General features: G+C 41.8%; 1 protein-coding gene across 1 annotated transcript; it reads left to right on the top strand.

Annotated features, from left to right (window-relative positions):
• The first annotated feature begins 31,799 nt into the window (after positions 1-31,799).
• On the top strand, positions 31,800-35,139 carry LOC147446915 (uncharacterized). Its single transcript, XM_086522854.1, has one exon. It carries the CDS (start codon positions 32,125-32,127, stop codon positions 34,021-34,023), a length of 1,899 nt encoding a protein of 632 aa, XP_086378980.1. The 5' UTR covers positions 31,800-32,124; the 3' UTR covers positions 34,024-35,139.
• The last annotated feature ends 36,950 nt before the right edge of the window (positions 35,140-72,089 follow it).

The following is a 72,089-nucleotide window of genomic DNA, read 5'->3' on the forward strand; positions in this document are numbered from 1 at the left end:
GCATAAGGCTGATGGTAACATTGAGCGTCACAAGGCAAGGCTGGTCGCAAAGGGTTATGCACAGACGTATGGCATAGACTACGAGGAGACCTTTGCTCCAGTGGCAAAGATGACGACAGTGAGAGCTGTCATAGCAGTGGCTGCATCTAGAGGATGGATTATGCATCAAATGGATGTAAAGAATGCCTTCTTGAATGGTGAGTTGCAAGAGGAAGTGTATATGGATCAGCCACCTGGTTATGTCGATCCAGGTTACCCAGATTATGTATGCAGACTTCTCAAAGCTTTGTATGGTTTGAAGCAGGGCTCTAGAGCATGGTATGACAGGATTGCCAAGTATCTTGTGAGTATTGGTTTTAGGAGAGCTCATGCTGATCATTCACTCTATGTACGTGAGAGTGATGTGGGGATTGTGGTCATTACCATATATGTAGATGACCTTATTATTGTTGGTGACAATGCTATGGAGATTGACCATGTGAAGGGTCTTCTCAAACAGGAGTTTGAAATGAAAGATTTAGGCGAGTTGCGCTACTTCCTTGGCATTGAGGTGATCAAGACTCCAGAGGGTGTATGGCTATCACAGAGACAGTATGCTTTGGACACGTTGTCAAAGTATGGTATGGCTGATTGTAAGCCAATTTCTATTCCCTTGGATGTGAATGCAAAGCTGAGTGCAGAGAAGGGTGATGTTGTTGAGGATGTCAACATGTACAGGAAGATTGTGGGTAGTCTAATCTACTTGACTATCACAAGGCCAGACTTGAGCTACACAGTAGGCTTGGAGAGTCAGTTCATGCAACTTCCGAGGAAGCCACATTTGGATGGAGTACGACGCACACTTAGGTATGTGCAAGGTACTCTTGACTACGCATTGTTCTATGCAGCAGATGCACCATTAGCATTGTATGGGTATACAGATGCAGATTGGGCAGGTAGCATTGTTGATAGGAGATCTACGAGTGGCTTCATGTTCTCTTTTGGGAGTGCTGCTGTTACTTGGAGCAGCAAAAAGCAGCCTACGGTTGCTTTATCGAGCACAGAGGTCGAGTACAGAGGTGCAGCAGTTGCGGCGTGCGAGGTAGCTTGGCTACGCACATTACTTGAGGACTTGGGAGTGCAGGTGGACCAGCAGATTTTCATCCATTGTGACAACCTCAGCAGCATGCAGTTGGCTAGGAACCCAGTGTTCCATGCCAGGACCAAACACATAGAGGTCCATTACCACTACGTTCGAGAGCGAGTGTTAGCGGGCGACATCGACTTGGTCTACATCAACATAGAGGAGCAGATAGCGGATATCTTTACCAAGGCCCTCGGAACTGAGAAGCTTCGACGTTTCCGGACTATGCTTGGACTCTGCGACATGCAGAGCTCGAGGGGGAGTGTTGAGATGTCGAGCTCTACACCTTGAGCTGGCATCCACTACGGGTCTTGGCCGCTTACGGCATTTACTCACTGGCGCGTTAGGTGACCGACACGGAGGATCTCTGCCAGTGATTCTACAGCTGGACTACACTTATAGTGCCAGCCTAGTACGCTTCTAGCGAGTTCACACTTAGTGACCGCATGTACATATGTGCTACTTTTCAGCTTTAGCACTTAGTCATTTTGTACTCTCTTTTCTGTGAAGAAGAAGAAGAAGCTTTCCATCTCTGTGTGCTTTGTGCTTGTCTTGTGTAGCTCTCTTGCATCCTCATTCTTTACAATGATGACGACGTACCTAAAACTGTGTATAAAAATTTGGGTTAAAGAGAAACTTGAGGCTTATTGGTGATAACTGAAGCAATGGAAGGAGTGTAAGAACAGGCTAAGGAATGCATGAAGTAGAAGTCTTTGAGGGTGAGGCTTTATAGCCTCAATATACACAAGGTGAATCTTGCAAAGAGCTTATACAGGCAGTACAGGAGGAAAAGAAATCATGGGATCAAAACAACAAATTGTCTAAAGCTCAAGAAGTAATTGTGCAGGTGAATGAGTGCAGCCATATTGAAGTAGACATGCAGAAAGATTCAATTTCAACTGATAATTTTGTTATTGACTTGGCATTAGTGATCTAAATCTCAAAAGGGAATGCTTTGAGATGCAATTTATACTAACTTCCTCACAAAATTCCTAAACATTGTGAGTGCATGTGTGCAAAGCGTCCATACAAGGAAGTGAGAGTACAATAAAGTGTGTGGTGGAGCTCTCAGCTATCTTTGTGTTGTGGGAGTGAGCCCCTTATTCATTATGTATAAAGAATAAGGTATCTGTACACATGTGAGTGGCTAAACACCATTTGGGCCTAGAGACCAAGCACACTGCCTTTCCCCAATAATAGTTCACGTGTTCAAAGCATGCATATAGGGAAGGGAGAGTACAAGTACACATTGTGAGGTGGATATCTCTTTATTAATGTGTTTTGAGAGTGAGCCCTTTATTCACTATGTATAAAGGATAGTGTATATGTACACATGTGGGTAATCGGACACCATCCAAACTCAGGGACTAGGTAGACTGCCTTTCCCCAACAATCTCCCACTAAAGGTTGTGTGACAATAAGTGGCAAGAAAAGAACATCCTATACTAGGAATGTACAAGTAGTGGATGATTTAAACACTCAAACCTGCAATTAAGGCTCACTAATACGTAGTTGCCTCGGGGGGTTCACTATGTGTAAAACTACCATATCACGTGCGTTCAAGACATGTTTGCAAAACCCCTTATCTGTGAATTTTGTTAAGAATATAATGTACCCTTTTCTTTTAAAATCTATAATTTTTCTTCAAATTTAAAAAAATAATACCCTTATGTATATATATTTTTGTAAGTTTTAAGAACTTTAAATACCCTTTTGTTGAACTCACGTGATAGGTTACATTTTTATTAGGTGACCTCCCCGGGGTAGTCGCCAACCACAACAAAACTGATAATGCTTACACTAGAATGAAAGAGAAAAGAAAGAGAAACACAATGCAAGTTTTGGAATTGAAAATTGATTACCCATTCATTAACTGCGATGATTACAAGTTGGAGTAGCTTGTAGCTTGAGCGTACGTTTTTAGAGCTCCCTTATTCTTCTAAAGATAAGCCTCCTTTCACATTAAGGTTATTGACCTTTATACCTAGGGTATTCTAAATGGCCAGTGGCCAGATCACATGGACTTTTACAAATGTCATGACACCATTAAAACTAATGGAATTGACTTGATACTCTAGAATTAGGATTTACACACTGGTATCACTACACTAGCTTGAAAAACTAATAGAGTACAAATGTGGTGTCCGGCTACGTGTCTAGTCAGGTGGATGCCCGTTCGATCTGTCCACAGACATTCCCCCCTTCCTTAATCGTGTCTTCCCTTGACATGACCTTGTGTAGTCTACCAAACTAGTGTTAATGTACCAAAGATGGTTGACAATGAATTCAACAAATAGTTGTTACGTAATACAAAATTTCTTTTGTTTTTCTATAAATGTGCTATGACTTAATATGATATACTTTGACAAGAACACTCAGCATAAGACATTACAAAAATTTGTATGCAAAATACTCTTCACAACCGCATTACAAACCAGATATTTCGTATACCTAATACTCAAACAAACACTATATATACATGCACATAAAATTTATACGATGTTCATAAAGTCAGATCAACGACCTGAATGCTAATTTATGCAAAAACACATGCTTTCAACAAACAATACACTTAATCCGATATCATGAAGCATTGAGTGCAGTGTGTTAGTGCCTTCTAGTGGGCTTACTCTACATAGCCCCTTGGCTTAGGTATTATAAAGGGATTTTCCCATTGTGATGAGCCTGGGGAGGGTAGCAATGTCAAGATGACCCCCCAAAGATACAATCAACATGGCCACTCTAAAAAGAAAAGGAGCCAAAAATCAATTAAGGCTTCGCATGACCAAACAAATAAAAGTAAAAAACAAAGATACTTTGGGGGGTCAACAAAAGGGAATATATTCATGCAATGATTTCATGGGTAACTTCCTTTATCATATCTAATCTTGAAGGCCTTCCAAAAACAGCCTCTAGTCAGCCTTGGGACATGAAACAATTTTCTCTCACGATTAAACATCTCTAACTTGACTATAGAGAATTATAAAGATAACCCATAGAATTATTGATAGTAAAACTGGTGAAGGTGGACTTCTTGATTTGTTGACTTCCACAAGTGCTTCCAAGTTTAATTATGTTGCACTTTAAGGTATAATGCTCAAATAAGTTGTTTTATATTTTGTTACCAATCATTGCTTGTATTTATTCATTGCATACGATGTATTATTATCTATGTTCTTATGAGAATGCAGTTATCTATCTATGTTCTTATGAAAATGCAGTTACCGTGCTATTTCTTGTTTATTTTGTAGTTTTTGAGTGAAGATAAAGATTCGCGCTCTTGCAGAGGACAAGTACACCCCCTTCTTGTGGTATTAAACTTCTTGATTGTGAGCATGCCCATGGGCCACTACTCTCATCAAGATGTTTAACTACTAAAAGACTCATACAAGTGGATCCATGAATTTATTTATTTCTAAGCAACACCTTCCTAAATTCCGAGGATGGAATTTACATAAGGAAGGGAGGAATGTGTTGGAATTAGGGTTGCAGAGAAACACACACAGCTTGGAGAAGACGAAGGACGCTCAAGGCACACAACTAAGAGTATGTTACTTAGTGTGAAATGGAAAGATAGATAGCCCTAGAGTGATGGATGTATACACAATGCACGGGGGGGAAAACCTCCTAAAGAGAGCAAAAATGACCCGGCGGTCCTAGTGTGTTCACACACATCACTACCATGTGTCTATGGTAACAAATCCCCCTTGGAGTGATGCGGTGAACGAGAGTTGGCACATGAGTAAAGGGAAGTGCCAAGCCTTGAGGACATGATCAATCCACAAAGGGGAGTAAGCCCAAAGCTTTGCGAAAAGCTTCGAGCTTCTCATGAGACAATGCCTTTGTGAAAAGATCTGCAAGGTTGTCCTGTGTTGACACATAAGCCAAGTTGATCTCTCCTGCTGAGAGCCTCTCCTTGACATAGTGTTAATGCACCTCAATGTGCTTTGTGCGAGCATGAAAAACTAGGTTCCTTGCAACTGCCAATGCGCTCTGAATGTCAGTGTAGATAGTGTTGGCAGTGTCGTGTCCAACACCCAAATCAACCATAAGGCGTCTAAGCCATACACACTCAACCGTAGCTATCAAGATTTCCCTGTACTCAGCCTTACAACTAAAAGTGGCCACAGTAGGCTACTTCTTACTGAACCATGATATACATGAACTACCAAGAATCAACCAGAAACCACTTGTGGATACTCGCGTGTCAAAACAACGAGCACAATTTGAGTCCAAAAAATCATGCAAGTCTAGTGGAAATGATCCCCCCTTGGGATAAAACAAGCCAAGATGTGAAGTGCCACTAAGGTAGCAAAAAATCCTCTTGATAGCCTGCCAACTCTTAGACCCTGGCTATGCATAAATCTGCTGACCTGTAAGACTAAAAACTGATTATCTGACCTCGTGTTGCATACATAAATGAGGCATCCAACAATAGTTTGGTAAAGAGTGACATCTGCAGGATCACCAACATCATGAATTTTAACCTGTTTCCATGGGTTTGCAATCCTAAACTCCAAACTTACATAGCAATGTCTCTATGTAATTTTTTTGACAGAAGGCAATACCACATCACACTCCTTAAACTGTACGCGCAAGTAATGATGCAACAGCCCCAAATCTTTCATCTTGAAAGTAGCATTGAAATCAGCCTTAAATTCAGCATTATGTCTCTCATTTGGTCCAGTGATGAGCAAATCATCTACATAAAGAACCATAATGAGAAGTACATCACCCTCATGCTTTACATACAATCTGCTTTCTATTGGACTGTTACGAGAGCCTCGTTTGACCAAAGGAGTGTCAGCTTTCTCATACCAAGCACAAGGAGATTGCCCAACCCATACAAAGCCTTCTTACATCTACAAACTTTGTTTTTTTGTCCTTTTTTGACAAAACCATGAGGTTGCATTACATAAACTTCCTCAAATATGGTCCTATTACTACCAGAATTCGTGACGTAACCCCAGTGCCACATAATGGATGATGACTCCCTAAAAGACGTCGTGTCTAAATACCACAATAAAGTTCTTTTTTCCTACTCACTAACGCAACGGCGGAAGGTAAGGTTTAGATTGATTCTATGGCTTAACAGGTCATGTCGTGAAAGGCTTGGCTTAAGCAAAGTGAAGAAAAAAGAAAGCACTTGGCTTTAGCGCTTCATTCACCCAGTCTATAAAATTAAAACCTACTTTATAATACAAACTAACGCTGGGGGAAGGTCCGACCCCTTCCCCCTCCTTTCATGCAGTCACCATTCAAGAAAGTAGTAACAATGTCTGATTGATGTACATTCCAACCAAAATGAGCTCCCAATGCACATAGAAAATGCACAGGTGATACAACCTGTAACCTTTGCTTTTATCACTATAACCAACAAAAATACATTTGACAACCTTATCATCGCGTTGTGTTTGTGGCATCAAATCATATGCCAAAGAGCCAAAAACACACATGTGCTCAATAGAAGTCTTTCTATAATGCCATGCTTCATATGGAGAGTAGACTGCAAAGCTTTTGTAGGACACCTGTTAAGTACATAAGTGGCACACATGATGGCCTCAATCAAAAAAGAATACGACAAAGCTTGATCGTGCCATTTCCATAAGTGACCTGATTTTCCTATCAACAACACCATTTTACTGAGGCATATAAGGCACTCTACATTGGTGTTTTATCCCATGACTAGCCAGAAATGCATTAAATTCATGAGACATATACTCCCCTCCTTGATCGGAATGGAGGGTGCACATAGTACATTTTGAGAAATTTTCAGCCATAGCCAAAAAAAATTTGAAGCACATAAACACTCCGGTACCCATGCATGCCTGGAGTAATCATCACTGAAAGTCACAAATTAAAGTTAATTGCCCAAGGACAGAGTTTGCATGGGCCCACAAAGATCATTATGCAGAAGCTACAACCTGCACGTGGCCCTAACGGAACCATCGTTTGAAAACTCGAATGCTGCATCTTACCCAAAATAAAGCCTTCACAAACATGTTTGACAGGTGCTTCAAGAGGTGGAAAAGAAACAAGCAACAAACTGGAAAAATTCAAATGCCCAAAACGTGCATGCCACAGTTTTGCATCAAAACAGCCCTTGAATCTACAACTGCATTTGCAAAATTTTTTCCACACTTGTCATACAAAGTGAGCTTATACAGCCCACGACACAAAAGGCCAAAGGCAACAATTTCACCCGGGGCAGCCACTTATCAAAAGACCCCTATATCACATGCGTTCAAGAGGTAATTAATAATACCCCAATATACATACTATACTTACACTGTGAGCCTATTTAAAAAGCCCCCACCCCCCTCTGTATGTATACATTTTTATACATTTTGGTCTTTTAACAATCCTCTCCGGTTAACTCACGTGATATCATACACATTCTAAAAAGTGACCGCCCTGGGCAATTTCATCACCAAAACTAAGATCATGAACTACACATCTGTCATCCACAAATTTGACTATAAGTTCAAGTCTATCAAGTGCAGATACAGACAAAAGATTCTTCTTGATCCCAGGTACAGAAAGTGCATCAACGAGCATGAAAGAACTGCCATTTTCAGCAGTAAGCACAATCTTTCCAACCCCTTGAACCGGATAAGAGGCATTGTTGGCACAAATGACTGAATTCACACGAGCAACAGACTCGAGAGAGGTGAACAATTCACGATGTATCATGTGAGGTAATGTGCTTTGTAGCACCACTGTCAAAATACCACACATGTGAATCTGCAACAATTGACATGCATGCATCATGGAAAACAGGATTGTAAGTGCACTCTACACTAAAATCCCATTCTGCATCAACATAAACATCACACTCTCCTTTTACAGAAGACTCAACAATGGATGCATTTGTAGTGCAACCAGCACTTGCAGTGGAACCACCCTCTTTCTTCTTAGCCTCTTTGGCCTTCAACTTAGGACACTGCTTGATCAAGTGATTATTAGATTTACAATAATGGCAATGCAGCTCTTTTTACCCTTATCACTAGAATTTTCAGTCGAATTGATGCTGCCAGTAGAATCATTAGGAACAGAAGTTTTGCCACTCACAGTAGAACCATAAGAAGTGGCTGCATTGCTATTACCACCCTTTCTTTGAGAAGCAATACTAAGCATGTTCCACTGCACGCTACCTAGTTCTATTTTTTTTTGAACAACAGCAATGTGCATAATGCATCAAACTTGACAACTTTAGGATTTCCTTGGGTCATAAGTCTCCAAGTACTAGCAAAACTCTGGTAAGAATCTGGTAAGGCATCAAGAACAGTTTGCACAAGGGAACTGTCTGAAATGACTTCACCTGTAGAAATAAGTTGGTCATTGATATCCTTGACACCAGCAAGGAAAATGTCCATACCAACTTCCTCATGCATGATCTTCGATGCCAACTCTTTACACAACAAAGCAACTTTAGCCTCATTGTGGTTTGCATAAAGACTTGCTAGAATATCCCAAGCCTGTTTTGCAGATTTTGTTGAACAAATGTGAGGAGTAATGGTGCGCTTCACAGACAAGGCAATCAACACATGAGCCTATGCATCCTTTACATCCCAACGAGCTTGTTCTGTTGTAGGCAAAACAACTCTAATAGGAGCAATCCTTGCAACAAGACCTACAACATCCTCAACATCGCCTACATCCTCAGAATGAAGACGTACATCAATGCCCTATACAATTTTCCAGACGCCCTTTGACACAAGAACATGTTGCATCATGTAAGCCCACATAGGGTAATTTTCCCCATCCAATCTATCCTTAGCAGCAAACATCTTGAATACATGTACGTTGTTGTCAGCCATGGAAAATGATTGCACTTGATGTGAAAACTGCCCGAAATGAGGAGAAGCTGAGTGAGACCAGCACGTGCTATATAGCACAACCCGCAGCAGACTGTATGGGACCTATTATGTAGTAACTGGTGTTGATAGAAATTATGCAAAAAATGTCAAAATTGCCTGTGTAGAGCTGGCTGTAGTGGAAACGGAGGTCAAAATGAGCCCGAATCAAAAATCTGAGCAGACTAAACTCTTTGAGCTCTCCCAAAAAAAATTTTGACCTGCGAACGCTCGCCAAAGCTCATAGAAATTGGAGAAAGTAAGCAGGCGTGAGTTGGAGCTACTGGTGACTAAGCCCGGGAGGACGCGACCTGCTCTGATACCAATTGTTGGAATTAGGGTTACAAAGAAACGCACACAACTTGGAGAAGACGAAGGAAGCCCAAGGCACACAACTGAGAGTATGTTACTTAGTGTGCAATGGAAAGATAGATAGCCCTAGAGTGATGGGTGTATATACAATGCACGGGGAAAAAACCTCCTAAAGAGAGAAAAGATGCCCCAGCGGGTCCTAGTGTGTTTACACACATCACTACCACATGTATATGGTAGAAACATGTTAACTTTAAGCGTCATTGTCATTATTTATTTGTATTGAGTCATAGGCCGGGCTCGTGGGTCTCACATGTTTAATTATGGAGTGATGGTTGATGATTGGCGCACACCAAATTGAATAGAGAGAGAGATAACATGTTTTGATCGTCAGATGTGTGTGGGCGCCCATATGTGAATGGGACGACCCACATAAGTGGCTTGTAAGTTTTTTCTCATTCTCAAAGGTATTGAGATTTCTCTTGCTCTCCTTCATTACCTTCTTGCTATGTGTGCGTGAGGACATGAGCATGAGCATGAGCATGAGAGAGAGGACACAGTGATTGAGTGGCAAGGTGGTACAACGATGGCAAGATGATTGAGTAGCAGTGGTGAGATTCTTTCTCTCTGCATGCACAAGATTCCTTCATTGACAACTACACAGAGACGAGTGACATACTGACTACAATTGCTGAGCTTGCCTGCATCTAGGTTGTGTGTTTGCAATCCCAACGGCTCACACACGATGCATAGTAAGTCCCGTGTGATCCAACAACCATCTAAAAGTTTATGTACTATAAAAATCCTTCTAATCACTATGTGACAGACACGATTAGTCTAATTCACAAGAGTATAGATAAATTATGATTTTCTTTATAATCTATCACTACTTTATGTTTATTAAAACTAGAAAGAGTTCAAGCTCTTTTCTATTTTTATTATATGTAAACTCATTCTAAACACTACACAAAAAAACAGATAGATTATGATTTTCATCATAGTTTATCATTAAAATCATAATCTATTACTAATTTACGTATACAAAAAATTCAAAGAGCTCAAGTTCCTTTCTATTTCAAATATATACAAGATCAGAGACAAACATTTAATTACTACTCTTAATACTTTCAAAGCACCCAAAGTAGTAATGTTTTCTCAAAAAAATCAAAACAATTATTTGTTATTTTTTCTCTCCTGTGAAGTTTGTGTGAAGGTGAGTTGTACTCCGGAGGAAAGAATTTCTACTTTTATAGTATATATTTAGCAATTTATACCATATCAATCGATATATATATATATATATATGTATATATATATATATATATATATATATGTATATATATATATATATATATATATGTATATATATATATATATATATATGGATCAAAAAGGTATCGATCGGTATCTATATTGACCAATATGTAAGTAGATATAGAAAAATGTGAAAAATTTGAATAATGCATCCGAATACAAATATGTAGTAAGTAAATATACAAAAATTTGAAAAAAGCTTATGTGTCATCAAACAATGTCGTCGAATAATATGGATCAACATATAATACACTCATTATTCACGTATAAAACATTTTGTAAATAATGTATTATGCAACCTATCACTACAATAAGAAAGAAGAGATCTAAGGATCCAAGAGGTTTTAATGGAATGAATATTTATTGGAAAAAGGCTACTTAAATTATAGATTACCCATATTGAGACTAGAGATACGAGTCATACTTATTGATGTAATCACTCTTGTGTATGTATTTACCTTGATTGTGTAAATACTGATTTTGAGAATGCTCCAAGGAGACCTATGCCACTTGGCAGCACCTCATTGGAGGGAGAAGGTTAAAAGAAAGGTCGTGAGCTAATTCTGAGAAAGAAAGTTCATGAGATAGTTTTGGAAAAGTAAGACAATTTGCCAATTCGGGAGCACACCTTGTTCGCCATGTAGGTCAGCGTAGCAAAGAGCTACATTGCCTGATGGCTTTGCCGTAGCAACTTCAACACCAATTGGACTGCATAAGAAGTTGTTGCCCTTGAGATGAGAGATGAGGGGATGCACACGCACGCACACACACATAGAGAGAGAGAGAGAGAGAGAGAGAGAGAGAGTTAGGCATCAACATACACACATATAAGCCACTGGTAGATGCAAAATAGGTGAGAGCTTCTCTGTCTTCTCCATCTCTCCTCCTTGAATTGTCCAAGAATGGCTAGCAACAATGAGTTGAGATTGTCTATGGCAGTGGTGTCGTCTCCGATCCGGAGACTATGCGGCCAGAGTGGGTCTCCCAACATGTGCTATTATGGATGCTAAGAATGCAGAGCATGCTCGAATTGCAGAATTGGCAGGTGCAACTATCTCAATGACATTATGCAACTCAATGCTGATATGGGCAAAAGAAATTCATCATGGTATTGTTAGTCAAGGGCTATTGAAAAAGAAAATGTGATTGGCAATGCCTTGGTTGACATTTATGCCCAATGTGGTGTACTTCAAAAAACTTTCTATTTGAAATACACATGAGAGTTTACGAGCCTTGTAAGCAGAGTGAGAAGAAGAGTAGTCGATGACCGCTAGTGCAGGCAAGTAAAGAATGGCTAGCAATGAGTTGTGATTGTTTATGGCAATGGTGCCATCTTCGATCCCAAGAATATGCGGCCAAGGTGGGTCTCCCAACAGGTGCTATTATGGATGTTGTGAATGTAGAGCCTGCTTGAATTGAAAAATTGGCAAGTGCAATTGCTGTAATGGCACTACAAAAGTCAATGTTGATATGGGAAAAAGAAATTCATCATGGTATTGTTAGTCACAGGCGGTTGAAAAAGAAAATGTGCTTAGCAATGCCTTGGTTGACATGTATTCCCAATGTGGTGTACTTCAAAATCTTCCTATTTGGAATACACATGAGCATTTATGAGCCTTGTAAGCAAAGTAGGAAGAAGAGCAGCCGAGAGTGCTAGTGCAAAAAAGTAAAGAAGCTATGTACTAAGGGAAGCACCTGAGTGCTTAGCAATAACATGGTTGATATGTATGCCTTATGCATTGTAGTTGAGAAAGCACATAGTGGTTGAGCATATTCTTGTTTTGAATGTCCTCTCTTTGAGTACACTGATTGCTATCTACTTATTGCACAATATGCTCAAAAGGGGTAGGACCAGCAAGGTCTAGGTTGTTTTTGGCGGATGCAAAGTGAGGGCATCTTTGTAGATGCAATCAACTACACGTGCATTTTGAAGTCATGGGCACTACACAAGATGCTAACATGGACAAAAAAAATTCATCATGATATTGTTAGTCAATGGATCTTGAAAAGGACACTATTCTTGGAAATGGCTTGGTAGACATGTATGCCCAATGTGGTGTACTTAATAAAGCTTCCTATTTGGAATATGCATGAGTGTTTATGAGCCTTACAAGCAGAGTAGGAAGAAGAGAAATTGACAAGCGATGGTGCAGGCGAGTAAAGAAGCTATGTGATGAGGGAAACACTTAGGTGCTTGGCAATTTCTTGGTTGACATGTATGTATTATGTGGTGTGCTTCAAAAGGCACATAGTGGTTGAGGAGGTGCCTATTTGGAATGTCGTCTCTTTGAGTACATTGATTGCAAAATATGCAAAACAATTTCGAGGCTAGGAAGTTGTTGACTCTTATGGAGGATGCAAAGTGAGGGCATCTCTCCAAACTGCAATGTTGTCTAGAATTTCATCTATTGATTGCACAATACGCTCAAAAGGGGTAGTCAGAAAGCTCTAGGTTTTTTTCAACAAATGAAATTTTCAGCGGATGCAACACTACAAGAGTTTATGTGCACTTGTGACACTTTTAGCGACAAAAATACATTGGGTTTTTATACTCCCGGCTTCGCTAAAAACATCGATACGGGAACATCGCTATAACCGTCATTATAACCGTCGCTATATGAATCACTATACACGTTGCTATATAGCAACGCATATAGCAACACTTGCAATCCTTTTGTAATGATGCTTATAGCAATGTTGCAGAACCTTATATAGAGACGCTAATAGCGACGCGCGAGAGTAAAAAGTTTTGGGTGGCAGGGCATATAGAGTAAACCTAAATAAATCGAAGATAAGCCCAGATTCACCTTTGAAAGAAAGTGCAAGGTATAGACTCCAAGTAGTTGTTGGAATTAGGGTTGCAGAGAAAACCACACAGCTTGGAGAAGACGAAGGAAGCTCAAGGCACACAATAGAGAGTGTGTTACTTAGTGTGCAATGGAAAGATGGATAGCCCTAGAGTGATGGGCGTATATACAATGCACGGGGGAGAAAACCTCCTAAAGAGGGAAAAAATGCCCCGGTGGTCCTAGTGTGTTCACACACATCACTACCACATGTATATGGTAACAAATCCCCTCTGGAGTGATGCGGTGAACGAGAGCTGGCACATGAGTAAAGGGAAGTGCCATGCCCTAAGGACATGATCAGTCCACAAAGGGGAGTACGCCCAAATCTTTGCGGAAAGCTTCAAGCTTCTCACGAGACAATGCCTTTGTGAAAAGATCCGCAAGGTTGTCCTGTGTTGGCACATAAGCTAAGCTCATCTCTCCTGCTGAGAGCCTCTCCCTGTCATAGTGGTAATGCACCTCAATGTGATTTGTACGAGCATGAAAAACTAGGTTCCTCGCAACTGCCAATGCGCTCTGACTGACAGTGTAGATAGTGTTGGCAGTGTCCTGTCCAACACCCAAATCATCCATAAGGCGTCTGAGCCATACACACTCAACTGTAGCTGTGAAGACTGCCCTATACTCAGCCTCACAACTCGAAGTGGCCACAGTAGGTTGTTTTTTGCTCAACCATGATATACATGAACTTCCAAGCATGAAACAAAAACCTGATGTGGACACTCGCGTGTCAAAACAACCAGCCCAATCTGAGTCCGAAAAAGCATGTAAGTCTGGCGGCAATGATCCCCCCTTGGGATAAAACAAGCCATTATGTAAAGTGCCACTAAGGTAGCGGAAAATCCTTTTGACAGCCTGCCAATGCTTAGACCCTGGGCTATGCATAAATCTGCTGACCTGTGAGACTAAAAACTGAATATCTGGCCTCGTGTTGCATACATAAATGAGGCATCCAACAGCAGTTTGGTAAAGAGTGACATCAGCAGGATCGCCAGCATCATGTAGACTCAATTTCAAACCTATTTCCATGGGAGTGGCAATAGGTTTGCAATCTTCAAGTCCAAACTTACATAGCAATACCACCATCACACTGCTTAAACTGTATACCCAAGTAATGATGCAACAGCCCCAAATCTTTCATCTTGAAAGTAGCATTCAAATTAGCCTTAAATTCAGCAATGTCTCTCATTTGGTCCAGTGATCAGCAAATCATCAACATAAAGAACCACAATGAGAAGTACATCACCCTCACGCTTTACATACAATGTGCTTTCTGTTGGATTGTTACGAAAGCCTTGTTTGACCAAATGAGTTTCAGCTTTCTCATACCAAGCACTAGGAGATTGCTTCAACCCATACAAAGCCTTCTTACATCTGCACACTTTGTCCTCTTGTCCTACGACTAGACAAAGCTGCATCCAATTTTCTATCACGCAAAGTGTGCACCAGTCATTTTGACATATCTCTAGTCTGCTCATTTTTAGCCCTTTCCTCATCAAGTACATCATGTACATCTGCATCAGTAATAGGCTGATCTGAAACATTTTCAGAAACCCCCATAGGCTGTACATTTGCCTCATTGGAACTTACATTCGTATTTCCACCATTGAAAAGAGGCAACAAAGTGTCATAAATGTCCTGTGAGCTTACATTACTCTCTCTAGTACATGATAGCAAGGGCTGAACAGAATCTTCCACAAACAATACATCCCGTGAAACCAGAATACGTTTTGTTTGCGGATGATACAACATGTATCCTTTGATTTCAGCACTATAACAAACAAAAATACATTTGACAGCCTTATCATCCAATTTTCTGCTCTGCACTTGTGGCAACAAAGCATATTCCAAATAGCCAAAAACATGCATTTGCTCAATAGAAGGCTTTCTATCATGCCATGCTTCATATGGAGTAATAGACTGCAAAGCTTTCGTAGGACACCTGTTAAGTACATAAGTGGCACACATGATGGCCTCAAGCCAAAAAGAATGCGGCAAAGCTTGACTTTTGACCATACAACGTGCCATTTTCGTCAGTGACCTGTTTTTTCTCTCAGCAACACCATTTTGTTGAGGTGTATAAGGCACTGTACATTGGTGTTTTATCCCACGACTAGGCAGAAATGCATTAAATTCATGAGACATATACTCCCCCCCTCGATCGGAACGGAGGGAGCCCATAGTACATTTCGAGACATTTTCAACCATAGCCAGAAATTTTTTAAAGCACATAAAAACTTCGGACTTCGCTTTAAGCGGAAATACCCATGCATGCCTGAAGTAATCATCAATGAAAGTCACAAAGTACAGGTAATTGCCCAAGGACGGAGTTTGCATGGGCCCACAAACATCACTATGCACAAGCTGCAACCTACATGTGGCCCGAACTGAACCATCCTTTGGAAATTTAGAACGCTACATCTTACCCAAAATACAACCTTCACAAACATGTTTGACAGGTGCTTCAAGAGGCGGCAAAGAAGCAACCATATTAGATTTCTGCAAACGCAGCAAACTGGCAAAATTCAGATGACCAAAACGTGCATGCCAAAGTTTTGCATTTGAAATAGCCCTTGAATCTGCAACAGCATTTGCAAAATTTTGTCCACACTTGTCATACAAAGCGAGCTTATACAACCCACGGCACAAAAGCCCAGATGCAACAATTTCATCACCAAAACTGAGATCATGAACTGTACATCTGTCATCCACAAATTTGACTACAAGTCCAAGTCTAGCAAGTGCGGATACAGACAAGAGATTCTTCTTGATCCCAAGTACATAAAGTGCGGATACAGACAAGAGATTCTTCTTGATCCCAGGTACATAAAGTACATCAACAAGTGTGAAGGAACTTCCATTCGCAGCAGTGAGCACAATCTTTCCAACTCCCTGAACTGGATAAGAGGCGTTGTTGGCACAAGTGACTGAATTCCCATGAGGGACAAACTTGAGAGAGGTAAACAATTCACGATGTGAGGTAATGTGCTTTGTAGCACCACTATCGAAATACCACACATGTGAATCTGCAGCAACTGACAAGCATGCATCATGGACATTAGGATTGTAAGTGCACTCTGCACTAAACGCCCATTCTGCATCAACATCAGCATTACAGTCTCCTTTCACAAAAGACTCAACAATGGCTGCATTTGTAGTGGAACCAGCATTTGCAGTGGAACCACCCTCTTTATTCTTAGCCTCTTTGGCTTTACAATAATGGCAACGCATCTTCTTTTTGCCCTTATCACCGGAATTACCAGATGAAGTGCTGCCAGCAGAAGCATTAGAAACAAAATTTTTGCCACTCGCAGCAGAACCATAAGCAGTGGCTGCATTACTATTACCACCCTTTCTTTGAGAAGCAATAAAAGCCTGTTCAGCTGCACGCTGCCTAGTTCTGTTTTTTCTGGAAAGTGACTCTTGCAACAGCAATGTGCATAATGCATCAAACTTGACAACTTCAGGATTTCCTTGGGTCATCAGTCTCCAAGTACTAACAAAAGTCTAGTAGAAATCTGGTAAGGCATCAAGAACAGTCTGCACAAGGGAGCTGTCTGAAATGACTTCACCTGCAGAAATAAGTTGCTCATTGATATCCTTGACACTAGAAAGGAAAGTTTCCATATCATCTTCCTCATTCATAATCTTCGACTCCAGCTCTTTACGCAGCAAAGCAATTTTAGCCTCATTGCGGCTTGCATAAAGACCCGCTAGAATATCCCAAGCCTGTTTGCAGATTTTGTTGAACAAATGTGAGGAACAATGGTGCGCTTCACAAACAACGCAATCAATGCATGAGCCTGCGCATCCTGAACATCCCAACGAGCTTGTTCTGCCGTAGGCAAAACAACTCTAACAGCTGCAATCCTTGCAGCAAGACCTGCAACATCCTCAACATCGCCTACATCCTCAGAACCAGGACATACATCAATGCCCTGCACAATGTTCCAGACACCCTTTGACACAAGAACATGTTGCATCATATAAGCCCACATAGGGTAGTTGTCCCCATCCAAAATGTCCTCAGCAGCAAACATCTTGAACACATCTGTGTTGTTGTTGTCAACCATGGCAACTGTTGCACCTGATGTGAAAACTGCCCGAAAATAGGAGAAACAGAACGGGAACAACATGTGCTATATAGCACAAACCGTAGAAGACTATAAGGCACCTGTTGTGCAGAAAACGGAACTGACAGAAATTTTGCACAAAATGACAAAATTGCATGTGCAGTACTGCCTGTAGTGGAAACGGAGGCCGAAATGAGCCCAAATCAAAAATCTGAGCAGACCAATCTCTTTGAGCTCTCCCAAAATATTTGTCGACCTGCGAATGCTCACCAAAGCTCACTGAAATCGGAGAAAGTGAGCAAGCGTGTACTGGAGCGGCTGGCGACTAAGCCCGGGAGGACGCAACCTACTCTGATACCAATTGTTGGAATTAGGGTTGCAGAGAAAACCACACAGCTTGGAGAAGACGAAGGAAGCTCAAGGCACACAATAGAGAGTGTGTTACTTAGTGTGCAATGGAAAGATGGATAGCGCTAGAGTGATGGGCATATATACAATGCACGGGTGATAAAACCTCCTAAAGAGGGAAAAAATGCCCCGGCGGTCCTAGTGTGTTCACACACATCACTACCACATGTATATGGTAACAGTAGTCACCCACAAGACAATATAACCATTAACTCCATCATGCATAGTATTGTTTGCAGAATAAAGATACAAAATTGACAAAATTAATTGGATGAAAGTAAATCAATGACAATTATACACATCATAGGCAAAATCACTTGATTGTTAGGCTTTGCAAATGTAATATTTACAACACAATTGTCATTATTGAGAAAATGCATGGTTTTCCAATAGTTACAAAAAGAGGTATACACGTCATCTCATTGTACATGCTATGACAAAAGAAAACGAATGCTATTTGGCTATATCTAGATTGTCATCATCTAATCAGACATCTCATTGTGTCCAAGCGGCGTATCTATTGGATTCTTGTGTGCTGCTCACTTCGCATTCTTCCAATCTTCTTTGGCCAACCAATTTGATCTGTTCCACCTATGCTTTATTGCTTTTTGTACTTCAGAACGCTTGTGCTTGTAGTATTGCACATTTGAACGTTCATCACATCTTCATTGAAGCGCTCATACCGACTTGACACGAGAAACTCGTCATGCAACATGCTGATGACTTTGTCTTTTAATTCATTTGGAACTTCATTCCAGGTGTTTAGTATGTAGTGTCGAAACACCTGAGAGCAAAGACCGTGCATGTACGAGATCACCTTCTTGCCTTCGTCCATTCAAGATGATGCCACGACTGATGTCGACCGAGTACGGCAACCCCTCTCGCCTGTGACACGTGAACTTGGGTGGCTTGGCAGGGGTCTCTAGCGGTGTCTTGATGGGGGTACGGACGTCAAGTGTCTCCACTGGAGTCTGGGAGAGGAGTGTTGACTAGGGTGACTCCAAGAGGAGTAGCTAGTGGTGTGTAGCCGGGAACGGCCGATAGCCGCTCAAAACCTGGCATAGATGGTGATGAGGTGGTTGGTATGGGGGCGGGCAAAGAAGGGGAAGGTAAGGAGCCTCATAGAACATGAGGTGGTGGTCGAGGCATCAATAGTGGCATCCCCACAGTAACCATCGCCGCCACCACTAGAGCATCGGTGCCTAGACGAGTGTGAAGATCGTCTCATCGACATCAAAGCTTTGGAGTGTGCAGAATGCTCCAAAATAGAGGGAGACACTGAAGGAGTGTAACAACGTGATGGTGCACCAGAGCGATGATGCTCCTCGTACCACCTCCTCTGTTGGGGTGACAAAGAAGAAAGAAACTGATCATCATCCATACCTGCATTAAACACACGAACATTTAATCTTAATATTGAATGGAGACGAAAACATGGACAAGTTATAATCTATACTATAGATAATAGGGAGAGGGATTCTTGTGTATAGAGAGAGAGAGAGAGAGAGAGGACTCATAAAGGGGGAGGGATTCCTGTGTAGAGAGATTCCTGTGAAGTTTTTGTGTTTGTCTCCCGTGTGCATTTTACGTATCTTGTAAAAGCTATGTCTTGGACAACATGCCTTTCATATGTAGCTGTGACAAGGCACTATGGTCATAAATTATATTACTTTTCTATTTTCCATCGGTTTTGCGATTACTTGCAACATATCTTTATCTATCACGAGAGAGAGAGAGAGAGAGAGAGAGAGAGAGAGAGAGAGAGAGAGAGAGAGAGAGCAGTATGTCTAATCTATTTTGTATATACAAGTTTCTATATTCTTGGATAGTTGCAGATTCTCAAACTCCATCAGGGTCAGTTGGATTGATTACAAGGACATAAGATCCTTGTTGAGAGATAGGTGTTCTGATTGGATGGCCCCACATCCTCGTCATTACTCATAATGAATGTAAAAACCTTATAACCTGGACATAAATTTAATCTTCTATTGGCATCCTCCGTCTTATCTCTCTCTCTCTCTCTCTCTCTCTCTCTCTCTCTCTCTCTCTCTCTCTCTCTCTCTCTCTCTCTCTCTCTCTCTCTCTCTCTCTCTCTCTCTCTTTGTGTGTGTGTGTGTGTGTGTGTGTGTGTGTGTGTGTGTGTGTGTTCACAATGTAAACTACCTCACATTATCTAGTCATGTCCGATACCTGCACACCTCGGTCTAGAGGTGCACGGAGATGAGAACCACCGGGTTATAATCTCATCTTTATTGGTCAATGCCTATATTTGTGGGTACGAGAAATCTACACACTCACGTCTCCATGATAGTGCATGTAGTGGACAAAACCCCTTTGCCTCTTCTCTAGCTGTAGCAATTCACAGCATCTTAACCTCTCTTCACAGTAGATAAAGCTTTGTTCAAGGGATTACTTAGCACATTACATGTTGGCTTCCAATCTGAGGCTTTCCAACTTAAGGTCACATCCATAGAGAGGAAGATAGGGATCAACATTCGCCTAACTCTAATTTTCGAAGGTAGACTTTAATATAAAAACTAAATCCAAAATCTAATCTTAAATCTAACCTGATTGAACATATGGTGACTCTAAGCTAATTGAACATGGTTAGTGGGTGAGTTAATAGGTGTCAGATTCGGATGGGAATATACATGTTGTTGTGTACCTAGTGTTTTCTCTTTGGGCAAATCCTTCATTGACATGCCCTAAAATATAACGTAAATCTAATCTTAAATCTAACATAAATCTAGATCTAAACTAATCGTAAACTCAACATAAACCTAAATCTAATCTAGTCTTAAATCTAACGTAAACCTAAACGTAATCTAGCTTAAATCTAAATCTAATCATATCTTAAATCTAACCGAGCTAATCTTAAATCTTGTCTTAATCTTAAATCTAACAAAAATCTAAATCTAATATAATCTTAAATTCAACATAAACATAAATCTAATCTAATCTAAAATCCTAAACCTAGATGTAATCTAACTTAAATCTAACCTAGCTAATCTTAAATCTTGCCCTAATTTTAAATCTAACCTAATATTAAACTCAACATAAACCTAAATCTAACCTAAACCTAAATGTAATCTAACCTAATCTTAAATCTAATTCAAATATTAACATATAAATCTTAAGTCTAACCTAATTTTAAATTTAGCATAAATTTTAAATATAAGTTAAATGTAATCTAACTTAATCATAGATCTTAATCTAACCTAATATTAAATGTAACTTTAAATCTTAATATAACATTTCATTTCATCTTTTCTCTACTTTTTTTATCTATCTCTCTCTCTCTCTCTCTCTCTCTCTCTTTTCCTCTCTTAATGTGTGTGTGTATGCATTCTTTGTTTATGCATGTGTGTGTGTGTATGTTTTTTTTGTTTATGCATGTGTGTACTCTCTCTCTCTCTCTCTCTTGAAGACACAATGTGTGTGTGTGTGTGTGTGTGTGTGTGTGTGTGTGTGTGTGTGTGTGTGTGTGTGAGAGAGAGAGAGAGAGAGAGAGAGAGAGGGGAAGGGAACATGAGTGAGAGGAGAGGGAAGGAGCATACTTGGCTCTCCTTCCTCTCCTCGTGTGTGTGTGTCTCGATCGACTCCCAAGTTAATGAGGCCTTCTTACAACGCCAATGTATCATGGCTTGGGAGAAATCCGAAGGTTCTCGCTTCAGCCATTACACCACACACGTTGCCCCAAACTACAAATCTCTCTTCTTCTCGGAACGAGGTAACCGAACCCATTCCTACATCCTTGAGCCCATCCCGTTGAGTGCGATCCGCACCATTGCCTCCATTCGTCTTAGCTCCCATTCTCTACGCTGCGAGACAGGACGTTGGGGCACTGGCGAGGAGTGTCATCGACTTTGCACCTTATGCCCTCGTCAAGTGCGAGAGAGTGAGTACCACACACTACTTGAGTGCTCAGCTTTTGACCACATTAGGTCCTCTTTTCCCCATATATTCAGCCATGAGCTCTCCCTACATACCTTCCTCTCCCAACCACGATGTGGACTCTCTATTGCGACGCTCATTTCAGCCATTTTTGAGCATCGAGAGTCACTTATGAACTCCACCCACACCACGTGACATGTTCATTTGGTCCCATAGGTCATATTTGACCTCCCAAACTATCTATCTATCTATCTATCTATCTATCTCTCTCTCTCTCTCTCTCTCTCTCTCTCTCTCTCTCTCTCTCTCTCTCTCTCTCTCTCTCTCTCTCTCTCTCTCTCTCTCTTTGTTTTCTCCCCTTACCTCTCGCTTTTAGTCTTCTCCCCCTATCTCCCTCTTTGGTTATTTCCTCTCTCTCTCTCCCTCCCTCTTTCTCTTTCTCTGTCTTCTCCTCTCTCTCTCTCTCTCTCTCTCTCTCTCTCTCTCTCTCTCTCTCTCTCTCTCTCTCTCTCTCTTTCCCTCTCTTAATGTGTGTGTGTATGCATTCTTTGTTTATGCATGTGTGTGTGTGTATGTTTTTTTTGTTTATGCATGTGTGTACTCTCTCTCTCTCTCTCTTGAAGACACAATGTGTGTGTGTGTGTGTGTGTGTGTGTGTGTGAGAGAGAGAGAGAGAGAGAGAGAGAGGAAGGGAACATGAGTGAGAGGAGAGGGAAGGAGCATACTTGGCTCTCCTTCCTCTCCTCGTGTGTGTGTGTGTTGGGGGGGGCGGGGGAGAGAGAGAGAGAGAGAGAGAGAGAGAGAGAGAGAGAGGGTTCACCTGTTTTGCTAGAGCACCGAAACTCAGATATGAGATCTGAGTTTTTACCGCTCTCGGTTTACTTTTTACCCCTGTCGGCGTCGCTATGGGAATCGCTATAGGAGTCGCTATGCAACAAAGAAAATAGCGATGCCCATAGTGACACCGTGAAGTACCTCTTGTAGTGCAAAGCAAGGGTATCTTTGTAGGTGCAATCAACTATGTGTGCATCATGAAGGCATGTGACATTACGCAAGATGTTGATATGGGTAAAAGAAATTCATCATGGTATTATTAGTCAGGGGATGCTGGAAAAGACGGCATGCTCGCCTATTCCTTGGTTGACACTTATGCCCAATGTGGTGTACTCCACATGATCAAAAATCTTTGGACTGTTTTTAATAGATATTCCCAATAAGGTCAAGCCCAAGAAGCTTAAGAGTAGGAATCTTTGGACTATTTTCAATGGATGCATTGTGAGGGTGTGTCTCTATAGATGCAAGCTACTATGCTTGCATCTTGAAGGCATGTGGTAAGATGTTAGGCAAGAAGATTGTGGTGGGAGATGCCTTATCTAGACAACCACATGTGACAGCTCTCTCTATTGCTTTTCAACATGAGCCGGATGCCATTTGTGATCAATATGTGACTGATGATGATTTTATGATGTTCTTCTTAGAGGCAAATATCCAAAGTATTATGCTTTGAAATATGACTTTTTGACACGACAGGGTAAGCTTTGTGTGACAAAGATTTTAAGAAAGAAGATCCTTATAGAGAGTCATGATCCACCTTATGTTGATCATAGAGGTATTGACAATTTTATTAAGGCTATGGCGATGTATTTCTAGTGGCCTTCTTTGGGCAAGGATACAAAGAATTCTTTCAGGAGTTGTTTGGTTTGTCCGCGAGTAAAGTCTGATTGAGGAAAACATCTTGCTCTACTTAATCACCTCTTGATTCCTTCGCCTCCATGGGAAATCATTGCCGTGGAATTCATGTTTTATCTTTTGAGAACAGAGTCTTGAAGTGATGGTACTTAGATGATCATTGATCAATTCAACAAGCAAGCACATTTCATTCTAGTTCAAAAGAAGATTACATCACAATAGATGGCTGAAATGTTTTTAGTCCATGTCTTCATGTATCATGGGATGCCAAAGTCTATTGTTAGTGATAGAAATCCAAGGATGACATTATTTTTTGGAGACCTTTATGGCATAATTTTCAATCTACCTTCAGATTTTGTTGATCTTATCATCCATAGACAGATGGACAGTCAATGGCGGAAAATTTGGCACTTCTTGATTTGTTGAAGTGTTATGTGTCAGATAATCTAGTACAATGGGAACATTATTTGCTTTTGGTGGAGTTTACTTATAACAACACCATTCATAGCTCTAGAGTCTACTGGTAAAACACCCTTTGAGATTGTTGAGGGAACTAAGAAGCTTCCACCTATTGTAAGGTGATGAATGACGTATTTCAAGCCGATAAATTTGTGGAGATTTATGAGCAAGTAAAGACAGCCACTCAGAAATCTCTAGATAAGCAGAAGAAAACTGCAGATAAGTACCGACAATGACTCCGCTTTAATGAGGGAGATTGGGTGCTTTTGAGAATGGATATCTAGCAAAGTGACACTTCCAGAATGCACCACGACATGGCAATTTATAATATCACAAGCCAACATAAACCAATGGTAATGAGTTCTTCCTCAGGCAACTACAAGACTTTTGAAATAAGAAAGTCCCTCCAACATTGGAGGAGAATCATAAGTCCCCCTTCAACACTAGAGGGGATAAAAGTGGCGGGGGTAGGGCATGTTCTCTATGGTATTATTATAAATGTGGAGAATGGTGCCAACTATACACCATATGTATGTATGGTTTTTCCTTTTTTTTAATGGGCACAAGCATAATGCATGAAATGCATCTTCTTCCATCTTTAAAATTTAATATTTGCAAATTTTCTTCTCCACACATTCCTTAATGAAAAATCTCATTTGTCTTGCAAGGTCGTGCGTGGAGCTTTTGGTAAAATCTTGGAGGAGAGATGCTACGAAGCCTTCAGAATAAGAGACGTTGTGAGGGGAAAGGTACAACACTGGTCCTCTTCTTTAATTTACACTATTTCCACAATGAATCAATCAAGGAAAACTAGTTTCTCTCTACATTTTTGTTTGTTATTATGCATCTATCTTTATTGATGTGGCTTTTTATTTTAAAGTGAAGCTCCCTCTATATCATTCACATATTTGTCAACTCCTTTTTGGCTATCTTTCTCTTTCATTTTCCCAATTTCACGTCAATGCCTTTATTCCATCCTTTTATTCGCAACCTTTTTCTCACTATCTATGCCTCCTTAGCTTCTATCTTGAGGCACACTTGTACCTTTGATACCATGAGAGAGAGAGAGAGAGAGAGATTTGCCTTGTGGCACAAAGCTTATCAATTGAGATGTTTTCTTCCCACTGTTGTTAATCTCTCTTTGCCGTAAGTATTCCATTGACTAGCATCAACATTTGTGCTTGCCATTCTATTCCAAAAGGGCTTGTAAATGAGTGAAGAGTCACCTATATCATAGTCTCTTTCAATCTATTGCTTGTATACATGGATATTGGTAGAGTTATTTTCTTACATGATTTTTGCAATTGCTCTTGGGAAATAGGGTTGTAGGGATACACACACGTCTTGGAGAAGACAAAGGATGCTCAAGGCACACAAGAGAGAGTGCAATGGAAAGATAAGTTATCCCTAGAGCGATGGCCGTATATACAATACATAGGGAAAAACCTCCTAGTGAGGGAAAAAATGCCTCGATAGTCCTAAGTGTGTTCACACACATCACTACCACATGTATATGGTAACAATTCCCCCTAGAGTGATTGGTGAACAAAAGCTGGCACATATAGTATAGGGAAGTGCCATGCCCTGAGGACATGATCAGTCAATGAATGGGAGTAAGCCCAAAGCTTTGTGGAAAGCTTTAAACTTCTCACAAGACAATGCCTTTGTGAAAAGATCTGCAAGTTGAGAGCCTTTGTTGGCGCATAAGTCAAGCTGGTTTCTCATGTTGAGAGCCTGTCCCTGAGACATAGTGGTCATGCACCTCAATGTGCTTTGCGAAAGCATGAAAAATTGGGTTCCTTGCAACTACCAATGCGTTGTGACTATCATTGTAGATGATGTTGGTAGTGTCTTGTCCAACACCCCAAATCATCCATAAGGCGTTTGAGCCATACACACTCAATAGTAGTTGTGAAGACTTCCATGTACTCAGCCTCACAACTGGAAGTGGCCACAATAGGTTTCTTCTTGCTCAACCATGATATGCATGAACTATCAACCATGAAAGGAAAACAACTTGTGGACACTCGCATGTCAAAACAACCAACCCAATTTGAGTCTTAAAAAACATGTAAATTTGGCGGCAATGATCCCCCCTTAGGATAAAACAAGCCAAGATGTAAAGTGACACTCAGGTAGTAAAAGATTCACTTGACAACTTGCCAATGCTTAGACCCTGGGCTATGCATAAATATGGTTACCTATGAGACTACAAATCTGCCTCGTGTTTCATACATAAATAAGTCATTTGGTAAAGAGTGCCATTGGCAGGATCACTAGCATCAAACCTATTTGCATAGGAGTGGCAATAGGCTTGCAGCCCTCAAGTCCGAACTTACATAGCAATGTCTCTATGTAACTTGTTTGAGACAAGGCAATACCACCATCACACTTCTTAAATTGTATGCCCAATTAGTAATTATGAAACAACCCCAAATCTTTTATCTTAAAAGTAGCATACAAATCAGCCTTTAATTTATCAATATGTGCCTCATTCTCGGACCCTCAAGGGGTTCACGATGTGTAAAACTACCATATCACAAGCGTTCAAGACATGTTTGTAAAACCCCTTATCTGTGAATTTTTAGAAATATAATGTACCCTTTTCTTTTAAAATCTGTAAGTTCTTTCAAAGTTGAAAAACTAGTATCCTTTTATATATATGTTTTTGTGAGTTTCAAGAACTTTAAATACCCTTTTGTTGAACTCACATGATAGGTTACATATTACTTAGAGACCTCCCTGAGTTCGACCAGTGATCAGAAAATCATCCACATATAGAACAACAATGAGAAGTACATTTCCCTCACACTCTACATACAAAGTGCTTTCTATTGGAGTGTTTTGAAAGCCTCATTAACCAAATGAGTGTCAATTTTACCAAGCATGAGGAGATTGATTCAACCCATACAAATCCTTCTTACATTTGCACACTTTAACTTCTTGTCCTCTCTTAACAAAACCGCGAGGCTACTTACATAAAATTCCTCAAATATGTCACCATTCAAAATAGCAAAAACAATGCTTGATTGTCAATCGATGTACATCCCATCCAAAATGAACTGCCAATGCACATAGAAAATGCACAGTAGTCATACGACAAGTGGGAGCAAAAGTGTCTTAATAATCTATGCCTTTTTGTTGTGCATAACCCTTTGCAACAAGTCAATCCTTATAGCGATCAATCTCCACCATCTGGCTTGCGTTTCAACTTGTAAACCCACTTCATACCAATGGCCTTTTTTCCAAGAGGAAAATCATATAAAGTCCATGGTTCATTTTCTCTAAGTGCATCATATTTTGATTGCATGGTGGCCATCCAATTTTTTCAATTTTGTGCTTCATCAAAAAAGACAGAGGTTCCTCAACATCACATAAGCTAGAAACATCCAAAGCATAACAATTTGATGTATATGATGCATGGCAAGAACCTGAATGAGTATGACTAGACAAAGGTGCATCCAATTTATTGTCACGCAAAGTATGCACCAGCCATTTTGGCATACCTCTAGCCTGCTCATTCTCAGCCCTTTCCAAATCAAATACATCATGTACATATGCATCAATAATAGACTGATCTATAACATTTTTAGAAACCCCCATAGGTTGTACATTTGCCTGATTCAAACTTCCACCGTTGAAAAGAGGCATCAAACTTCATAAATGTCTTGTGAGCTTACATTATTGTCTCTAGTACATGACAACAAGGGCTGAACAGAATCTTCCAAAACACAACACCCCGTGAAACCAAGATACACTTTACTCGTGGATTATACAACCCTCATACAATCTGTAACCTTTGCTTTGAACACTATACTCTACAAAAATGCATTTGATAGCCTTATCATCCAATTTTTTGTGTTGCATCTGTGGCACCAAAGCATAAGCCAAACAACCAAAAACGCACATGTGATCAATAGATGGCTTTTCGATCATGCCATGCTTTATAAGGAGTCCTAGACTACAAAGCTTTTGTAGGACACCTGTTAAGTACATAAGTAACATACATGATGGCCTCAAGTCAAAATGAATGTGGCAAAGAAAAACTCTTGGCCATACATCATGCCATCTCCATAAGTGACTCGTTTTTCCTCTCATCAACACCATTTTGCTGAGGTGTATACAAAACTGTACATTGGTGTTTTATCCCACGACTAGCTAGAAATGCATTAAATTCATGAGACATATACTCCCCCCCTTGATCGGAATGGAGGGTGCCCATAGTACGTTTAGAGACATTTTCAGCCCATGGCCAGAAATTGCTTGAAGCACATAAACACTTTGGACGTAGCTTTAAGCGGACATACCCATGCATGCCTGGAGTAATCATCAATGAGAGTCATGAAGTAAAGGTAATTGCCCAAGGATGGAGTTTGCATGGGCCCACAAACATCACTATGCACAAGTTGAAACTTGCATGTAGCCCTAACTAACCCGTCCTTTGGAAACTTTGAAGGTTGCGTCTTACCCAAAATATAGCCTTCACAAACATGCCTTATAGGTGCTTCAAGGGGCAGCAAAGAAGCAACCATATCATATTTTTACAAATGCAGCAAACTAGCAAAATCTAGAAGCCCAAAATGTACATGCCAAAGTTTTGCATTTGAAATAGCCTTTGAATCCACAATTGCATGTTCAAAATTTTACCCACACTTGTCATACAAAATGAAGTTATACATCCCATGATATAAAAGTCAGATGCAACTATTTCATCACCAAAACTGAGATCATGTACTATATATCTGTCATCCACAAATTTCACAACAAGCCCAAGTTTAGCAAGTGCAGATACAGACAAAAGGTTCCTTTTGATCCCAGGTACATATAGTACATCAATAAGTGTGAAAGAACTTCCATTTGCAGTAGTTAGCATAATCTTTCCAACTCCCTTGACTAGATAAGAGGTATTGTTGGCACAAGTGACTGTATTCTCATGAGGGATATCCTCGAGAGAGGTAGTAAACAAGTCATGATGAGAAATAATGTGCTTTGTAGCACCACTGCCAAAGTACCACACATGAGTAACAACAGACATACATGCATCAAGGACAAAAGGATCATAAGTGCACTTTTTACTAAAAACCCATTATATATCTAAATCAACATCACAATCTCCTTTCATAAAAGATTCTACAATAGTTGCATTTGTAGTGGAATCAACCTCTTTCTTCTTAGCCTCTTTTGCCTTCGATTTTGGACACTACTTGATCAAGTGATCATTAGCTTTACAATAATGGCAACACATCTTCTTTTTTCCCTTTTCACCAGAATTTCCAAACGAAGTGCAGTCAGTAGAAGCATTGGGAACATGTGATTTGCCACTCGCAGAAGAACCATGAGAAGTTATTACATCACGATTACCACTTTTTCTTTCAGCAACAATAAGGCATGTTCAACTACACACTATTGAGCCCTGTTTTTTCTTGAAAATGACTCTTGTAACAACAATGTGCATAATGCATCAAACTTGACAACTTCAGGATTTCCTTGGGTCGTAAGTCTCCAAGTACTAGCAAAAGTCTGGTAAGAATCTGGCAAAGCATCAAGAACAGTCTGCACAAGGGAAATGTAAGAAATGACTTCACCTTCAAAAATAAGTTGCTCCTTATTAATATCCTTGATACCATCAAGGAAAGTGTCCATTTCATCTTCCTCATGCATAATGTTTGACTCTAGCTCTTTATGAAGCAATGCAATTTTAGTCTCATTCCGACTTGGAAAAGACCAACCAACATATCCCAAGCCTGTTTTATAGATTTAACTAAACAAATGTGAGGAGTAATAGTCCACTTCAGAGATAATGCAATCAATGCATGAGCCTACGCATCTCTTACATCCCAACAGCTCAGTCATAGGCAAAACATCTCTGGCAGCAACAATCATGCCACCAAAACCAACAACATCCTCAACATTGTGTGCACCCTCAAAACCAGGACATACATCAATGCTTTGCATAACATTCAAAACTCCCTTTGACACAAGAACATGTTGCATCATGTAAGCCCACATTGGGTAATTGTCCCAATTCAATTTATCCTCAGCAGCAAACATCTGAACACGTCTGTGTTGTTGTCAGCCATGGCGAATGCCTGCACCTGACGTGAAAACTGCCCAAAAAGAGGAGAAACAAAGTGCGACCAACATGTGCAATGCAACACAACCCGTAGAAGACTTGTAAGGGATCTGTTATGCAAAAAATGGCATTGATAGAAATTCTGCACAAACTGACAGAATTGATTGCACAATACTGCTTGTAGTGGAAACGGATGCCGAAATGAGCCCGAATGGAGAATGTCAACAGACAGGGCTCCTCAAATTCTTCCAAATTATTTGTTGACCTGCTAAGGCTCAACAAAACTCACTGAAATATGAGAAAGTGAGCAGGCACCTGTTGGCGACGCTGACGACTAAGCCCTGGAGGATGCAACCTGCTCTGATACTAATTGTTGGAAATAGGGTTGCAGAGAAACACACACAGCTTGGAGAAGACGAAGGAATCTCAAGGCACACAACAGAGAGTAGTATTACTTAGTGTGCAATGGAAAGATAAGTTAGCCCTAGAGTGATGGGAGTATATATAATGCAGAGGGGGAAAAACCTCCTAATGAGGGAAAAAATGCCCGGACGGTCCTAAGTGTGTTCACACACGTCACTACCACATGTATATGGTAACAATTGCAAGAGGGAAAAAGGCTCTATGTGTGTATGCGTGTTGATAAATCTTCTCTCTCTCTTTGTGCATCTCTGTTTATCTACACATGGTGGTCGAAGGTAGTGGACTCGGAAAGGATTGACCTACCTAGGTCGGTGGTCTAGACCACTAGTAATGAAGGAAAATGGCATACAGTGATGATTAGAGTAGTTACAAGTGTGGTAAAAAACATGTATATGTGTGTTGAGAGAGTTGCTTTTGAGCTTAGGCCGGGTTCAGACTGCCGCTGCGCACTCCATTTTTCCTAGATGGCCCAATGGAATGAGCGCATGCCCTTCATTCAATCATTTAGATTGTGCATTGACCCCCCCCCCCCCCCGACAAGCTAAGCTGGCTAGCTAACTCATGCCCAACTGCCTTCGTAGTTGTTTGGGCTGGTAAGCCCTCTCATGGGTGGAATGCTCTTAGCGTGGCCAATGATCATGAGAGAGGGATTGCGTACACAACTCGAGGTGGACCAGCCCACTTGTTGAGTGCGAATTGGAAGCTTGGACATGCATACCCACAATGTACTCCTGAGTGGAAAAGCACTCTTTACGCCTTGTGCAATTTGAACAACTCCTTACATCAATCCACACACATAGTGAGTGCGAATTGGAAGCTTGGACATGCATACCCGCAATGTACTCCTGAGTAGGAAAGCACTCTTCAGCAATCTGAACAACGCCTTACATCAAGCCACACACAAAGTGCAACACATCGTCATAAGGTCTTGAAAGGCCATAATGAAGGGTCATGACCAATGGACACCTACCTAGAAGATAGGGAGTCTTCTAAATTCGCCTAGAGTGCAAATGTTGGCATGTCCTGATGGTATGATAGAGGTGAGAATTTCATGTTTGAAAGGGTTAGATGTCAAACTGAGGAAGACCAAAGTGGGGAGTCACTTATATTGATCTTTCTCTTTAAGGGGATGTGTGTGTGTGTGTGTGTGTGTGTTTTGAAGGGGGGCCTAAAGAAGGGGGGCTCCAATTAAATGAGGGGAGCTACATGGAAACGCATGACCTAGGCTTAGATTCTCCCCCTTAATTTGGAGGGTTTTGTCCATCGAATCCTAGGCTCCGTTCAATGCAACGGATTTTTTTACTTGCGTCATCACCTGGATCTCTCTCAACGCTACTTGCGCCTCTCTCTCTCTCTCTCTCTCTCTCTCTCTCTCTCTGTGTGCGTGTATAAAACCGACGTCAAGCTTCCATCGCTCACTTCGTCTTCTTGCATGGGGCTTGTTGCTGCCTTGAAATCTGAGGTTCTTTGCTTTCTTTTCTCTTCCGTTGTTTGACGCTTCGACCAAGACACTCGTACACACACATACACATACACAGATACACACACCTTTCTACACAAACACACATAATCTCTGCGCTTCCCCACACCGCCCTGCCTCTTATTATATGCCATAGCTAGCTAGCTTCCCCTCTACTCCACTGTCTTCACCATGGTGATTACCTCGTCCACCCAATGGACCATCCCTTTAAGCAACAGCAGCTCCATCTCTGCCTCCTCTCCACCGCTCGCCATGAGGCAAGGGTCCGTCCTTGGGCTCAAGACATGCCAGCTCTCTGCCCCCCAGCACGCCATGAATCCTTCCTCTGAGTCTCATCATCATCACGACCTCCACTCCACCTCCTCCAGGCGACTGCAAAGCGCAGAATATGGGCCCTCTCGCAGATCTGCTGGCAGCTTCAGGCAGCTTGTCTCTGAGGATTTCTGTGCGAAACTCTCGCACGAGGACGCGCCATGCCCCGGTAGCCCAGTGTGGGTCTGCAACAGGGACTATGAATGCAAGTATGATGGCATTGCAATGCCCTGGTCAAGCTCTCCTCTTCTTCCTCCGTTGGATGTTGCAGTCCGCGGTACGCCCGGGTTCAATGCGAATTTGATTGATGTTTCGAATGGAGACATCACCGCCGATGATGTGGACCTTCTGCCGATGCCAGGTTTGTTGAGCTGCCCCTCCTCTTTTGTTACCGACTCTAGAGCTCATCTCCCACATACACAGAGCCCAAAGAATTCCATTAGTGCTGAAATCTCCTCACCAGAAAGCTCTGCTAATAGCTCCAAAGCAAGTGGCATGGTGCCCAATTACCTAGGTCTCCCCCCAGACTTCAATGCAGATGCCACAACAAGCATGGCTGGGGACTATGCAGGTGTGGCTGATAATACGAGCGCACCACTGACCCCACCTGCCACAATCGAGCATGTCAGAGGTGGAGGTACCCACGTTTCCCGTGCAGGCCACGCCTATACTAGTGTCAGGGACACCGAAAATTTCGTCGACTCCTTAGCTGGTCTATATTGGTCCAATGCCACTATTAATGGTGATTCGGAATATATGCTTCATGATTCCGAGAGCCTTGCTTCAATCTTTAATGTCTATCCTCAAAATTTTCATGGCCCTTCTTCACCTCATGATCAGAGTTGCATTGAAAACTGCAACAACGAATCTGCGCAACTCCTCATGGAGGATTTGCAGCATCTCATCAGTTTGAGCAGAGAAGGTTGTGCAGAAAAAAATAAGGGGAGTGGTGCTCTTCATGGTTCTTCACATCCAGGTGGAGCATTTAGTGTGAATGAGAGTGACAATAGCATAATTCTGGAGGCTAGTTCTGGAGATGGCCTATCATATAATGTCATGCCAGAAGCTGCCAACGCAAGTGAGCCGAAGAGCTCCGTCGAAGTCATGGTAGCAGATGCGTCTGCCATGTCATGTGCATCAAGCCTTTCTCATGCTGGGATGACATCACCATTGAAGAAAAATTGTGAATTAGCAGGCCTAAAGAGACCCTTTTCCACGCTTGATCTAGCTAGCATGGCAGCATCAGTGACATCCACCACGAGTGCGTGCATTTCAGGCTCAAATGCATGGCGCCCTCAGCCAAATTGCATGGGTTTACCTATACTTTCAAAGGAGCACGAGGAACCACACAGTTTTAGCTCATTTCTATACAAGGCTCAGAAAGAGCCAAGGCTTGCTGGTAGCCTTTACAATCACTTGGCCACAATGTATGGTGGAAATTTGGATGAAGAGACGATGATGCCAAAACCGCCCCCGACCAAGGTTCGTAGAAAGCATGGCACAGCCATGGATCCACAAAGCGTGGCAGCACGCACACGCAGGGAGAAGTTCACCGATCGCATCCGCACATTGCAGAGCCTTGTACCTAATGGAGAGAGACTTGACACTGTGTCAATGCTAGGCCAAACTCTAGAGTATGTAAGATTCCTTCAGCACCAAGTGTGGCAACTCTACCATGGGGAGGACCCTGCATCATTCAATAATACTTGTGAGAAGTGGAAGGATTTTGTCGAAGCAGCACGCGCTTCGACCAACTGAAGCAAACAAAGCATGTCAGCAGGCGGCAGATGCAAGATAGCATGTGAGCTCCAAGTAGGTGAAGAGAGTGCATGTAAAGCCTCTGGTAAACAAAGTATGGGCTGCCTTTAGTATAAGAAACATGTCAGCTATGATTTGGGCCTAAAGCTTTACATGTAAGCTCTCTGCTGAACTCATCTGCTATCTTGCAATGAGTGGCCGCCATCGCCGCCGCCACAGAGTGATCCAACTCAATGCAGCCTAGTTGTAAGTTAGTACATATTGGTTCCCACAAGAAGCACGCTAGCAATCGCAGCTGCTATGCATGTTAAGGTGAGTGCAAAGATTATGATTAAGAATGTTTAGAGTGACTTGACATGTAGGCTGAGATTGTTTTATGTAGAGACACAATCAACTGTTTGCATTCAGTTTGACCATACCATGCAGCGACTTTTTCGGCCTGTGGAGAGGGCTTCCGAGGTGTCCCTTTGCAGGCTTTTTGCAACTGGAGGATTTTGTTCTCTTGTTGGTTATCATAAGTGATGTGGAAGCTGTGCAAGCCATCACTTCATGGTGACAAATACAAGGGGAGGCTTTGAATAAGTAGTAGTGGTGCTTGTTGTGGTTCAAGAACTTATGAGTGACTTTTCTGATTGAATAAATAGTTGCAGTAGTAGATTAGCAACTTGCTGTTGTATTTGACTGACTGTTCTTCATTGATTCATGATTTATAAATGGGGTCTACCTCTGGGTATCTCAACATATTGTGAACATACGTTATGTTTCATTCAAATCAATCCAACGAGCTTCCCGCCCTTGCGTCAGTAATATGGAGCCGGTATCAGCTTATCCACACAATTACTCATTTTTTGAGAAGGAATACAACATGTTTCATTCTTTCAATGTGCGTATTGAATATGGAGCTGGTATCAGCTTATCCACACAATTACTCATTTTTTGAGAAGGAATACAACATGTTTCATTCTTTCAATGTGATGGTGTGCTCTCAAAAATCATGAAAGAGGAGCTGTTAGCTTGTGGACCATGTGATTTGGTTTTTGAGCTTTTGCTCTTTCCGAAAGCAAAAGATTTGTGCAACGAGAACTAATGCTCATGAATTGTATTCATACATTGCTCGTCAATTTTGGTAAAGCATCATCTCTACAGTAGGTGATGTTACCATAATCAATCCCTTTGGCTTTTTTGCTCCATTCAAATTTGCTGTTTGCCGTTGCTCTGAGCTTCTCTTGTGATGTAGTTCAATGGGTTTTAAAAAAAAGAGTAATATCTCCCAAGTGAATCATTGAGCGGTTGTGTCTTTCTCTGTGTTTTTTTCCTTCATTTAATTTTCGCTTATCTTCTTAGATACTATCCTTTCACAATTATTTGAAAAATAGTACGTGGGGACATCTTTACTATATATGAAGTAGCTTAAAGTTTTTCAGGAAGGAAGAGGCACCCATGTGTCACTCACTCTTTCACTTGAAAGAAATTGTTTTTTTTTTCAAAACTCACAATAATGAGTGAATTATATTAATCATCCCAAAAAATTACAGTGTCTTGTCATGCTTGTGTTGAGCCATGACATCATCCAGGGACCATAATTACATCAGCAGTGATCCCAACCAACTCGCCCCCTTATCCTTGATACAAAAGGTCTATTATCATGTTCTTTTGAGATCTTTTAAATACCGATAGCCAAGATTTTCCCCCATCTTAGGCATACCCTCTGTTGACAACAAGGCAACCCAAAAAATTACAATGTCTTGTCATGCTCGTGTTGAGCCATGACATCATCCAAGGATCATAATTACATCTAGAGTGATCCCAACCAACTCGCCCCCTTATCCTTAATACAAAAGGTCCATTATCATATTCTTCAGAGATCTTTTAAATATCGATAGTCAAGATTTTCCCCCATTCTAGACATACCCTCTGCTGACAACAAGGCACAAGTAGTCCTAAACCAATCCTCCGAGTGTTGCTTGCGTCCGAGCATCCAAATTAGCACTTGAAAGAAAATCTTACAAAATGTCACATTCTTGTGAAGCTTAAAATTTGTGAACCTTTTCAACTTTTGAACACTCAACCTATGAAGTAAAATGAAAAGGAAGGTTTGACTATACTTTTCAAGACTTTATTTTTCCTTTTGAAAGCCAATTGAAGGGTGGCTCAATTTTGCTTTTGAAAAGCCAATGGCCATAAAAGTTAAGATTTTAAGAAATTGTTCGTATGTACACTAGCAAAATTTTGCGATTTTACTTCAAGGAAAACTTGGAATCTAGCTAAGGTTTTTCAATTAATACACTAAACTCCAATTTTAATCGAATACCGAATTTGAATAGTTTCAAAATTATATTAATCAACCCAAAAAATTACAATGTCTTATCATGCTCGTGTTGAGCCATGACATCATCTAAGAACCATAATTACATTGACAGCGATCCCAACCAACTTGCCCCCTTATCCTTGATACAAAAGGGCCATTATCATGTTCTTTTGAGATCTTTTAAATACCGATAGCCAAGATTTTCCCCCATCCTAGGCATATCCTCTGCTGACAACAAGGCAACCCAAAAATTACAATGTGCAACCAACTTGCCCCCTTATCCTTGATACAAAAGGTCCATTATCATGTTCTTCAGAGATCTTTTAAATATCGATAGCCAAGATTTTCCCCCATCCTAGGCATACCCTCTGCTGACAACAAGGCACAAGTAGTCCTAAACCAATCTTCCGAGTGTTGCTTGCGCCCGAGCGTCCAAATTAGCACTTGAAAGAAAATCTTACAAAATGTCACATTCTTGTGAAGCTTAAAATTTGTGAACCTTTTCAACTTTCAACACTCAACCTATCGAGTAAATATAAAAAGAAGGTTTGACTATACTTTTCAAAACTTTATTTTTCCTTTTGAAAGCCAATTGAAGGGTGGCTCAATTTTGCTTTTGGTAATCCAATGGCCATAAAAGTTTAAATTTTAAGAAATTGTTCGTATGTACACTAGCAAAATTTTACGATTTTACTTCAAGGAAAACTTGGAATCTAGCTAAGACTTTTCAATTAATACACTAAACTCCAATTTTAATCGAATACAGACCTTGAATAGTCTCAAAATGGAAGGGCACTAAGTGCGTGTATACGTGTGTGTGTGTGTGTGAGAGAGAGAGAGAGAGAGAGAGAGAGAGAGAGAGAGAGAGAGAGAGAGAGAGTGTGTATGTGTGTGTGAGAGAGAGAGAGAGAGGCTCACGTCATCAGCAGTTCCAAACATGGCAGCACACGCCAGTCAAAACGTGTAGAGAGAGAGAGAGAGAGGGAGAGAGAGAGAGTGAGTTTCTCCACGTCAGTTGCAAACATGGCAGCACACGCCAATCAAAGCATCTGTGTGTGTGTGTGTGTGTGTGTTGGAGAGAGAGAGAGAGAGAGAGAGAGAGAGAGAGAGAGAGAGAGAGATGTGGCATTAAGTTGGATTGTAAATAGCAATAGCTTGGGTAGGAACCATTCAGACACTAGTTGCTCTCCCAAATGAGCCTAGCCAGTGCTCACGTGGGCGATCCATCCTGTGTGAGTCGAGCAAGCAATCCTAGGGGTGGGAAATGGGTGTTCATTGGTGTCGAGAGTGGCAGAGCTAGTTATCATATTGTGGGCTACCCTATTTGTTGGCTTGGCAGTGTGCAATAGGCTGAGAGACATGTCATCATGTCGGCTCCCTTTGTTTACCCATGAGATGCAGCTCTTCACTTACCTAGCTTGATTATGTAGCCAAAGTGCATTGTCAATTGAGTAGAGAGAGACAGAGAGAGAGAGAGAGAGAGAAAGAGTTTTATTGATGTGTGTGTGGGTATGAGGACGTGAATGTGTGATGGGAGAGAGAGACAGGGAGATAGAGAGATAATTTCATTAAGGGTGTGTAGGTGTGAGGGGTCGTCTTTGTATAATTTCATTAAGGGTGTGTAGGTGTGAGGGGTCGTCTGTGTATGTGGAGAGAGAGAGAGAGAGAGAGAGAGAGAGAGAGAGAGAGAGGGAAGCTAGGTGCATCCATGCTTCACTCCTCTGCCATTTCCAGAGATGGATATGCGTGATCTATTCTGCAAGAAAATATTGGTTAGATTCTGAGCTTGCAATCAAGAAAATCAACAAAATTTTACAAGTTTTAATGTGACCATCGAAAAATGCTTCAAATTTGGACCCAAAATTTGAAAGAATTTCAAGGGTGTTCTTATTCTAAAAATGCTTTTGGCAAGCATTGTGAGTACTAGATGTAGCAACAACATCAAGAAAAGGAAGGTAGTCAACAATGATAAGTACGAAAGAGGTAATCCTTTAACCTATTGGATTAAGTCTTTAAGGAAGTGAATCGCTAGCATCACCACAAGTATGCACAACACTCTCTTTAATTCCCTTGAGAGCCCCTCGAGAGATTGTACCTTCTAGCTACCAGTCAATTTGATTTAATTTTTATAGATTCATACCAATTTCAACTATTTTGTAATGGTTTTTCTTGATTTTTGAAGGTGCCTACATACTTCACACCTCTCCTCTCTCCCATCACACTTGGGCAGTGTCTTCTCTTACACACCAAAGAGCTAGGGATATACTATAGACAGACCCTTATTTACATGCCTAGAATTTCATTGAAGCCAAGTAGGATGTCCACACCTACCAGAACACCAAAAAAGCAAAGAGTAAAGGCTAGAGTGAGAGGGCTTGGAGCGGCATAATAACACCATGGGAAACCTTTACTCACAAAAGTTAGATATTTCACCAAATACAAAAATTGAAGCAAAGAAGGAAAAGCCCTGGCGAGGCTAAATATAAGTCCATGGACACCACTAGGGTAAACGCCTCATATTAAGGACAACGAGATTGCGATCACTCAATCTTCATGAAATCTGCAAGGTTTCGAGCGCAAGGGGGTTCATCACAAAGCTGATGATGACGGCTTTCAAACGCACTTAACGATTCACGCTCCGACTGTGTTTACGACGATTGCGAAATGTTTTTTGTTTTTATCGTTATAAAAAATGATGCTCCAGTAGACCTGGATGCACTTCAGCGTGAAGGAGGACAACCGATGGATCTAGTATTGAACCCGAGCACTTGCAAATAGGATCAAGGCACGTTGTGCGCGTAAGTCGCACGTGTCAATGCAAGGAACTTGCCGATACACCGTGTGCGAGCCACAAATGGCTCCAAGCACACAACAAGCCTAAACTAGTAAGCTCAAAGATGGCGTTGGTGTGTCACTCACCCCTCTACGCTTGCTTCGTGGAGGATTCCTTGCCACGAAGAAGAGGGAGACGCCGCTACGCCGCGCTCAACCGCCTCGCCGCCGTCGTGCCGCCACAATGCTCTCTCTCTCTCACGCATACACACACACACACAAGGAGATGAAGAAGAAGAAGATGGAGATGGAGCAAGAGCACTCATCAATTGCACAAATGAGAGAATGAGTGAATTTTAGGTTTAGTTGACTTTTATATGAGCTCACCCCATTCACACTTGGGCGCCCATGCTTAGCCAACTAATCCCTTGAATGTTCCAGTTAGAGTGCGCCTCTCATCGGCGATCACTCTAACCCTTTTCCTATTGGACCGACAAGCCTGGTACCTGACTCTACCAAGTAAATAATACAACATCCGTCGTAGGTTACAACGTCCATCGTAGGTGATAGGGTGTCCGTGAGCCGTGAGGGTTAACATGCCCCCTTCCTGATGTAGATTCCATCCTCGAAAGCTATTGAGTTGAAGCTCGTTCGTCGAGGTGGAAGAGCATTTGAGATGAATGTCCTTAGCCTCCTTTAGTTACTACAAAATCAAACAACATTGGCACAGTAAAACATTGGCACAGTAATTGCATTCTCATAAGCAATTAAAAAGCATATGCAGCTGTAGGTAGACAATTTGATTGGTGACAAAATTTTAAACCATTTGTCAGCAATAAACATTAAATTGCAATATAATCAAATGCATAAACAGATGTAAAGGTAAAAATTAAACAAGTATGGGGTCGCTAATTTAACGGTCAAAAGGTACTAGAGATCGACTATTAATACCATAGGTAAGCTTCTTAATTTTCTCTGGTCAATTAAGTTGTTTAATCGCGAGAGCCAAGTATTTCATGTTCGATTGTTGACTAGAGGCCATACCTAGAAGACCTTGTAGTTAAGCTACGATAAAAGGAATCTCTCATGAAATCATCACCTGACTGATTACTTTTTCTTTGACCCCCCAAAGTCTTTTCACAGTGATTCAATTTTGATGTGCGTGCTTATTTTGTATGCCTTGGGTTTTTTGTTTTTCAAGGAAAAGCGTCCACACTGGGAATCTCTAGGGCTCTAGTACCATAGGCTATATATGTGAGTGAAGTACCGAATCAAGCTGAGGTTTCTCTTCCAGCTTAAGATTTTACATTGTGGCACTTTGAATTTTTGTTTGTTTGTTTTCAGCATTTTAATTTTGTAACTTTGGGGGGTCATATAACACTGTTACACCTCCCCAGGTTCATCACACTAGTAAACTCCCTTTATAATACTTAAGCTAAAGGTCAATAGGGTCAAGCCCACTAGAAAGCCCTGGTACATTTCACACAGTGCTGCCTAAAACGGATTAAGAACCTAAGTAACCATTAATTATTAGGAAGGCATTCCCCATGGTATTAAGAGAAGATCTCTAACACCTAGCTTGGTCAAACTAGCTTAACCAGACTGCTTGATTTTTAAATCTAGACAAGTGATTATGACAAAAAATGACATTGAATTTAATGTTTGATACTAAGAAAATGCACTGAATATTATGCTACCAATCACAATTAAAGCAAACAAACATGGATGCAAAAAAAGATAAGGGGAAATGCTAATGGACAAGAAACGCCTGTTTGTGTTGATGGTCGCGCTTGATTTGAAAAGTGGACGAGAGAAGGATTTCATGAAGGTCCAAATCCTAACAACAGCAACACGTTCCTGTACACACTAAGAAATACAAAGAATACCTCTAGGAGGCACATTAGTGGGAAAAAAGAACTTTGGTGATCACTCAACTCTAAAACAGAAACACTCCTATTGCAATATAATCCTACCTACCCTCCATCGAGTGATGAAGATCAAAGGTGTTTGATGACATAGGTCTTTGTTTCAGTGTACCGGATGTGAATATGTAGGTCTGGGTCAATGTTTTGACTTTTATTGTGCATACTCGTTTGGTAATTGCTCTTTCTCTTTATTATTTTTGTTTTTTGTGAGTATAAGGCGTTATATATACAATCCCTAAGATTGGGAGATTGAGAGGCCAGGGAAACAAGGTTAAGAGGGAAGCAAGTGAATGATGGATGTCAACAAACACTCCCCCCTTCCTTGGGTAGATCATACTGTTTGAGATGATGTCGTCACCCTTTGAAACCAGTTGTTCCAAGTTGTTATAGGTGAAGGCTTTAACCAATAGTTTTCGACCGCTCTATGTGTTTCATCTAGTTGCAAGGGTGGTAAGGTGCTCTCCCATTATTTTATTTGCAACATCGTTGTAGGTGGTGAACTTACAACGGGAGGTGCAAACTCTTTCTTGCTTGTATGGATATGTACAATGGTAGATGGAGGTTGTGTCGAAGCTTCTATTTCCGTATAGGAACTACATGAAAAGCAAGAAGCTTCATTTGATTTCCCTGTTCCTGAGCTAGGTGGAACAATTCGTTCTTTCTTTGGTACCCAAACTAGCTCTAGAGCGGGTGTGTAACATTCCGTGATTTTTTCCTTTCCGCGATCTTCAATTCGTTTTAGAGCCACAGGATTGAGCTCACATGGGCCCGGTGACAAGTAAGAGCACAATTTACGTTTTGGCACCCAGATTTGATCATTTCCTTCATAGTAGCCTTGGGCTTCCAATAGTTTTTTAGGAATCCAACGCAACATTTCTTTACATTTCTTGGAGCGAATGGGACGTCTCTTGCCAAGCTCCTCTCTTTTAGCATTTGCTATGGTTGCAAAAGAAGATTTAAGGACCCACTTGTATGTTTTCTTTGTTATATTGGGATGGGTCTTATGTGTCTCAAGCTTTATTTCAGCTACATCAGTTGAAGCTCTACAGACTTGGGCTATGGGGACATATGGTTCAACCTCTTGGACATGCAATGTTTTGGGTTTTATTTCCTTAAGAGGCAATATCTCAGGGACTATGGCTTGCGTGGCAGGGCTAAGAGTTGGTTTCTGTGTTGTGACACCCCCTGTCCCCCAATCAATAGTGCATTTGGTGGCTATCATCCACGTGCGTCCTAGGTTTATATTACCCTCCATAGTTCCAGCAGGCATGACCAAAAAGTCTTGAGCTACAACCTCATTGTCATAACTGACAGAAGTGTGCCAGATTCCAAAAACTGCAGTTTTTTTCTTGTTGACACCCTTGACTTGGATAATACACTACAAGAGGTTATTCATATTAGCGACGCTCACACAGCGACGCTCAAAAAAAATTTCCCGGCGTCGCTATGAGCGTCGCAAATTTACTTGTAAATTTACGACGCTCATAGCGACGCCGACTGGGCTAAAAAAATAACAGAGAGCGCCCAAAAACTCAGATCTCAGATCTGAGTTTTTCGGTGCCCTCAAGCAAGGAGCAGGTAACGCTCTCCCTCTCTCTCTCTCTCTCTCTCTCTCTTTCTTCTCCACACACACACACACACACACACACACACACACACACGAGGAGAGGAAGGAGAGCCAGGTATGCTCCTTCCCTCTCCTCACTCTCATGTTTCCTTCCCCTCTTTCTCTCTCCCTCTCTCTCTCTCTCTCTCTCTCTCTCACACACACACACACACACACACACATAGTGTTTTTGAGAGAGAGAGAGTACAAACATAAACAAAAACGCACACACACATACATAAACAAAGAATGCACACACACGTTGAGAGAGGAAAAGAGAGAGAGAGCATGCATAAACAAAAAACGCACACATTGAGAGAGGAAAAGAGAGAGAGAACATGCATAAACAAAAAACACACACATTGAGAGAGGAAAAGAGAGAGAAAACATGCATAAACAAAAAAACGCACACACAATGAGAGAGAAAGAGAGAGAAACTAATTTAACGTCGTAGGAAACTAATTAAAATTAAAAGACCTAAAGATCTAGCCGACGAGGAGTTGAACTCAAGACCTATTATTCAAGAGGGAAATGGCATAACCAATCTATCATACTTGGCATGGGTGATAGAAAGGTTATACCATTTATCTCTTTTTATTGGCACACACATCCACACACGCGCACACACACAAGAAGAAGAGAGTTATAACGTCGTAGGAAACTATCCTAAAAGACGTTAAAGATTAGGTTAGATGTAGACTTACGTTAAATTAGATTTAGGTTTATTTAAGTTAAATTAGATTAGATTTAGGTTTATTTTTAGTTAGATTTACGTTTATTTACGCTAGATTTAGATTTACGTTATATTAGATTAGATTTAGGTCTCCATAGACTGCGATGCCTGCATGAAGCGGGTGAAGAAAGCCCTCAATGGAATATAGGGTATTGCTGCCTTCACTCATGGTGGGCTCCGTCGATCCAAAAGTACTGGTGAGATGTCTTCAGAAGATAGGGAAGAAGGTGGATCTTCAGGGCAGCAAGAGTCACTACATCCCCGACAATGACCATCTAGACAACCTCTAGTCATTCAACAGCAACTTCAAAGTTAGTAACAAGAGCAAGAACGGTCCAAAGGGACAATTGCTGTCGTCAGATGTGGATGGAGATGAGGCAGCATCACCGCCGGAAGTTAACTCTCACATCTTTAGTGATGAGAATGCCAACTCTTGCCGAGTTATGTGAAAAATTATGTGTTAAATCAGTTTTAAGGTTCTTATAATCCCTGTTAGTTTAGTTCTTTGTTTTTAATATAACATAATTTACGTTAGATTTAGATTTATGTTATATTAGATTAGACTTAGGTTTATTTAGGTTTACACACACACACACACACACACACACACACACACACACACAAGAAGAAGAGAGTTTTAACGTCGTAGGAAACTATCCCAAAAGACGTTAAAGATTAGGTTAGATGTAGACTTACGTTAAATTAGATTTAGGTTTATTTTTAGTTAGATTTACGTTTATTTAGATTTACGCTTATTTACGTTAGATCGAGTCCACGCAAGAATTACTTACGGTTTAGGGTTTAGAGTTAGACGAACAGTGAAAAGATCTACTGTGAAAAGATGTTAAGATGCTGTGAAGTGCTACAGCTAGAGAAGAGGCAAAGGGGTTTTGTCCACTACATGCAGTATCATGTAGACGTGGGTCTGTAGATTTCTTGTACCCACAAATATAGGTAATCACCAATAAAGACGAGATTATAACCCGGTGGTTCTGATCTCCGTGCACCTCTAGACCGAGGTGTGCGGAGATTGGACATGACTAGAGAATGTGAGGTAGAGATAGAGAGAGAGAGAGAGAGAGAGAGATAAGACGAAGAATGCCAATAGAATATTAAATTTGTTGTCCAAGTTATAAGATTTTTATCCTCATTATGAGTAGTGACGAGGATGTGGGACCGTCCAACCGAAACACCTATCTCTCAACGAGGGTCTTATGTCCTTGTAATCAATGCATGCATGCTGTGCGACGGACAAGACGTGTTTCTTTGCAGCACGTTCGCAAATTTGGCGAGTTCGATCCATCTATTATAGATCAAGTTGTTGCCAATTATAACTCGTCGGACTCTGACGCTGGCCAACAAGCAACAATCTTGCAACCCAATAGACGTGTTCGTGGGCGCTTTGGTCAAGCAGCATATGTGAGGCCACAAGATGTAGCCTCTGACAGATCGGGGGATGATCATGCAGAGCACATTCCCAACGAGGCAATGTTTGAGCCCAAGATTGATGAAATGATCGAGACGATCATGGATTCAGAAAGGCTTATCTATGATGATATGAAAAGTGAAGCCGATACGTCATTGTATAATGGAGCACGTATGTCTAGATTGAAAGCACTCCTGGTTCTTCTCAACATGCAGGCAAAGTTTTGATGGAGTGACACTAGCGTCACAACGCTTTTCAGGTGATCTATTACAATTAGTTTACTTTAATAAAACTCTAAATGTATAATGATCTGATAGATTTTTACACGACTGTATCGTATTTTTATGTTGTGTAGATTGCTTAAAGAGCACATACTACCAGCTGACAATGTGATGCTAGATTCCCGAGATGAAGCAAGAAAGATTTTTCGAAACTTGGGGATGGATTACAATTCTATCCACGCTTGTCCTAATGACTGCATTCTTTTCAGAGGGGAATACATAGACATGGAGAAGTGTCTGAAATGTGATTCCGAAAGATATCGAGTAGATCTCCACGGGACAAAAATTCCACAAAAGGTTTTGCGGCATTTTCCTCTACTTCCTCGCATCAAGCATTTTTTCGAATGTAAGTCCATGGCCGCCCTAGCATCATGGCATGAGGAGAATAAATCTTCGGATGGTGTGCTACGAATTCCTGTAGATTGGGCAGCCTAGAAACATATAGATGGAACATGGTCGGATTTTGCCAGGGAAGCTCGAAATTTGCGCTTAGGCCTAGCTATGGATGGCGTAAATCCATTTGGTCAAAGATCAACATCTTACAGTGTATGGCCCGTTGTCATCGTCAACTACAACATTCCCCCGTGGTTGACTATGAAGAAGGGGCACCTATGGCTAAGCTTGATTGTGCCAGGGCGATATAAAGTGGAGAATATGGATGTGTATCTTCGTCCACTATTGGAAGAGCTACAACAATTGTGGATTGGCATAGAGGTGGTGGATATGAGCCGACACAAAAGACGACGGAATGCTTTGATCAGAGGCATTCTAATGTAGACCATGCATGACTATCCCGGGCTAACAGAATGCTCAGGTGATCTATTGACACTCCTCACTCAGACACTGTAAATCTTGTTTTTTCCCATAGTTGATCTATTATCATGTGTATACATGCAGGGCTTCAAACAAGCGGATACAGAGCATGTGTCACATATGGACCTAGACTGAATGCTGCGGAGCTTGTGTGCATGTTTGAGAAACATTTTCCTACTACCATGCTAACCATTCAGGTGCATCTTCTTGTTCACATAGTTGATGAGGTGGAAATAGCTGGCACAGTTCATTCCAGATGGATGTTCTTCTTAGAACGTTTCATGAAAACGCTTAAGGGATATGTGCGTCAAAAGGCACGTCCGGAGGGTAGCATGGCAGAAGGTTGGTTGGTATCAGAGTCCCTAGTGTACATTGGAGAGTGGCTAGACGGATTTGATAAAGCCCGGGACATGCTATGGCGAACCATAGATGATGAGCGCATATCTAGGATTGTCATGTGTAATCACGGTGTTGAGAAGAAGATGACGGAAGATCTAGAGGCTAAAATCAACCGATTTTGCATGATTCACAATCCAGTGATACAAAAGTGGATTTCACAATATGAGGATGCAAAGCAAGAGCGACAAAGGGCACGAATCGAGTGGAGACGGGGAAGACGACCACCGATGCACTATCTGACGGTTCTGGAGAGCCTACCAACATTCATGAGCTTAAGATGGTTGCACAACCAATTGAAAAGCGCACAACAATGCGGTGACTAAGTGACTGAGGAAGAGTGGGAGTACTCTCGCGGTTGCGCGACCAAGGTAAGTTTGCAATGTACGACTAGCTAGTGACTTTATTTCTAAACGTTTGAACGGCCACTCATAATCTTTGTTCGTTGTAGTATAAGTCATACACAGCAGCATGGTGTAAAGGTCGACATTTTAGGGTGGAACGGATCGACAAAAAGCGTTTTACTCAAGATTGTGGAATCATGGCAAAATTTGAACAGTCTAGTCGACGACGTTCCTCTGATGCAGATCCTGTGGTGGCAGAACTCACTTACTTCGGCACGCTACAAGAGATTTTGAGGATCGATTACAGAGGATTTTTTGTCGACTTGTTCGACGTGCAATGGTTCAAGATAATCATGGAGGGTCGCAACGCTACTGTGCGTAGAGGAGAGTCTGGTTTTCTTGAGGTGGATTCTACTAAGAAATGGACTGACCTAAGAGACACTTTCGTACTACCCGAGCATTGTGAACAAGTAAGTATGTAAATAGTTAGCATCCCCCTTTTACAAGTTATGTGCTTGAAAGCTCTCATGTAAGTTATGTGGCTCTGGCAGGTAATATTTCATTCTACAAAGTCTACATCAAACTAGTGGTACGTCATAGAGGTAGCCCCTCGTAGTGCAAGGACGTATGAAGGCTACCATGTGCCAATCACAACGGCATCAATGGAGGAGATCAGAGAAGATGCTCAATCAGAAGCCGCTGCGGTGGTGCCAGACGAGCATCAAGATGCTACTACTCTATATGGGGTGCATGCAGAGGAGCTACAAAATGAAACAGAGGATATGTGTTTAAATGGAGAGCTCTATATAGATATAGGAAGTTATGCTGAGTTATGCGAGGATGAGAGAGAGATCTCTTAAAGCCACAAATATTGTATTTGAACAATTTTGCTATGTGTTGTAAAAGCTCTGGCTCTCTAAGTACCTTCCATGGTGTATAACGCTCTTTTCTACTCGCGCTCACATCTTTTGATTGAAAATTCTGAGTTTTCGACTTGCCTCTTCTATCACTCAATTCATTGTGTCATTGTATTTATATGCGTCATTACGTCATTGTATTTAATGGTCTTTGCGTCATTGTCTACTCTATTCATTCAATATTAAGTTTAAATATTCGTGTGTTTAATGCAGGTATGGATGATGAGGAGTTTCTTTCTTCTTTGTCACCGCAGCAGAGACAGTGGTACGTGGAGTGTCATCTCTCTAGCGCATCATCGCGCGTTCCTACTCCATCCGCATCTCCCTCTCTTTCGGAGCATTCGCCGCGCTTCGAAGCTTCGGCGTCGACGAGACGATCTTCACACTCGTCTAGACACCGGCGCTCTAGTGGTGGCGGTGGCGGTTGTTGTGGGGATTCCACCGCCGATGCCTCCACACCGCCTCGTGTTCGACGAGGCTCTTTACCCTCCCCTTCTTTGCCCGCCCCCACACCAGCCACAGCATCTCCATCTACGCCAGGTTTTGCGCGGCTGACTGTTCCTAGTAGCTACACACCTCTACCTACTCCGCCAGGAGCCACCCCACTCGACACTCCTCGCTTCGGGGCCCAGACGCCGGTGGAGACACCTGACGTCCGTACCCCCATCGACACGCCGCTAGAGACCCCTGCCGGGACACCTAGGTTCACGCGTCACCGGCCAGAGGGCTTGCCTTACTCCGTCGACTTCAGCGGCGGCATCATCATGGATGATGACGGCAAGAAGGTGATCTCGCGCATGCGTGGTCTTTGCTCTCAGCTGTTTAGACACTACATACTAAACAAATGGAGTGAAGTACCAAGTGATTTAAAAAACAGAGTCATCAGCATACTTCATGATGAGTTTCCCGTTCCAACACGGGATCAGCGCTTCAATGAAGACCTGATGAAGATTCGAATGCGTGAATACTGCAAACACAAGCGTTCCGAAGTGCAAAAAGCAATCAAGCATGGGTGGAACAGGCCAGATTGGCTGGCCAAAGAAGATTGGAAGAATGCGAAGAAAGCAGCGCGCGAGAATCCCGACAAGTGGAAGCAACAAAAGGATGCAGCCAGAGCGCGAGTAGAGGCAAGGAGCTCGCACCACTTGGGGAGCGGTGGATGGGCATCATTTGAGGCCGATTTTGTAAGTGTTTTCGCATTGCTCTTTATGTTCGATAGTTTAGGGTTTATGAGTTTTTTAATTCTAACATAATGAAATCTTTGTATGTTTTGACAGTGGTCGATGATAGGACGTGATCCCACACCGTACGAGCGCGAGTACGCAGGCAGGAAGGGCTTAAACGCCCTGATGGACATTCTCAGTTCTCGCGGCGGCATGGTTAGTATTAGGGTTTACTCTTTTCTATTTTTTGTATTGTTTTATAAATGTCGTTATATGTTTATACTTACTGAAAGCTGTCTTATTGTCTTTTTTTGCAGAATCCGACAGATACGCCGCTTGGACGCGATGAGACGTCTGACTAGACGACGTCAGTTTAGCTGTAGCTAGATAGCATTAGTTTAGGGTTTCTCATAGCTTATGTATCATGAGACGGATTTTATACGTCTTTTTGAACCATGTATATTATTACATTTGTCACCGCAGTTCATTTTGCCAATCAATTCTTTATGTCTATGATGTTGTACAATTGTCATTATTACATTTGTCAATCAATTCATTTTGCCTATGATGTGTACAATTGTCAATTTTACGCTTGTCAATTTTGCAAACAATGCGTCTTGTGGGTGACTATTTTGGGTCTATTATCTACCCTTGCACTTTTTTTAAAAAGTGAATCAAGTACAATATGCTTGATGGGTGGCAGGGCATTCAATGCCCTGTCACCAAAAAAAAATTCTCTCGGCCGTCGCTATAACCGTCGCTATTTATGGCTCTGTAGCGTTGCTATGAGCGTCGCTATAGACTTCTATGTAAACGTTGCTATAACCGTCACTATTTATGGCTCTGTAGCGTCGCTATGAGCGTCGCTATAGACTTCTGTGTAAACGTCGCTATAACTGTCGCTATGAGCGCTCTATATAGCGACGCATATAAGCGACGCCTATAGCGACGCTCTCGTAGCGACGCTATTAGCGACGGTTTTAGCGACGACGGGGGTTATAAAAACCCAGTGTATTTCCGTCGCTAATAGCGTCACAAGAGCACACAACCTCTTGTAGTGATACTCTCAGATAGAGGTGGCTTCTCTAACTGACACCACACCCCATATGATAGCAGATTATATTTAGCACCCGTGTCCAATAAGGCATTATATAGCACTTTTCCATAGGTGTTGTTTAGCTCAATAGGGTATCGTAGAGGTGTGTCAGAGTCCAAGCAATCCTCGTCGATTTCAACGTGGAATGCATGTGTGACTCCAAGGTTAGTCTCTCATTTTTGTCTTATACGTTGTTGTCGCTCCTTAGCTTCAGCTTGAGCTTGTATCTTCTTCAATTCTATTTGTGCCTTGGTTACCTTTTTTGTGTGGATGGCACGCAACTCCTCTTGGCTTAAAGGATCATAGTATATTTTAAATTTGCTCCCACTGAGGAATCCAATGGTTTCAACTCCATCAAGAGTCTCCACACGAATGGTTCCTTGTGGGGTGATCTCACATACTCTATATGGTCCTTTTCCCACATATTTCAACTTTTTCTTTTCGTTATATACACACTCCATACATAAGGACTTTATCACCAACATTGATATCTTTGTTCTTTAGATGACAGTCAAACCATTTCTTCCTCCTATCTTTCTCCACAAGTAAATTTTGCACAGCTAATTGCCTCTCTTCATCTAACCTTTCAAGGATATATAATCGCTCAACTAAGGGGTTACCATCCCAACCTTCTTGAGAAGCTACTCGAAGACTAGGAACGACAAACTCCCATGGCATAACCGCTTCTTGGCCATACACCATCTTGAATGGTGTGCAGTTAATGGCAACTTTATACGCAGTACGATAAGCCCATAGAGCTGATGTAAGCTTTAAATCCCAATCTGTGCGATGAGCTTCCACCATTTTGGTTAAGATAGAGATTAAGGTCTTATTGGTGCTCTCAGCTTGGCCATTTGCTTGTGGTTAATAAGGTGTGGATTTATGGTGAGCTATCATAAAGTTGGTAGTGATTTCTTTTATTACTCTATTTATAAAATGAGTACCATTGTCACTCACAATCTCAAAGGGAAAACCGAATCTTGTAATAATGTTCTCAAAGAGAAACTTGGCAATTGACCTCGCATCGGCCTTACGTGTCGCCCTGGCTTCTTTCCACTTTGTCACATGAGTCAGCGGCAACGATAATATATCGAGATTGAGTGCTATGAGCTACCATAATAATTAGGCCTATAAAGTTTAACAGGATGTAAGGGCATCCTATCCTTTTGTTGTGTGATCTTGTAACGTTGGCATTCATCACATCCTTTTGCAAAAAGTGATGCATCCTTAAATAAGGTTGGCCACCAATAGCGTGATTGCAACACCTTTCTAGCTGTTACTTCCCCTGAGAAATGTCCTCTAGCTATACCCATGTGGGCTTCTTGTAGTATGTATAAATACTCATCCTCACGGGCACAATGTCTAAGAATATCATCCTTCCCTAGCCTGTAGAGAGTTCCCGCAATGAGAGAGTAAGGTTCACGTTCTTTTAACAGTTTTCAAGCTATGTCTTTACGAAGCTCTTTGGGTGGAAAACCATTAACTAGAAAGTTCACAATCTTCTCACTCCATTCAGGTATGGTTCGACTAGGAATAGAGAAGTATCAGGCAATTCATTATCGACTCCAGTAGGGGATTCACCATTGGGTATGCGAGACAATGATCAGCCATGACATGTCTTTTACCAGGTCTCACCACAACAGTAAAATCAAACTCAAGGAGAATTAACAACCATCGTGTAATTCTTCCCATGGAACAAGGTTTATTTACTAGATACAACAAGGCTTGATGATCAACATAGAACACAAACATGTTGGCCAGAAGGTAGTAGCAAAATTTCTTCACTGCATAAATCATACCTAAACCTTCTCGCTCTGTAGTGGTGTAGTTTCTTTCGGCATCATTCAACTGACGACTTGCAAAGCTAATGGGGTAGTCCAATTTATGTTCTCCTGGTTGAGCTAGAACACACTGTCAAGGTCTTCTTCAATGATTCATAAGCATGGTCACACTCCGCAGTCCATTGGAACTCAATAAGAAGCTTGTACAAAGGACGAGCTATCTCGGCAAAGTTTAAAATAAGCCGTCGGTAATAACCAACATGGCCCATGAACCTTTGAACTCCTTTATAGTTTGTAGGTGGTGGCAATTCAGCAATGGATTTAATTTTTTCCTCATCTGTGGAAATCCATTTTTTGACACTATATGCCCTAAAATGACTCCATGTTTAACCCAAAATTGGCATTTGAAAGGGTTTAAGGAGATGTGATACAATCTACACTTCTCAAACACTTTTCGTAAACATGATAGATGTTCTTTCCAAGAGGAATAAACAGAAAGGTCATCTAAGAAAGCTTCACAAAACTCCCTCAAATATTCTCTAAAAGCAGTGTTTATTAATCTTTGAAAGGTAGCAGGGGCATTGGTTAAACCAAAAGCCATAACACGAAATGTGAACACTCCAAATTCGGTTATAAAGGCTGTTTTAGCTTGGTCCTCCAGCGCAATTGTGATTTGATTGTAGCCAGAGTACCCATCTAAAAAGATATAAGCTTCCTTCCCTACAACTCTTTCAAGCATGTGTTCAGAATATGGCAAGGGGTAATGGTCCCTCCTAGTGGCGGCATTGACCTTCTTGAGATCCATGCACACTCTGAGTTTCCCATTCTTTTTTGGCACAATCACTATTGGTGACACCCATTGTGAGTGCTCAATAGGGTATATGAATCCGCATTCCACAAGCTTTTCAATCTCTTCTAAACGATTTTTGCATATTTAGGATTCATTGGGTAGGGTCGTTGTTGAACTGGTTTAGCCATGCTATTCATGGGGATTGTGTGTTGTACCACGGAAGGTGGAACACCTTTCATATCATGATATGTCTAGGCAAATATATCCCTGAATTCCTTGAGAAGTTGTTTAAGTACACACTCCTCAGTCTCGGTCAGATCCTGGGCAATGAAAACAGGTTTAGACTCTTCTGTTGGGTCTGCTAACTCTATTTCCTTAACTATCACTGGACCATCATAGACTCCATTGCTCCCATCAATAGGTTTTCTTTGAGTCTTTGTATACACAACCTTACGTTCCTCTGTGGTATCGGATTTGAAATGTTCAAGTGCAGGGTGTAAGTCTGTGGGGTCCTGTTGTTCTGTGGATTGTGATTTAACTTCTGATTCCTTTTCTTGTTGAGCTAACTCTCAATTTTGTCGTCTCCTTATGGTACGACTCAACTTTGGCTTCTCTATAGCCTCTAGTTGTGCGATGTCAATGGGTTGTGGACTACACCACATAATGCTTTGAAGGTATTCACCCGAGTTATCTACCAACTTTCGATGAGCATCACATGCCCCTATATAATTAAGCCATTATACGGTAGATTTCTTTTCATATATTCTAGCACGCACATTTGCTCGATATCATCGACTCTTATATCTCTTACTCTTCTTGTTTAATTCTCGATTACGGCCAATCTCTAGTGAAGAGCCACTAGATGAATCACTACTTGTGTCTTCTGCTCCCTTGGATAGATTGTCATCTAGGTTACCACTGGGCCCTGAATGGTTTGTCCCCACATTTGCACTAAGATTTAACTTAGATTCTTCGTCCTCAAAGTCAATCTCAATTGATGATTCTGACCCCAAATCGTGTGGGCTATATATAGTCTTGTGAGGCGCTACTGGTTCCAATGCCAATCAAACTTTCATCTTGTAGATCATCAGAAGCTATATGCATTGCTTCTAGCACATTTAAGGGTACAAGTGGTGGTATTTCATCCCCCTCAGGTGTTACCCAGGTTGTCCCCCTATTTCCCCAAGTGTCTATGGTTGTTTCTAGGTGGACGCAATCCACATTGTCCGACTCATTCATCCCAGGTAGTACATCTATATAAGAAGAATCTTCCCCAACATCAGTGTCCGCTTTACACGTGTAACAATACTGCAATGGGGTTGAGTGAACTGTGGTGTCAGATCTATGATCAATTATAAACTTGTTTCCTAGAGGATGTGCTCGACCAGTAACAAGATCCACTCTAATGACAGAATCTTGGAACTACAGGTAGACATGGTTCTTAGACCAATCATGCACCATTTTTGCTTCCCTCATGAAAGGACGTCCTAAGATCATCTCCGATGCCATAGTGTGTTTGGAGAAATCCATAACAATGAAGGTAATCCTTATTTTATGTACAAAGACCTTGATCTTGAGATCTTCTAGCATCCCAATAGGTTTAACAATAGACCCATTGACCATCTTCACTACTATGGTTGTGGTTGCAAGGTGAGGTCTTCCCATAGTTTCCGAGAAATTTTTAATCACAATGCTAATCCCAGCGCCACCATCAAGGATTCCCTTCACAGTTAATCCCTTAGTAGTGATTGGTATAGTTGCATTAGATTCATCACCCTCAAAGTATTGTCCCAACTTGTTAACAGGTATTTCTATAATAAGGTTCTCATCTAGGTTGGGTTGTGGATCTATGTATTCCTCCTCTATTGGCATCTCCCCAGCTCCATCCATCTGTGCAAATTGTGGTAGCCCAAAATTCAGTTCTCCATTGAGGAAGGCTCGAGGAGCTGAGACTAGCTCAGGGTCTTTATATAGTTTGGACATGATGGTGGTTCTAACTTCTAAAGACATGAAATCCATCAATTTGGCAATGTTTAACGGCACCTTTTGGACTTTAGTCCCTTGACGTTGGGAAGATGGGATATCCATTTCTTCGATAGGATCAAGTATTCCCTCTGTAAACATTCTTTCCATCAAGAAGTGAGTACGTCCACTTTCCCATGACTTTAAGTCGCTTTCTTCTTGGATGAAACTAGGTATGGCTAAGGGTCTATGGTCTTGGTGAGGTTGTTGTTGCGTAGGGAACACAGTGTCTGTAATATGGATCTTCCTAGGTGTTGGTTGTTGTTGCGTAGGGAACACGGTGTCTGTAATCTGGATCTTCCTAGGTGCTGGTTGTGTTGCGTAGGGAACACGGTGTCTGTAATCTGGATCTTCCTAGGTGTTGGTTCTAGATCCCTTTGGGTATCTTCTACCAAACTCCTTAATTGCTTGACTCGCTCAATCTCCTCTGTAGGGTTTGGATAAGTTCCTATCTTCTTCTTGGATCCTTGCCATTGTGGCTCATGAAGATCTTCCTTGTTGGTTTCTATCTTAGTGGTTGTTTTGGTCTCCATGTTTTCACCTGAATCAGAATCCTCTTCATCGTCATTCATATATGCGGGGTCGTCACCAGTACCTATGTTGGTCTTTGAATTGGGGTCTGACTTTGCTTCTTTTTGCGATCTCTTTCTTTGTGTTTTGTTCTTTTCTTGAGATTGGGCAATTGATGCCGTGTCTCTTTCCTCAAGGATATGGTTTTGTTTTTGGAGCATTGATCGTGTGAGTACGTTTACTGGTACCACTTGTGTACTTTGTGATGGCTCCTCGGTAACTTCAATCAAGTTTAATGGCGTGATCTTTGGTGCATTTGGATTATTTGGACATTGGGAAATCAAATGATCTATGCCACATCGATTACACATGAGTATCGACATTGTAGACGTGCTCACTTGATTGGTTTGCATTAGTGTGGCGTTCTTTTGTAGCCTAATAGGACACTCGGCTACACGATGTGGACCTCCACACTCATAGCATTGAAGAGGTGGTCTCTTAGCGGTATAATTGATATTTTGGCCTCTCACTGCAAGAGCAGCTACTTGATATACAGGTTTGACTTGTCCCCAATAGTCCTCCATGTAATATTGTGGACTCTCTTCAAGCACATCCATCCCATAGGCAATATTAGGATCTATATCTTCCTCACAGCCTTCCAAACAAGAAATAGATGACTCACAACCCACTTGATTCACAGATGTGATTCTCGGATGTGGTGGTTGCGGTCCTAGCACTGGAGGTGGTAAGAGTGTTGTTTGAACAACATTTTGGGCCCTAGGGACCATGTGTTGTGCTGTTTGTTCAAGAGGTGGGTCCGGAATCAATGCAGGCACTCGAGGTGTGTCTATCCATGCTAAGGTTTGCCTATTGTGTTGGAATTAGGGTTGCAGAGAAACACACACAGCTTGGAGAAGACGAAGGAAGCTCAAGGCACACAATAGAGAGTGTGTTACTTAGTGTACAATGGAAAGATAGATAGACCTAGAGTGATGGGTGTATATACAATGCATGGGAGAAAAAACCTCCTAAAGGGGGGAAAAAATGCCCCGGTGGTCCTAGTGTGTTCACACACATCACTACCACATGTATATGGTAACAAATCCCCCCTGGAGTGATGCGGTGAACGAGAGCTGGCACATGAGTAAACAAAAGTTCCATGCCTTGAGGACAGGATCAGTCCACAAAGGGGAGTAAGCCCAAAGCTTTGCGGAAAGCTTCAAGCTTCTCACGAGACAATGCCTTTGTGAAAAGATCTGCAAGGTTGTCCTGTGTTGGTACATAAGCCAAGCTGATCTCTCCTACTGAGAGCCTCTCCCTGACATAGTGGTAATGCACCTCAATGTGCTTTGTGCGAGCATGAAAAACTAGGTTCCTCGCAACTGCCAATGCGCTTTGACTATCAGTGTAGATAGTGTTGGCAATGTCCTGTCCAACACCCAAATCAGCCATAAGGCGTCTGAGCCATACACACTCAACCGTAGCTGTGAAGACTACCCTATACTCAGCCTCACAACTCAAAGTGGCCACAGTAGGTTTCTTCTTGCTCAACCATGATATACATGAACTGCCAAGCATGAAACAAAAACCACTTGTGGACACTCGCGTGTCAAAACAACCAGCCCAATCTGAGTCCGAAAAAGCATGTAAGTCTGGCAACAATGATCCCCCATTGGGATAAAACAAGCCAAGATGGAAAGTGCCACTAAGGTAGTGGAAAATTCTCTTGATAGCCTGCCAATACTTAGACCCTGGGCTATGCATAAATCTGCTAACCTGTGAGACTGCAAACTGAATATCTGGCCTCGTGTTGCATACATAAATGAGGCAGCCAACAGCAGTTTGGTAAAGAGTGAAATCAGGAGGAACGCCAGCATCATGTAGACTCAACTTCAAACGTGTTTCCATGGGAGTGGCAATAGGTTTTCAATCCTCAAGTCCAAACTTACATAGCAATGTCTCTATGTAACTTTTCTGACATAAGGCACTACCACCATCACACTGCTTAAACTGTATACCCACGTAATGATGCAACAGCCCCAAATCTTTCATCTTGAAAGTAGCATTCAAATCAGCCTTAAATTCAACAATATGTCTCTCAATTGGTCCAGTGATCAGCAAATCATCGACATAAAGAACCACAATGAGAAGTACATCACCCTCACGCTTTACATACAATGTGTTTTCTGTTGGACTGTTACGAAAGCCTTGTTTGACCAAATGAGTGTTAGCTTTCTCATACCAAGCACGAGGAGGTTGCTTCAATCCATAAAAAGCCTTCTTACATCTGCACACTTTGTCCTCTTGTCCTTTTATGACAAAACCGAGAGGTTGCGTTACATAAACTTTCTCAAATATGTCACCATTAAAGAAAGCAGTAACAATGTCTGATTGATGTACATCCCAACCAAAATGAGCTGCCAATGCACATAGAAAACGCACAGTAGTCATACAAAAAGTGGGAGTAAAAGTCTCTTCATAATCAATGCCTTTTTGTTGTGCATAACCCTTTGCAACAAGTCGAGCCTTATGGCGATCGATCTCACCATCTGGCATGCGTTTCAACTTCTAAACCCACTTTGTACCAATGGCCTTTTTGCCAGGAGGCATTAGGAGAAATTTGGACTCACTTTTGGGCCCTGTAAGAAGTGCCACGTCGGCTTAGAGAGAGAAAATGAAAATGCTCAATTGTGCATTTTATGTGATACTTTTCTTCGCAACAAAAGGCCAAAATGAAATTCTTTGGTAGGTAGCCGCCGTCTTTATCATTCTTATCCTTCGTTCTCTTGTCACGAATCCAACTAACCGTATGACTAATGATTTGAAATGCCAACTTACAAGCGTTCCCTCCAGAAACATAAGCCACACGAACTCTATCAACTCTTAACTTGAGAATATGGCTTTCCCTCCCAAAACCTGAGACATTTCTCCGTCTTCTTGTCTATCAACTCTAGGAATGGAGAATGCATCTTTTCCTGATGAAAACACTAATTTGAACTTACAATTCTTACACCCTTCATCTTTAACACATACCCAAAGAAAGAACACACATCATCTTCATGTTGATGTATTGTAAGAGTATGCACCGTTGCAGAAATGTAGGAGGGAGTCTTTCTTATCTCAACGTCAGAAAGAACTTAGAAGGACAAACAAGGAACATCATTTGGATTTGTGGACCGATGGGTATATTTATCCAAAGGATCCTACGACAAATACTCCACCTCCCTTTGCTAATATCACTAACCTTTTACATTTCATAGGCGATGGCAAGGATGGGCTATTGGGATACACCGAATATTCAGAAATGAGAGGATTAAATGTGGAAAGGCAAAGAAACTTCCTGGCAATGGAGAACATGCAGCTGAAGAAACTTAATGAAGCATGCTCTCAAAATATTTCATCAAACAAAGAGACAATCCAAGGCCTTGAGAAGAAGATCACAAGTTTGCGAGAGAAAGACACCGTGCTTGGTAGTCGGAAAAGAAAACGAGTTATGTGCAACATTGAGAACATGAAGGTTGGTAGTGGTGACCTGAAAAAACAAATACGAGCTTTAAGGTAACCCGAAGTTTGTTTCTTCAATGTGCTTCATTAAGAAATGGATACACTTACTTTCCTATACATGATCATAACGCATTGTGCTTTTTTGGCAGGTCTTTACTGCATCCAAACTCGAACGGTGCAGGCTTCAATGCCGGAGTGCATTACAGCCGTCTAGTTCCAAAAGAAGTAGTTGAAAAGATGATAACTCAGAAAAAATTTTGTAAGTTGAAGGGAGGCTACTTACCTCCTTCATGAACGAGAATCAGCTGGAACCAATGGAAGTGCAAGCAATACTTGATGAGAGTGGCATCTCGCAGATGGGATACATGGCACTCTTCAAAGCATTAGCTAAAAAGTCTCAAAATAAACTACAGAGAGGATCATTGCTGCCAAAGCCATCACATGTAAAGGCTGCTCACCGGCACATAAACGATGAGGTGTTTGAGAAACTTGGGTCACCATTCCATATTGAAGCAACGTTCTTAGGCAAGGGCGGCAGAGAGGTACAGTTTAACGAGCACAACAACCTCTTTGTTGATCTTGAAGCAGTTCAAAGGTATGCAGTTCACTTCTTTGACATTAGTTGAGACGAATGCGGTGGGGTTCTCAAACTTTTTTTGAAGCTTGACGAGTGCGAGGTCCTGAAGAACAAGAAGTTGGAGAGAGTCACCATTACCCTCATGAACAGAGCTATGGATCCATCAATAGCGAAAGAGGATCCACGATACTTCAGCGTGCAATCAGAAAACAACATTCTAACTCTAGGATCATTTCAGGTATGCTTCATTCAATCTCTGACAACAAATATATTGATTATTTGGTTGTTGACTTTGTGTTTTCATTTTTCATTGTAGGTTGATAAGGAAAATTTTGAAATCCTCGATTGGGTTTTTAGTCAAACACAAATTCCTTCTATCATCAGTGAACAAAGAAATGGAGCCGTTCTTTCGGTGGAAGGATTTGGTGACTACACAGTGGAATGGCACATGGCAGGTGACTTAAAGACTCTTAAGTGTATGTACAACATAACACACAAAGCAGCTGTGGCAAATCCATGCTTATATTGCATGGCTGATGCACAATCACTTGAGAGTGTGCAATGGATTAAAGCTTCCAACAAGCATCTTCAAGATAAAACGTTTAAACCAGTGCTTGATATTCCTCTGAGTAGAGTTCACATCTGTACACTTCATGCACTCTGTCGAATAATTGAAAAGGTGGTTCATTTGTACATATGTTTTGCATGGACATTAAAGCCAGAGAGTAAGTCGAAAAGAATGATCAAAGCATTAGAGGGAGTGCTCTCAGACATTGGTTTGCATGGAGGCAATGTCAAAATCGAAGAGGACCCTAAGATGTCTCAAAGTCGATACAAGGTACCGAGGAAATCATCGATAGGCGGAGTGAAGGCAAGAAGGTTTCTTGGGTTTAGCCTCAAAGATTCAGATAGAGAAGAAAGGAGAAACCTGTTCAACAAATGGAAACAGTTACATAAAGTGGTTAAAGACAATGATGGTGGTGGGGCAATCCAAAATCAAAAGGCAAATGTGTGAAAATCACTAGACAAAATTTTCCATTACATTGAGCAGCATTCTTGGGACCAAAGTAAGCTCACATCATTTCAAGCAGCCTTGCTGGATTGGAAAAAGGCTTACCTTACAGGGTGGGGTGGGAAACATATCACACATTACATGGTGGGTTGGCATTCTACGTATAAAAAAAAAAACTTTAAATTGTACTCTACTGACCATTTTGTTTTATTTCAATGTAGCACATACTGTTCAACCATGGTCCATATTTTGCCAAGAGATACGGCTCACTATCAATATGGTCCACACAAGGCATGGAAAAAACCCACTACATGGCAAGAACAGGTTATTTTAAGCACACTCGACATGGGGGAGGAAAATAAAAGGCCAATAGCCTATTAGAGTTACACCAATGGACTTATAGACAACTGATTCATAGAGCAAGGCAGAAGGAACTTCTTAAGAGTTTAGAAATTACACGGTCTTTACAACACATCCGCAAAGAGAAGAAATAGATGGCTTGGGGAGCTTCAAATGCGGCAGAGTGCCATGCGAGGTGGCACCGGTAACAAGTCAGGAGAGGGAGAAGATGGACCTGAGCCCGTCGTTTTTATCCTCTTCGATGCACCTCCTTCTTCCTCAGTTTGTACCTCTTCGATGTGCAAGCTCTGTAGATGTGCTCATTCCTCTGTTGATGGCAGCATCCCACGGGAATCAGGTGTCTTCTTTCCCTCAGAAACAGCCGCTTGTTGTATGGATCTAAGCTTTCCGGGTCTTCAACCCCTGCAGGCAGATCCTGAGCTGTGTAGGACATGAAATAGGGGGCTCTGAGTGCTTGGCACCCATACCCAATGCCAAATACGCGTAGAGCAAACTGTTTCTCAATCAGAATTAGTCTTTCTGTGTTTAGTGGGAGGGGGTGCCCACCACACAATCTTGTAATAACTTTCATTGCAAACAGTGGGAACTTTGCATTGTCATCGGAGTATTCCTTCTGGTATATTATGATCTACGTAAAAATTGCAAAGAATTTATATGCCGTAAGTGAGATGAGTGCAATTGCCAAGTACTTGAATTGTTTCTACAAACCTTTTTGTGGTTGAAACGCCCGATGTAGTGAGACAATGCCGCATCCTTGCCTTGGACTCCAGTGACAAGCCCTTGCTGTGAGCCTCCCGCTCTTCTGAGGAAACTATCGTCATACACTAGCACCTGGCAGCAAAAGAAAATGATCATGATATTTTATCACTGGGCCATCTATAATACCATCTGAATGCATGACAAAAGTTACCATCTGATTCTCGTCCATTTCCAGCATCAATCTCCCCCACAAGTGAATAGACTGACTATTCATTACTTAATCTTTGGGTGCCACGTGCCTACCCATGTTTTCCAAGCTGAGTTGTTTTGTTGTCGATTCAAACTGCTCATCTGTTGGCAAATTGGCCTCTCCGGACTTCGCTTCATTGAACGTATCTTTGATCAGTTGAGACCATGAAGTGAGCTGTGAGTCACGGACAGCTGTGTCAGCAATAAGATGCTGGTCCACTCCATCATTGTCCACAAACCCCATGTCTGCCTCACAAAAATTCACAATTTCCACTAGGTAGTAGTCCTCCCGTTTATTGAGCTCATGCATGATATCTGTGAGCAGAACATAGTGGGTGTCGCCCGCCATAGCAAAGCTGGGAGCACAATTCAGAGGCAAATTCGCTTCCTTACTTAGGCTTTCTTGCTTGCACCCTATTGCTGCATCCGCGAGAGAAACAAGAGTTAAGCCCGCATCAAATGTTTCCTTTAGTACCTCTACCCGCTCTTCTTCTAGGTTGAATTGCACCTCCACATCCTCTACCTCTTCCTCCGGCGCCAATGAACAACTACCGAAAGTTGTTGACTGCGAAGTTTCTGACTCACCATCCGTCTGCAAGTATAAGTAACAGACAAAACCATGGTAGAATTCCAATAAGCGACACTTTTTGAAGTGCTTTATACACCTGTCTTGTATAAGTAGTGCATTGGAGGGACACTTTTCTAGACAGCGATTCAGTCTCCGTTGAAGCACTTTTGTCAAGGTCAAGGTCGGCAGGGTACACATATCTCATGCCATCAATTGTCATGGAATTATCACAAGTGACTGCCTCATACTGTTGCAAATGGTTTTGTAGGTACTCAAAGGAGCAATCTATAATCCTCTGTATATAAAACTCTGCATTGAACATTCTTGATAGTTCTGGTGCACGATGATGAGCACTGGCGTTATATAAGAATGTGAATAGTTTTTCTTCACATGTATCCTCGTTCACGTCTATCTCCAGGACTATGATCCCCATGACTAAAAGAAAAAGCAAGCCAAAACTATTTGGTGTCATAACCAAGCGAATGTTGAGCCTCGAGTACCCCTCAATGTCCTTTTTTTCTTGGTTTTGACCCGTACACTAATGTCATGAGAGGTGGCATTAGTTGAATCAGAACCAATCGAATAGGGCCCCTAGGAATTTCCAAAGGACCCTATTCGCTTGGTTCTATCCCGTGTGCTAATGTCATAAGAGTTGATGTTAGTTGAGTCAGTACCAAGCGAGTAGGGGCCCCAAGAATCACCGAAGGGCCCTATCGACGGGTTATGTCCCGTGCGCTAAGGTCATAAGAGATGACATTAGTTGAGTCAGAACCAAGCGAGTAGGACCCCCAAGAATTTACGAAGGACCCTATTCTCTTGGTTTTGTCCCGTGTGCTAATGTCATAAGAGTTGATGTTAGTTGAGTCAGAACCAAGCGAGTAGGGGCCCCAAGAATCTCCGAAGGGCCCTATTCGCTTGGTTCTATCTTGTGACCTAAGCATTCGGAACAGATGGATAAGAACAGAGCATATTATAATATCAGTGATAAATTTATAGGCCTACTCACTCACTATGCCCAAACTCAGGCACGGTCACATAAGGAGTAATTATTCCAACCATGAATGCGGTACGGTCACATAAGGAGTAATTATTCCAACCATGCATGCGTTTTTACCCTAACGCAGTGGCTTCGATGCGCACAGAGTTAACAGCACACAGGCAAGGGAGAGGCAGGGAGAAAGAACCGTCTCTGCAATATCCAATGGCGCCGAGTTGGATGGTGATGTCGCAGGCCACCGACAGCAACAACGAGAGGGGGGCGATGGCGATGCGGCAGCAAAGGACTCAACCCAGTGGAGGTCACTCAACGCAGGATCACGAGAGCTGGCCAAGGGAAAGAGCACAGAAAATTCAAAGGCGATGGCGACGGAGATGGAGATGGAGATGGAGATGGCAAATGCAAGGGCAATCGGCGTCTGACTCTAAACGCACGATCACGAGAGCTGTCCAAGGGGAAGGGCGCAGAAAAGGCAAAGGCAGCGGCGATCTGTTTGTTCCACTCAGAGATGGAGATGGAGATGGAGATGGCGACTGCAAGGGCGATTGACGTTTGTCTGACCCTAAACAGTCACTTAAAAAGGCACGTGGGTTGCGCTCTCAAGGACAACCAGTATTAAATGGTCTCAGATTCCCATGTAGTATGATTCACCAACCGCAATCTCGCGCATAAGCGAAGTTGTCACCCTTCCCGAGGTAAGCATTCTAAGTTGAGGCATTACCCCCGCCAAACATCTCAAGTTTCAACTATTCTGCCTATTTTCGCGTCCTCTACTGCGCATTTTTCTAATTGACTGTACCCCCATCAACGCTACGCGGTAAGCAAACTCCATCACCTCTTACTCTTGCGCATCCTCCTTCTCTTACTCTTGTTCTATTGTGCTTTAGCGACGCGGAACTCTACACACAGTGAGGAGGTATGCTACTTACTACCCTTCTGTGCACTTGTATTTTGTGTAGTTAGTACCAGGCGAATCAGGGAAGGTAAACCCTGTTTGTTGCACCTATTCGCTTGGTACAAGTCATCGTCCTTGGTCAGTACCAAGAGAATAAGGTAAGGTCACTTAGTCCGAAGGGCCCTATTTGCTTGGTACTGACCAAAAGAAAAGTCAAGTGATGTCTGCTAGTACAGAGGTCAATACTAAGAAAATAAGGGGAAGGTAACCCCTGCTTGTTGCGGATTTAGGGTTTTCTTTTGCCAAATACGCGTTTTGATTTTATAAGAAAGAAACAAAATTACAACTAAACACCGGGTTTTGAGTTAGAAAATTATGGAGACTTTACAAAGAGTGAACTATTAATTTTCGGGGGTTTAGGGTTTGCAATAACCATGTAGTCCTTTTCCTTCACAGCCAGGCTATCTCTTCACAAAGCCTGTTGGCAAAGTTAATGGCTTCCTCATATTTACTGGTTAGCTCAAGCACTTCATCCTTCATTTCCTGAAGCCAATTAATGATAGCCTCCATAGATCCATTCTCGGCGAGCAATCGCTGCATGTCTTCAGGCCTTCTTGCCTCCAGAGAGTCTTTAAGGATTGAGATCCTCTGCCTGACGATCAGCATTTTTTGCAGCTTCAGGCTAGCATCCTGCATAGAGCATTTAGCAAGTAATCTCTTCAAACTAGGAGCTTGGAAATTGGGAGAAGAAAGCAAAGAATTACCAGCGGCTTACCTCGAGAATTGACTCCCATGTTGACAACAGCCACTCCCTAGCTGTGTCAGTAGAGAACATTAAAGGTAACATCGGGGGAGGGCCAAGGGGGGACCTCATGAGGAGGGCCCGGATGCGGTGTTGCTGGCGCTGCGGGAGTATACCTTGGAAAGGCATCACCACTATCCTAAGCTTCCTTTAGTTGTTCTGCGAAAGCCTGAGGGAGGTTATGAAACAACTACTTCTTAAATAGACTTTTAGACATGCCTAAAAAGCAGATACACGGTTCTGGCTTATGAGTGAGTGGTCTGTGAGGGGTGGTACCGCTAAGTGGCATAAAATGGTAACCATCTTTTTGCAACATTTTTCAGCCTACTCAACGTCCTCTTCCTCATATGTGTATATATTTTTCTACGCTATTAAGTTATCTAGAGTAAATTCCCCCTCTTCGTTGAACCTTTGTGGCGACACATACATTGTACTCTTCCCAAAAATGTCACCTTAGTCATATATTTATATTACCACCCTTTTCTTTTTTGCTTTGTAAGTAAAAGTAAGCATACAATAACCAACTATCTACCCCCAAACTTTCTTACCTCTTGTGAATTAATAGTAGAAAAATAATATATCCATCTTCCATCCCATATAGATAAATTACCATGGAAATCAACTCTCCACTTGTCTTTACCAAAGATTATGGTCCATCTCTACAAGTCTTCTATGCCCCCTACATAGGTGGCCCAATATCTCTTAAGAATATACATATAGTTTTTCTCTTTTAAAAAAGACTCCAATTGTCTATTCTTTTCACAAGAAAATAATATTGGGCCCTCCTCTATTTGTTTAAGCATCATAGCCTTTTGAAAAAGCATGATTCCCCTTGGATGCATACAAGCAAAGGGCCCATACAAGAAGACTTGGAAGCAAAAGGTTCCCTAGCCTAGTGTGGACCTTCCAAACCGAATTCCTTGGTGCATGGGCATGAATAATAGTCCAAATTCATATCAAACATGTTGAGAAGGTCAAATTTTCCTTTTGAAGCATGTCATTCCGAGCTACATGTAAAAAGTTATGGTCAAAAAGTGTAAATCTGTCAGATTCGCAGCAAAATGGAACTGTAAATCAAGAGAGTGAGATCTTATTTTTCCCCTACTCATCTTCTAGAAGAGCAATGAGTGTTCAAGGTCACTTGCATGTGATGATACCAACCTAAAGATGCTTTCTAAATGCCAAGACAAACAAGTTGAGATACCCACAGGAGCCACCCGTAGGGCCTCATGGTAGGGCCCACCTACATTATGCACCCCTATGGAGCCTTCACGGTCTAAAATGATATTTTTGGTGAAAAAATAGTCCCTTTTATGTCCAATATTCAATGAGTGGTCAAAGGACACTTAATTAGGGCTAATCACTCACCCTAATTAAGTGTAGCATAATCCCACTCCTACAAAACTATAAATATCCCCCTTGGAGAGACTCAATGACACACACCTATATTTTCAACTTCATGTTGTTTCTTGATCAATAGTAGAGAAAACCCCAACTCTCCCTCTTTCACATCCTCCCTCCTAACCCTCCTCTTTGGAGGAAGTGCAACTCTATCCTCCACTCTTTCTATTCTACAATCTCTTACTCCATCAACCCAATAAATCATTTGTAGCACCTCAATAACTTGTAAATACATCATGATCTCTCTCATGGTTATGTTAGTGATCATTAAATCATCTTCAAAACTTTCAAGTGTCCCAATTCGTGATGGTTAGCCAGCGTCTGTCCTCCCCTTAAAAGGTGTGCGAGAAATCAAGTAAGTGTTCTATTCTCAATTTACCATTGGTTTGTTTCTCCACACTTATTCAATTGGTCTAAAGAAATTTTTCACTCCAACTCTCTTTTTCTTCATTACATATGCATGTGGATACCTCTCATGGTGATTTTATTTGTGTCATGGCATTGCATAGATGGAGATGAGCTCTTTATGCAAAGTGTGTTAGTTTGATGTAAGTGATTCTCTTGTGTGTTTGAGAGGCAAGTCTTGTGCGCATGATTTTTTTTTATGAGTGCTTGAGAGAGGAGGAGTTTGGATGTATTATGGGTATTCTTATGGGGAGAAGGTGAATGCTATTCCACAAATTGCATATTTCATTTGATGCACGGCATTGGGTTGCATAATCGTTGATGGTGTTCAAGTGTCCAAAGTGTATATAGAGTAAGGGGGTTTTCAAAGTGTGTTGCTTGAGTGGGTGAGTGCAAGTGTTATTTTTGATTGGTTTCCTTCTCTACTCCCAAAAGAAAGTGGTGCCCCAAGTAGTGTGTGTACCTCTTTACAAACATTTTGTGAGGGTAGGCCCATTGGTTTGGGTTTAGAGGCCCCATTTCAAAAAGCTCGCCCTCACCGCCATGCGGTTTCATGAGAGGTGGACGTGGAAGACAGAATCAATGGTATCATCCCACCGATATTAGGGGAGGTGATGAGAGGGAACGACATGACAATTAGGACATGTCATTGGTATTTTGTTGCAGAGGATGCAAACATGTTCGCTTGCTTGTACACTTTTCTGAGGTCACTACCAAGCGAATAAGTTATTTTGTTGCTAGGGATGCAAACCTGGTCGCTCTGTAGTGACCTCAGAAAATGTAAGTGATGTCTGCTATTACTATTTTCTGAGTCCACTACCGAGCGAATAAGGAAAAAAAAACTCTTTTCTATGCGTCTATTCGCTCTGTAGAGACCTCAGAAAATATAAGTCATGTCTGCCACTACTATTTTCTGAGGTCACTACAGAGAGAATAAGGCAAGGCAACTCTATCCTATGCACCTATTTGCACATTAGTGACCTCAGAAAATATAAGTCATGTTTCTGAGGTCACTACTGAGCGAGTATGGCAAGGTAAACTATTTCCTATGCACCTATTCGCTCGGTGTGACCTCAGAAAATATAAGTCATGCCTGCTATTACTATTTTCTTAGGTCACTTCCGAGCGAGTAAGAGGTGGCAACTCTTTCCTATTCACCTATTCGCTTGGTACTGACCATTTTTGAAATCTGATGTCCCTTGTGCTGACAAATGAATTGTCTTTTGGTGTTATTGTATTTGTAGAGATGCCTCGTGTAAAGGCCTACGCTAGGAGGGCAACAGGTGAATCTTTGAATGCTCAAGAAAAAAGACACTGATATGAGGCGCACAGAGGTGTACTGCAAGAGCTGCGGAGGATAGAACGACACGTTCAACTTGATATTCCACGTCTCCCTTTCCAGCAAGTAGTGCGGGAGATTTGCGAGTAGTGGAGAGTCGGCATGCGATGGGCCAGCAGTGCACTCCTCTGCCTTCAAGAAATTGCTGAAGACTACCTCGTGGAATTCTTCAGCGATGGATATATCCTAGCTGCCCATGCACACCGCGTCACTATAATGCCACGGGATTTTGATACTCTTCGTAGGCTTCGTTTTTGCTACGATGGGCTGCTTCAGCCAGTGCCTATCCGGGATAGTAGAACCATGGATATTCTCAACATCCCCCCTCTCCATCCTCGTGCACGATAGACAGAGCCTTCTAGGACTGAAACAAACAGCAGAAGGACCCGATCACGGGTTGAGAGAAACGACACAGACGAGCAGGCTGAGATAGCCGCAGACGGCCAAGAGCAAGCCAGAGTGGATCGCGAGGCTGTCATGGAAGAAACATAGAAAATTATTGAGGAGCCAGCTAGACACCAAAATAAGCAAGTCATGGAGGATCCGCAGCCCATCGTGAATGATGAGGGACAAGAGCAAGTCATGGAGGATCCGCAACCCATCGTGGATGATGAGGGACAAGAGCAGGTCAAGGTGGAGCATGAGGCATCTATGGAGCAACCAATATTGAAGGAAAATAATCCGGAGCCTGAGGAGTCTCAAGCCTTTAGGGAGGCTGTTAGGGAGGAGCTTAAGGCAGCTCGGGAGCCAGCTCAATAAAGGCAAGGGCAAGGCTCTGCATTAGAAGGGCCCTCCAACGTATCGGATGAGTCAATTATTTTAGAGCAAATCAACGAAGAGAATGAAGATGAGTTGAGAATTTTGTTGAGCTCAGCGCCTCTGCATGCGCACATATAGCTGCCTGCAAGGTCAGACGAGTCTTGCATTACCAACCTCGATAATGTAGACTTCATGTGCATGCGCAGTTTCACTGACTCGCTCGCAACGAATGAGGTCGTCAATGTTGGTTTGTGGTAATTCTCATGCTCTTTATTTCTCATGCTCATTAAATGGGTCTCTACCGAGACATGGGTCAATACCAAGCGAAACAGTGGTTAATGAAATTGGATTTTAGTACTACTCACTCAGTATTGACCCATGTCTTTGCGACAGTTGCCAAGTTTTTCTTTATAATGGTTCACTACCTTAAAGACATGGGTCAATACCAAGCGAGTCTGTTGCTTATGGAATTGGAATCTGCCGCTGACTCGCTTGGTATTGACCAATGTCTTTGCGGAAGTCGCGTCAAGTTATTTATAATGGCTCATTTCAGCCAAGACATGGGTCAATACCAAGCGAATCAGCGGCCGATGGAATTCGATAGCTGCCCCACTCGTTCAGTATTGACCCACTTGGTGTTCAAGTCTAATCTCTGCCATTTGTTCATGTTAGCCACGCTGTCTCGCTTCTGCCCCCTGAGGTTCAAGAGAAAGTATACGTAATAGATCCGCTGATATCGCCTTATCTGCAGAACAACTCAGTTTCTTTTTTGAGTCTGATGAACTGGTTTAGCAGAGTCAACTTTGATCTAGCGCGCTTTCTGGTCACTGCGTACAATCAATCGTGAGTATTTTCTTGCCTTGTAAAAAACATCTTTTATTGAGAATCTCTCCTCATCTTTGATGGTGTCTTTGTAGTGATCATTGGAGTCTGATGTTATTTGACATGGAAGCTAATATTGTTTACTACGCAAACTCCGAGCAAAGCAGGGGGTTTCATGGTCGTGTAAAAACGTAAGATCCATTTGGGTACATATGGAAAGTAGTGTGTCTTTGTAATGTGTTGCTGACTCAAGTGGTTATGTATGTAGTGCCACGAAAAAACTTGTATGCTGTGTAGAGCATCTTTTGTTAGAACATGATCTAGGAAATGGTCTGTATCACGCTTCTACAGGAACTTTGATTCATAACTACACCAACAACGATGTGCGACATTTTTCTGTAATGTCCATCCAACATATTATAATCTCGGTAAACAGACGCACAAGAGAGGAAGCGGCGAGAGCTGATGAGTTCGAAGAGGCTCGCATTAACGAAATGACGCAACGCCACAATCAGACTCAAGAAGAAGTTAGAAATATGCAAGAAGCAATAAACCAATATTATGCGGACGCCGCAGAAGTAGAGGAATGGGCTACACGTCGACGGCAAGAGCAAGAACAGTGGGAAGCTTCACAGGTGCAGGAAGCATGGGAAGCCATGGAAGAGGCCCATGATTTCGAGCGACGCGAAAGGATGCCCGAGACCAGTGTCCCAGAGGCAGAGGTAGCAGCAACCGAAGCACAGGGCAGAGGAGAAACCGGAGCAGAGGGCAAGGGACAAGTGGCACAAACCGCGGGAGAGGACAGGGGACGAGTGGCACAAACCGGGGGAGAGGACAAGGGACAAGTGGCACAAACCGGGGGAGAGGACAGTAGCAGGGAAAGGGAGCAAATTACTTGTATAAATCTTGACAGAAATAACACAATATTTAAAGTTTTGAAACATTGAAAATGTACATTTTTGAAACATTGTTTGACCGCCAAAAAATATCTCTCCATTAGTCATTTTGAAGAGTACATCATGGTTTGCATGGCATCAAAGCTCTTTGCGTGCACAAGGTATGTGACCTAGCTTCCGGTGGAAGCAATTAAGTGAAGTGTATTTGTTAGTGACCCCTTGCACAATGTTGTTTTCTCCTTGCGCCTTGGAATCTGAAAAGAAGGAAAAGTTAGATTTAGTCATAGTGTATTAAAGACAATCAAAATTTATCGATTTAGTAAGCACCTTTCTATTGTTGAGACTGAATGCATACAATTCCGGCAAAAGTGGAAGTTCTTTACATGTAAGATCTATCCTGAGTTGTGCCAGAGTTGTGCTTGACATTGTCTCCATCACAGTAAGTAGCCTGTCTCGAAAGTAAAGCTCCATTGATAAAGGTTTGTTCTCGAGGCTGTTCTCTGTATCTTGGTCGAGTGGAATAAGCTGCCCACTAAAAAGATGATATCTAATATAGTAAAACGATACTAAGAAATTCTGAGAGCTTATAATGAACTTGCAAACTATGGACTTCTTTTGCAAAATACAGATTTTGTTCTGTGATTGTTTCATATCCCAATTATCGTCTAAAAAGTCCAAACAGCCCTCAGACTTGCAAATGAACATTGTTGCGGTAGTTCTTATTTGCTCATCGAAGAAAAAATCTACAAACACTTCAAGAGGCATAAATAGTGCGAGCCGAACTATTTTTGTGGCAATTGAATACTTGAAGGACTTTTGTATATCCTGAAACAACTTATTCCTGAATCTTTCACTAGTTTGCAAAGCAGGCAGGGACCAATCCTTGCTGTCAAAGGATGGAAGTGACAAAGGAGCTACACGACCCCAACCAATGGAAGTTCTCGGTTCCACATATGACATATCATAAAAGAAAATTCTATTATCTGCAAGTTCCTTGTGTTGTCTTTTTCGGTACATTTTCTCACCAATAAATGCATGGAAAGCATAAAAAATCCCAACTATACTCTCAACTGGTTGCCAATCTGTCATATTCGATGGATAAATATTTGAAACATACCAAAGATGATATCCACCACTTAATATTCGAATATAATCATGCACTAAGCGAGATGCCCTAATAGAAAGCATGTTGTATGAGGACCTCTTTCACCTGCTTGCTTTGTACACACTTTAAACTCTTTAACATTGACCCTTGAAAGCCTCCACGAAATCATTGCGTTGCCTCCTCTTCCTCCTCCTAGTTTACAGTAGAACCCAACTTCTGATAGTTATTCGAGATGGAATCCATGCTTGATCGTCTGTAGTATAACTGTTAAAAATGCTAACAGAGTCAATGGTAGTGCTAGGCCTTCGAGAAGTAGACATGGTGTGCAGTAGAATGAATACACAGAAAGGTTAGCGCAAATATAAAAAAGGGAAGAAGTTTTGAGAGGGAAGTAGAGCTACTCAAAGTCATATTTGGGCGGGAACAAAGATACTAGATAGAGTCTTCAATGAAAGTTCTGAAATTCCTCGGTACATAGTTAGTACGACTTACGGCATTTATGCCTTAAAAGTGTGAAATTGTGCAATTTGATGAACCAAAATAATATTTTCTCTTGTTTTTTTTAAAAGAGCTTGACTCCAAAATGTCGATTTTCAATGTAACGTTAGCCTCTTCTTCATTGGTCGAGCGCCACTCTCTCTCTAGAGCTGAAAGGCCCAAAAGTGAGTCCACCTTTCTCCTAATGCAAATCACATAAAGTCCATGTGTCATTTTCTATGAGTGCATCATATTCTGATTGCATGGCAGCCATCCAATTTTTTGAATTCTGTGCTTCATCAAAAGACAGAGGCTT

The sequence above is a fragment of the Adiantum capillus-veneris genome, chromosome 11 (assembly GCF_014529385.1).
Source record: "Adiantum capillus-veneris isolate H3 chromosome 11, ASM1452938v2, whole genome shotgun sequence".
NCBI classification, from domain to species: domain Eukaryota; kingdom Viridiplantae; phylum Streptophyta; class Polypodiopsida; order Polypodiales; family Pteridaceae; genus Adiantum; species Adiantum capillus-veneris.

Coding starts and splice junctions, on each gene's coding strand:
- LOC147446915 (XM_086522854.1), top strand. CDS start 32,125: ATGGTGATTACCTCGTCCACCCAATGGACCATCCCTTTAAGCAACAGC.